Here is a 72,089-nt window from a genome sequence, read left to right as displayed (position 1 = left end):
CCCTATAAAAGAGAAGTGATTTTTTTTTGCTCGCTCGCTACGCTCGCTCGCCAAAATAGAAATAACACCGCTTTTAATAATCACGTCCCTGACATGGCACAATGAACCCAAGTTTATATACCATATTTTCCCTATAAAAGAGAAGTGATTTTTTTTTGCTCGCTCGCTACGCTCGCTCGCCAAAATAGAAATAACACCGCTTTTAATAATCACGTCCCTGACATGGAACAATGAACCCAAGTTTATATACCATATTTTCCCTATAAAAGAGAAGTGATTTTTTTTTGCTCGCTCGCCAAAATAGAAATAACACCGCTTTTAGTAATCACGTCCCTGACATGGAACAATGAACCCAAGTTTTATGTACCATATTTTTCCTATAAAAGAAAAGTGATTTTTTCGCTCGCTACGCTCGCTAGCTCGTGGAATTATGTGCCCACCACTAACCTGCTACGATATCATTAAAAAGAGAAATGTAGGGGGTTGCCTGCCCGCCAAAATGGGATTGACATTGCCTTAAACACGATTGTGCCCGCCCCCTACTTGCAACAATGAAACAAATTGTATATAGCAATTCATTGAGAGAAAGATGTATTTTCGCTCGCTAGCTAAAATGGGTATAAAATCACCCTAAACACAATATTGTTCCCGCGCCCTGCATGGGACAATTGAACCAAGTTTAAGTGGCAATTATTAAAAAAGAAGTGATTTTTTTCTTGCTCGCTACACTCGTTTGCAAAAAAATGAAATTAACGTCGCTAACAAGTGAATGTTCCCACCCCCAACTTGCAACAATACCAGTTTATATACCAAACGTTACTTAAAGATTTTTTTTTGCTCGCTCGCTCGCCAGAAGTGAAAATTAGCATCGCCTTTTTTGTTTGTTTCGGTCGCTTGCCCCCCCCCCCCTGACGGAGTACCCCCGGTACGCCACTGCCATGAGGGAAGGAGAAAGTAATCATCACCATATTCGATGCCACCTGCTTTTACGTATGGGGTGTCGAGAAGGATACTTATTTCTCAACAAAAAGGAGGGCGTTCTGACCCCCCTCAGACTCGAGAAAATAAAACCATATGCTTGCCTTTGGTTTGAGGCCTACCTCTATCCACATAAGGGTTGAGACACAAAATGTGTGGAGCATAACGAACTCACGCCCCATTTTAACTACCGTTCAAAAAATGATTAGGGCATTCCCCACCCCCCCCCCCCCCCCCCCCTCCCCACGCCCTTCCCAGCAATTTTGCCCTTGCTCAGCCCCTTCTCTCCACAGCAGATCGTCACTAAATACATAGCGTATATATTGTTGGGCTGATGGTTTATTTTACCTGACTGCTAAGAAAGCATTTGTATACTTGTAAGTATGCAGCCAGGGGATCACCGGCTTTAAGTCCTCTCCGAGGGACTTGGTTTAAATGCCTTACCAAAGGGCACTAGCGCATCGACTTGGTTTCGAACCCGGGACCTCCCGGTTACGAGACCACTGTGCCATCGCGTCTCTTCTTAAGGTTAATTACATGAATACTCACAAGTAATCCCGTCGCTTACAAGGTGTCATGCTGCACGAGTCACCGGTAGTTTTTACAGCGCTTTTGATATCCTACTCACCCAAAAGTGGGGGTTATCCTATGTATTCCAAAAGCTTTGATCGATGAACATGAGCAGGATGATGAGTCCATAATGCAGAATAACCTCAGGTTCCATGTCTTGATCAGAGCATGATCGCAACAATCAGAGAATTCACAACCGTTTAGTCCATTTGTAGCGTAAGCAGAACTACACACAAGTTTGAAGCAATTAGATTCGATAGATATCCTTACATTCGATAGGCATGAACCGGACTGTACGTTGTAATGACCTAATTTAGCCAAGGACGTTAACGAGTACACCATTAAAATGTGTATCACAGCGACGAGAAAAGCGCGCTATCAATCAAAACAGTTCCTTTTAAGTTGTGCTGTAGACCAGTAAACGTTGTTGTAAGTCACGAATACGGAACTCTTATTACGATCAAATGTTGAAGATGATAATATTTGCGTGTATTATTAGCGATCACACAATCTTTAATTGATTTCATAATTTCGTCTAGGTTAAAATCCAATGTTCTTCCTTTCCGTCGCCAGAAACTCTCGTCAATACAGCTGAGTTGATTATCTAACGCATATCACTGATCTTGTTTGCTTGAATCTGTCCACCAGTTGGTTTCCGGGACACTGCAGCCTCAGTCGAATCACACAATATCTCAAGCCGCCAGCCTAATTTCTGCTGGAATTATTTCCGTTTTGTAATGTCTTCTCCGCCGTAGAGGTGAGTGAAGCTAAAGCGGAACTTGTACTTGGCCGACTACCCTAAGGCAAAAGCTTTGATTGTAATTCAAAACGTAAAGAATGTCTGATAACAATATACCCACGTGTGTTATAAACAACAAAATAACATTATAGGTTGCGAGGCACTTCAAACAAATTTTTAGAGTTCTTTTTAACGAGCAGCAGTCCACGCGCGTATCAATATAATTTCCATAATTTCGGATGACGCGGGAAAGAGGCATTACTTAGCCTGGATTCGTTCGTTGTTACTTCTGAATAAACAATATTAATTATTGACCCGAGAATAAACCTTAGGTCTGTTTGCCAAGTGCAAATAAAGGTAGATGTCCCAGCTGTGACCTTAGCTTTGACTAATTTTTCTAGCAGATACATGCAGAGCAGGGAGGCGGGGAGTGGAGGGGAATTAGAGAGGAGGAGGAGGGGGGAAGAGGAGGAGGGGTAAGAAGAGGAGGGGAGTGACCCTAGATGTCAAAAGAGCCCCCAGGAAAGAGGGAATTTGAAATGTAAACGAGGAAAGAAGGAGGCAATGATAAGGGAGAATGAGTTGCCAATGCTGCCCATCCGCTGAAAGAACAAGAAATTCTCATTAATTTTTGTTAAAGCAAAATGAACATGAAGTAGATAGAAATTGGCAAAAATTTAATGCACACGTCTTTGTGAAGTGCCTCATTAGCAATATTTCACTCACCTGTAATGAATAATTGTATTTAAAAAGACAGAATGCAAAAATGCATATATTACGTGTTGTTAGGTAGGCAAGCCATGGTGTGTTTCCTTCCTGGCAACAACTAATGTATACAGTTCACATTCTGACTGTTGAAATACAATTGTTCGTAACAGATGAATGATATAAGCCGTTCCGAGGCAATAACAAAGATTCGATCACATTACGAAAATGGTCTTTTGAAGACGGCTCTTCAGTGACGAAGTGAGGCGCGCCCTAGCTCATCCATTTCTTAGCGCGCTTTCTATTATAAACGCTGGAAGCTGAAAATTGTTAGAGCCGCCTTTAATGCCTAGTTCACACCGACGCCGAATGTCGCGCTTTAAATCGGCGATCAATTTGGCGTCATTTTTTCAAAAAAATCTCACGATCTCCTGAGATATGTTATGCTAAGTTCACACCGACGCCGAATTGATTGCGAATTAAATCGGCGAGCAAAGCGGCGGCAAAGCGTAACAAAGCTTCATTAAAGCGTAAAGACCGTAATAGAGCGTGAGAAAGCTTTGAGCAATTCGGGACATTCGGCAAGAGCGCCAAAAATTTAAACTCTGTTAAGCTTTCCTACGCTTTGAGCAAAACTTTGATAAGCTTTGTGACGCTTTGATAAGCTTTAATACGCTCTCCCCGCTTTACGCAATTCGTGACAGATCGCCTCAAATTTTTAAACATTTTAAAAAAATTTGGCGCTCTTGCCGATTGAACTTAGCATAAGCCTCTCCTCCCCCAATCAACATAAAATACTCGATCTGCCTCTATTGTAGAAAGTGGTAATGGATAAGTGTACGTTGAATTCCATGTAAATTAAAAGCGACGATTGCAGGTCACATTCTTCCGACAAGATTATTCTATTGGATCATTGATATCCATTATAATACAGTCTGGACAAGGAAGGGTCGGACGGTAGAACGGACAAAGTCCATCTCTCTACCATATATTTACAGTCGATATGTCACGTACACCAGTCGTTAGAATATTAAATTTTGTCCGTATATTTTGTCGAAGTGATGGGTTATTAAGTGAGGTCAGTGTCCGATGGAAGCAAACCGAGGATTCATTGCTGAATGGGCATAGAGTTATATGAAAATTGTCACATAATAATGGCAAAAATCAAAAATTCAAGTGACAAAACCTGTGGGCCTAAGTGAATTGTCTTTGCCGTGAGTAAAAGCATAATATTGCAGTTTGGTCAAGCGAATTTTATTCCAGCTTTGCATGTTGCGGGCTGGGATTTAAACTGGTTTCACGTGCACCTGACCACAAGACTAGCATCATGTGACTTATGTGAATCATGTGACTTGAATTCAGTCATGTGATCGGCCTACACCGGCGGATTTTAAAGGAGAATCATTATGAACACACATTTCTCCTAACAATAACATCTCTATTCATTGGTGTATCCAGGTGAGGTCGTTTTATTGTACAAGACAGAATAAGCAAGCTTAACAATTTTGTTACCAACATATCAACACTGCCAACACTAAACATCATCTTTAAAAGCAAGGAAATTGATGTTTGGGTAATAATATTCCATGCTCATGAAATAATATCTAGAAATTTGTTTTTCAGATTTTCATTGACATGAAAAGCGTAAAAGGAAAACTAATGAATTATGAATCTTGAAAACAAATTTAGGGAAAGATGATGCAAAAATAACTCTGAACACCAACATTTTTTTTTTGTCTTTTCACCGTGGCTACATCGTTTTGGTGCTGTACATAGATTCCCATATCCAGGGGGTGTTTTATCGACCACAACAAGATCAAGGTTAAGGACATTTGGCTTAACCTTAAAAGAAGTAGGAAAAAAAAAGATGACTTCATCACTTATCTCACTGTTATTTCCGACATTGAACATGCTGAAAAGTATGTAAGAACATCATTTCAAATTTGCTGATGTATCAAGATTTTAATCATGTTGAAGTCGTTTTCAGCTTCATGAGAAAGATTAGTCTCTCTCGTCTCTCCTTCTCTCTCTCTCTCTCTTTCTCTCTCGCTCTCCCTTTCTCTTTCCTTCAACCTTCATTATCTTTTCTTCTTTCGCTCACTCTCTCGCTCTCTCTCTCTCTCTCTCTCTCTCTCACTTTCTCCCTCCTCCTGTCTTTCTCGCTTTCTCGGTCGAAACAAAAATGCAGAGGTGTGAATTACTTTAGCAGGAGAAGTCGATTCACCGTAAAGCTAGTGGATGATCCCAATTATCACAGATTGTGCTTGGAGTACCTCAGTTCAATGTACTCGTAGCTTGTCATGAAATCATGCGCGTCTGATGCATTTGAAAATGTTTGCTTTGCAATATAGGTCTTGCATGAAATGTACATGTACATGAACATGATGTACATGATGAAGCTAAAAGCAGAGTTACATTAAGAAGGTAAATTGCATATTGAACCCCCCCCCCCGCCCATCGATATACGAGGACGGTTTATAGAGCCTCTATATAGGTGTTTTTCTTGTTCTGCTCTTAGGCCTATACCTTTTATTAATTTCACTATCCCACTACAAATATCTCGGATGGATTCTAGCTCTAACTTTTACCTTTCTTGACCAGAAGTGTGTCTCAAAGTCAATAATATGGTCATCATCCAATCCAATGATATGTCCAGTATTAAGGGCGTGTAGGTTCTGCTACTGCTGATCGGAATGGATTGCGCAAACAGCATCGGGCCGATAACGCTGCCTTACGGGACGCCAGATATTACTTGGCTGGTATTGGAGGTTATCCTTTCAGTATCACATGTAGGGTCATGTTACTCACGAAGTCAGAAACCAGTGTGAGTGTGTGTGTGTCCCCGGAATCCATAGAATTTGAGCTTGGCGAGGACCTGGACAGCAAGGACACAAAATAAAAATCCTGCTGATTTTACATTTCACATACATGAAATTAAATTTGTAATAATTCCTGTCATTTGGGGGAATTTCAATTTCTCGAATGTGTATAAATAGTTTGAAAAAGAAAGAATCGACTTCTATTTCCCTTTTCATTCTCGATTCATGTTCAAGAATTTTCTTTTTAATCTGAGAATATGATTTTAAAAATGATTGGTTTCCCTCATTTCCTTGCTTCTCTATATATACAAGTTCACTTTTATATCAAGATAGGTGTGATTTCACTTTCTTTGATGAGTGAAATATAATCTCTTCTCTTTTCAGATATTCGTTCGTCTGCCCACAGTCCAGTATGGCAGAAAATTCGGGATCAAGGCCTGTGAGACGCCATCTTTTTTTGTTCGTCAGCTTGGATTCAATGAACAAAATAATTGTTGGGTTCTTCCCATTGAGACAAACAGTGTTCACTCATGGAGAGTTTTAACCAATCGCCAAGTTCTCGAACTCTACTTTTCCAGCGTTCAGTTTGAAAAAGAACAAGCCATTGTCTTCAACGGGACTGACGTTTGCGGGAAGAGTTATACAATTTTGCATGCATGGCTCCGTTATTTTGCAGGAATTCACGACCGGACTGCAAAAGCTGTGAATGCGAAGGTAAAATCTGTACAGAAGAAGTATTTGTCTGTTGCAAATAACTACAACCGTGTTTGTGGTGACAAACAGAGCCGAGCTCTCACCGACTTCTTGGGCCAACCGTTTGCCTGGGGAAAGGACTTTCGTGCAAGTGACAAGTGAGGGATGCAGCAGTCAGTCACACGAACTAATGTGCAGCATCAATATCTCCCAGTACTCTTCTTCGTAATGACAATGAAGTGACTGAAAATTCTGCACTGAACCTGTTTGTCACTTGTAACCATGAGCGAGTCTTAATGTTATGAGCGGCAGCCTTCAGTTTTAGAAACAGTGCTACCCCTTATTTGTACGTATCTTTTTCTGATCATAATTATATAATGATGCCTAGTGTAAGTTTCATAAAACTTGGTACCGTTTAGGAAATTAGTTTTATCCTCTGGACGGCCATGCATTATGGCTCAAGGCATAGGAACACAGAGGATTTTTTTTATGTTGGGAACCGGGGTAAAATGCAATAAATTACTGAAAATTTATTGCATTTTCTTACTTTTTTATTTATGGAAACTGCCCGTTACCCTAGCCCCCGCTGCGTACAGTCATGGTTCAGTGACAAAGCAATGGCCTCGTAACTGTGAGGCCCCAGGATCAAAACCGTGTCGATGTGCTATATTAGTGCCCTTTTGTGGGGCATTAATCCTCATTACTATCATTTATGACTTAAGGGCGTAGGTCCCCTAGTTGATAAGCATAGTAACATATACATGCTTTAGCAGTCACGCAAAACACAAATTGTAAAATTATTATTCAATAAAATCTGAGAATGTATACTATTATCTAGATCTATTATTTTTAAATCATTTTAAAAATAATTCCATAAATTGGGTTTTAAAAAAATATTCCAACTATATGAGTGACAGTGTATATGAACAAGTGAGTTTTCAGTTTTGATTTAAAATTATCTAGTGATGGGGCTTTCCTTATTTCTAGTGGTAATTGATTCCATAATAAATTATTATGGAATAATGCCAGCAACTTGTCAATGTGTTTTAAGATCTTTGTATATAGTTCACCATTGCCAGATGTCACATTGTGTGCTCTCAAGTATAGTGTGAGCTGGAAACTCCTAATTTTGTTCTATGGTGGTCTGATTTAAGTTCTAACGCACAAAATAGTTTAGCAGTATCCTATAATTCTCGTCTGAACCAGAGATCATACTTTCTAAATTTTCTAGAGGAATTGCTCAACTCTAATCACTTCAAGGAGAAGCCACACACGGAATGTAGAACGTCCAATATCAAAGGGTAGCAGGTAGGAATGTCAAATAGAGGGGCGCTAATACACAAAACGATGCATGTAGAATCTACATGTCGCGCTAAACTTGGTACGTCTTAACAAAAATGTGCTTAAATAATAAATAACAACACAGATGAAAACGAAACACAATGGGTATTTACTTCTTTAAATGATAGTATACCTCATAGTTGTTCTATAACATGACAAATATTGACCTGTCTGTAAAGATTTTCTGCCGATGTTTAACTCGATTACTCGTGCTATTTTACACTTTCCGTTTCTCATTGAATTCAAAGAACTAATTTATCTTAAAACGTTACAAAAACGTAAAGTGGGAAATTGCATGGTTGTCGTGATTACAGATCTGCTTGCTTGCCTACGGACGTTGACAGAGAAAATAGTCTTAAAGCTTTCGCTAATATTTGCAATGTATTCATGAAGTCAACTTCCCTTTAAGCCAACTTTTTTTTTAGCCAGGGGTTATTAAACCTAGACCAAAACAAGAAGAAAAGCGGAACTCACTTTCCGCCGCAAAGTGTGACTCGATATCTGGTTAATGGATAGTTAATTCATCAGGGGATAATGGGTTTCTTACGCTCAACCATGACTAAAATCCTTCAGACTTAACTAAATGCATGTGGCTCGTTTCATTACTAAGTGTTCCTGGATTTTACTTAATCAGAATGTAATATCTCTTTGTGTGTAACGTGAAATAAAAAGACTAATCTTTGTTCCGAGAAGGCTATAACGATTGAGACGGGGAAATGGGGTGGAAAGGGGGCAAGAGCAGAAATGTTGTTTTCTCTACATGTTTGGTTAGCTATGTTTAAGTGTTAATAACCTGAACCAATTCGATTGTTACGTCATTACATCAATGCCCGATGTTTGATGTTTCATGCTTCTCTATACCTTTGTTTCCAATTATACTGCTTTGAAATTCAACTTCTTGCGATAACTGAACAGTGCTATTTCGTTCAAATCCAACTTTGTTCACGCCTTGGTCGGACAGATAAAAAAACAAGCAAACTCTTGTGAAAAAACGTTATTTAAATGAAGCACAATTAACTTGACATAATGTTCGGTTTTCATGTTTCTCTATATCTTTGTTTCAAACTGTACTTCTCAAATTCAACTTCTTGCGATATTAAGATAACTGAACAACTCTGTCGTTCAAATCCAACTTTGTTCACGCCTTGTTCAAGCAATTAAAAACCGTTATTCAAAAGAAGCACAACACGTTATAAAAAGTGCCTTAGTGAATACACTCAAATTATCTCTTTGATACAATGCAACAGATATGTTCACATTACATGCCCTAGAAACTTCATACTATTGATAAGGTTAATTATGATTTGTGACTGAGATTCTAACGCTTGAGACAGATTTTCTTTCTGGTGCAATTTGCCTTAGGTCATACATGTAGTTAACCCACTAAAAATTAAGTGCCTATTTATAGCTCGAACGTGTAACATTAATATCGTTGGAGCATTATACACAGATCTAACCCATATAATAATGCTTGACATATAATGGGCAACCCAAAAGAGACATGTTGTTTTACATTCTACCATATATTATAATCATAATAAAACGCGAGAATGTTATATGATTATTAACAAGAGTGACCCCCTTCTCGAAGTAAAGTTGCAGACGAAACGGGGCATGGAGAGAGAGAGGGAGAGAGAGAGAGAGAGAGAGAGAGAGAGAGAGAGAGAGTGAGAGAGAGAGAGAGAGGGGGGAGAGAAGATAAAAGGTCTTAACACCTGTAACCTTCTAACAAACACGTCATGCACGTATTCACTGTATGGTCTTCGGAAAGCTGTTAAGTGTTGCTTGTTTGCATATAGTAAACATTCAACAAGATCCGCAGTTCTGCTAGCGCGGAGACGTGTCCTACGAAAGGAAGGGGTGGGGCTTGCTTATCATAGGATGGTAATGGTGCAGTTTACCCCAACAGGAGTTTTTAGAACAGCTTCATAGAGGGAGGGGGCTGCAAATCTTATTTCAACTCTGACGAAAGCTTGTCAGCAGCCTAAAGGGCAATCAGGAAAGCTTGAAAGATGAGCGTAAGGTGCCCCTTTCCCGACGCCCCTGCTTATACACCCGAATTCCGAGGTCAGCATGTTTGTATACAATCACCTGATTTAACAACGGTTACACGATATAATATGTACCGTAAATGAAATAGTAACATACGTAAAGGGGAAGAAGTCCACCCTGATATTAAGCTGGTTTTAATAAAAGCCAAAAATGAGAGAAACAGGTCAGTGAAAGTTTGAGTAAAAGTGATTTAAAATGAGAAATCAAACAAACACAAATTATATTTGTCCTGTACTAAAATCTTCAAAATGTTACATTTTTTCATTCAGATCATACATTCACCCTAAATATAATTATTTCAAATATGTTTTTATATATACAGAAAAGTCTATTCCGTCATCAATAAATAAGAAAATGAAAATGTATTACATTTTCTGTACAGAGCTAATTGGACAGGGGCTCGCAAGAAACATGCATGTCTATACAAGGACAGGTTTCTGAAAACAAACAAAAATGAAAATAATAAATCCTTCACAGTTGTTGTCAATTTGTGTTTCACTGATGACAACTTCACAAATGCATTTCCTATTTTTAACCAGATATTAATCAAACTTTCACTAATTAGTTTCTCTCATTTTTGTTTTGTTGTTGTTGTTGCTTTAATTAAAACCAAGATAATATCCGGGTGGACTTCCCCTTTAACTATACCTGGATTATAAATCCCTAAGCCAGCTTGTGGTTATAACCCATTTTGACTCTGAGTGCTTTCCTAATCTGAGATGGATTATACAGGCAACAGTGCGGAAGATCACGTTACATCACATCACTCCATCAAGTATATCACATAATATCTTATTATACCCCCACAAACCATCACATTATATACCACCACACCACCACCTCACATCACATCGTTTCACATCATATCTAGTACAGTTACAATTTACTTTTTCATCAGCAGTTCGTTAGTAGTTGCATGGTGGTTTCGACATCCTTTCCAAGGAATTTAGTTCACATTGATTTTTTTCCCACCCAGGTCGTAGGTTCGAGGCCCAACACAGCACTGAAGTCTTTGAGAGAAACATTAGTCTACACTGATATATTCCTCTGTGTGTATGTAGTAGACGCAGTATGCACGGGTACACTTTGTTCGTCTACTTTACTTCCTTTTAATTGGTGTTTCATTTCCTAACTATTTTAGCTGTAGCATCTGATATTATGGATTTATTATTTTCATTTGTTTGTTTATTTTATTCAGAAACCTGTCTTGTTCATAGACAAGCATGATAAAGCGCAAGTCGTTCATATTCTACATAAATAACAGTACAAAACGGAGACGCCGAACCGATGGAGATTTAAAAGAAGCTGGGTGTCGTGGTTCTTGGAGCATTTCATGGTAATCTGATATCGACACTAGAATGGACAGGGCAAAAGAAGTAAGATCTATATATCAATCGTAACCTATCTTTTGACAAATTAACATATTCATCAGGAGCTGAAATAAATAGGCCAAGAGGATGTACTTCAATTTGCACTGAATTTGGAAGGGTGAAGAGGGATTGATTCTATTTCCTATTTCTGTCATTGTCAACTGGAGACTGATTGATGGACGTCTGTAAATGCAATAATGGGAAATGACAGATATTAACAAAAATAATAAAAGACACCTTAATGCTAAATATCGAAATGTTCTAGAAGACCTACAGGAGATAGATCAGAAAGAAATGGAAATGAAAGAGAATGAAAAAACAGAGAGCGAGAAAAAGGTGGAACGTTTTACATGAGCGGGAAGAGGGAGAAAGGGTAGAGTAGAAGTGACAGACAAAAGAAGAATGGAAATAAGACGGAGACCGTGAACATGGATGGGAGGTACATGAGGAAGGGAGATAAAGGAAAAAGAGGAGGGTGAAGAGGGGGGGGGGGAATTGAGTAATCATTGCGTAATGGACTTTTTGTAATCAATCGTACACTAGAAATTCAAATTCAAATTCAAATTCTCACTAACCCTTTAATCTACCTTTGTTACTTTCACTGAAAGCGGCAAAATTTAAGAAAGGTTTCCCCTTTAAAGGTACTATGTCCCATTTGCAGGCCAAAAAATGAAAAGGTTAAATTCCAACGGCATTTGAAAGACAATACTCATTTAGAACTTTCTCAAAACGAAAGGGCTTGAACATTTCTTTATATGGGAAAACAACGACCATTAAATGTCGAATCGACTTTAGTGATTGCAATCACTAAAGTAATTGTCGGATTTTCAGACCCTTGTACCGAATGGTCGTACATTTTGTGCTGTGCAAAGATTTAATCAGTTTAATTTTGGCCATTACAAGAATTGTGTTATTGATGTAGACAAATGTTTCTGTACCCTTTACAGCTCATGCTATGTATGTTATTACATAAGAAAAAAAGAAGTCTGTCAGTCACTCAATAGTGTCTGACAGTGAAGTCTAGAAAATAAACGGGTTTCCTTGCATAATCTGAATATTATAGGACACTGCTAACGTTTGAATTTCACAGATAAGACATAGATTACGTGACATGTTCCTAATTCCTGCAAAGTTCTACAGAATTTGATGTTGGCTGCAAATGGGACATAGTACCCTTAAGATAAAGTCTTGGCATGACTTCAACCACGTATGCCCATCTTGCCAAATGACGTATAGTTGTTGTGAACATGCTGAGCAAACTGGACCTTCACTTGGTAAAAGGTTGGACAATACTATTGAGTACTTTGCATTGATTTCGCAATCCCAACTATTCGTCAAGTGTTTTCACAACCTAAATTCGATCGTTTATATTTGGTCGCACGAAGAATTCTTTCCTCTGTTTTGTTTCAGAGGTTGTAATGTTATTAGGACATGGGTACCTTCCCGGGGTACCTGCTGGTAGTTGCCTGATCAATTCATATCATGACGCATGATGTAGTTCAATGGTCTACTCTCTCTCTCTCTCTCTCTCTCTCTCTCTTCTCCGCAAAAAGTTTGCCGAGTCTCGCGTTCCTGTTCTATCACATATTATACAAAACCAGGGGCGGATCTAGCTTTTTGCTAAGGGGGGGGGTTGACCAAAATAATGACGATGCGGAGCATCGTCCACGAGCCGCGAAGCGGCGAGCCGATTTTTTTTGGGGTGTTTATTTGAACCCCGTAAGTGATGTTTTCCTGGCATCTATTAACACAATGGAGACCATAAAAAGCAGTGCATGATAACGTCTTTTTAAATCAAGTAACAGTTTAATACATAGTTATATCCAGAGTTATCATGTGTTTGGTTAAGTTACCAGATGAGTTGAATATCTTCTCACAATATTTGCACTTGAAAGGGTTTCTCTCCAGCGTGCGTTCCTTTTCTTTCTTTTTTTCTTTTTTTTTTTTTTTTTTTTTCCCTTTTTTTTTTTTTGTTTTTTTTTTGGGCCGCCCAAGGGGGGGGGGTTGCAACCCCCCAACCCCCCCCCCCCCCTGGATCCGCCACTGAAAACACTTCTTTTTAAATCTATTGGAAACACCAAATGTGTGATGATTATGTTGCAATTTGATGCTGATAACATTTTTACTACAGGCTTGGTCAGATAGGTACACACAACCATTTTAGCATTAAGAATATGCACCGTCTGGTACACGTTTAATCTTTACAAAATATGCTGATATGATATGTAATAACTTCATCAGTATTATTAATGTTCATTGTAACCCCTATGTCACCAAAACAATGAAAATATGACGTAGGCCTACCCCGAAGAATATGAATATCAAATATCCCTCTATCACCAGAGAGCAAATGCCGTCCTTAGGTTCACGGTGATATTGTTCTCATGCACCATATATGAATTATCTTAAAAGAATCTTGGATGAAAAATACCTTCTTTGTCAGAAAAAGGAAGGAATTTGTGCAACTACTATCAAAAGGGAACATTATTAAAACTTGTTTATTGTAAAGATACGGACAGGTTGTGCCCCCCCCCCCCACTCCACTGAACTTTCTCTTTATCCGCCAGTAATATAACGCCTGTGGTTACGAAAAAGTGGCGCTTTTGGTCGGCCATCACTGTATATAAGATTATTCGGTGTGATTCTAGCACCTTCGATTTCAGGGCTTTTTAAAATCTAAAGTCTAAACTTATTCACCATGTTCATTGACAAACAAAAAAACACCCAGGATGTCTGCATTCTTTTATTATGATTGTCCATCTTTTTCTCTCCAAAGTGTTCACAACTGAATTTTACATCGTTCCTTTTCTGTTTCGTTTAGTCTCCAAACTAATTTATCATCTAACGTAGATGTTAACATAGTTTAACATCATTGATCTGTGATGTTTATGCTTTAATCTTCCTTTGTATTTGTCTATTGTCTTGATTTTCTTTCTACCTGGAAATCTGCCCCCCCCCCCTCTCTCTCTCTCTCTCTCTCTCTCTCTCTCTCTTTCTCTCTCGTTCTCCATGCATCACTACTCACTTTCTCTACCTCTCACTCTTTGTCAGCCCCCCCCCCCCACCTCTTCTTTCTGTCCATCACTGCACTCTTCTCATCTCTGAACATCATTCCCCGCAGAATTACTTGCTCATGTAAATACACACGTAGCGCAATATTTTCAGGATCATGTTCGCATGCTTTTCCATGCTCCACAACCCTGTCTCTTGTTTTACTGTGATTGGTATATAAAGGTGTGTCCATTTACTGAGGCCGCCATTGGGCGTCACCTGCCCCATCAAATGCATGAAACGAGAGCGAGCAAAGCGACAACGCGGGTGGGTTTTCGAGAAGGGGTGTGTATAATCTTTTTCAGCTTCCAAAATCCCTTCTCACTTTCATACTAGTCGTCCTCTTATTTCCCCCAATTTCTCATGCATCTGGGGCACGGTTAATGGTGTGCACGTAACTACACATTGTCTTTCGTCGCTCAAATAATTAACTTTCACTGTCTTTCTACGGTCTAAGAGCAGCTCTTTGGTACAAAATTAATGCATTAACGAAGTAGACGACGTGCTGTTTCACGATAAACAACACAATTTACGATCTCACGGTAGATTCTAATCGGTGCTTTCATCACCGATCACATCGTTAACCAAGGAAGTGCTTGGTTAAACCAACCTTAGTGGCTCTTGGAGAGGTATCAGTGTTTTGAAATGTTAGAGTGCGTCGTCTCAATAAAGAATGAATGACAAGAGAATAATATCGTCTCTTATAGAAATCGCCTTGAAATATCGGGTAAGATGAGGCACGATGTTCAGCCTTTCTCAATTACGATTGGCCTTCGGTCTGAGGATTATGTTCCTGTATTAACGTATCAATAATGTGTCGCTGAAGACGGATTGGAGGACAAATTGTCTTTCTCAGAAAAATTTGGTTGGTAAAATGCAAAGTGTAAAATGCAATTTGTTATAAATCCACTGATAATTTATTTTCAAAGCCCTCACAAATCACTGACAGTTTGGGATAATGTTTCATGTCGAGTAAGCTCTCCTATATCAGTATTTGATACGCTTTTGATCCTCTGGCAAGTGTCATGCAGGCGAAAAGGATTATGGTAATCACGGAGTAGGTACTTAATGCTTCTTCTTCAAACCACTGATGTAGCTCAGGTAACCACAACCTATATAATGTGCTCTTTTCTTGCTTTCTTTCATTTTAAAGGGAAAGTCCACCCTGATATTAAGTTGGTATTGATAAAAACAAAAATATGAGAGAAACAAATTAGTGGAATTTTGTACGACCTCCTCTCCCATTTGCTCTGTATACAGAATATTATCTTAGTTTGCTTCCCGGGTTTACTTAGTGATGACGGCATAGATTTGTTTCATACGAAGGTTTTATAGAAACATATTTGCAATGATCATAATTTAGGGTGAATGTATGATTGAAAATTGTCGTAATGGAAAATTTAGATATTTAAGATGTTTTAGTACAGAGCGAATAGGAGGGGAACTCGCTATACACATCACAGAGTTGCCAATTTGTGTTTGATTGACTGCACCTTCAACAATTTATAACTTTCCTATTTTTAATTGGTTTTTGCTCAAACTATCACTGACCTGTTACTCTCATTTTAGGCTTCTATTAAGACCAACTTAATATCAGGGTGGACTTTCCCTTTAACTATGATCGTTAAGAAATCACTCTCTGCAGTTAAGTATTTCGTTAAGGTTGTACTCTCTCCTACAAGGTCGTTAATACTTAAAGCTTGGTTAAAGGTAAAGACCAGTATTGGAAACGCCCCAATTTTAAAAAATGAAATGGAAGCTCTCATTACCAATCATGTGAAAGAATATGTTTTGACTAATACATGATGATAAAAAATTTGCCGGGAAACCGCCTGCTAATTCATATATTTGGTAAATTTGTTGCTCTCATGGTCTGTGAGAGATATAGGGTAGTCCCATATACATCTTTCTGTGTATAGTGCTTGTTACTTTACGAAGAATGGGCCAAATTTCTTATCATTTTGATGATTCCAGAACCTTGCAGATGCTAGATGCAAGATGATCAACCTTTTCTGATCGATTCCACAACGTTTCTTTCACAATGCAATCGCATGACCATAACTGGTCTTTACCTTTAAGTTTCATATTACTTATCTCGTCCTTATCATGATCCTTGTAATTTATTTCGAAGGTAAACCAGAAAGCAAGTGTTTGGTAAACTGGGTATAGACATACTGTTCCATAATGTTTCTTAAGGAATGATAGCAAAATAACGATAATAATGAGTATATACAGTGCGTCCCAGAAAAAACGAAACCGAGAAGTATCGATGTTTTATCATAACTTAATCACAACTATAATTAATGAATGATACATATTTGGAAAGCTTAGAGTCTCTTCTTTCAGTTGATGCTACTCAAAGAAAATTCATATTTATAGAAAGTTCATTTTCTGCCCTTTCATATGATACCTCAATCAAGAAAAATGAGCCAGGAATAACAAAGTTCTGTTTGTTTAAAGTAGCCCTTACATTTTCATAATTTTAACAAACGAATTCGTTTTCACTGGGTGCCTGCCGTAGCAAAAAGCAGAATCGACAAAAGACTTAACTCCGTTTCGTTGACAATCAGCCATGCAGGAAGACTCTCGTATACGGCTGATTGTCAACGAAACGGAGTTAACTCTTTTGTTAATTTCGTTTATTGATACGGCAGGCAGCCAGTGAAAACGAATTCGTTTAATAAAATTATGGAAATGCAAGCACTACTTTAAACAAAGAGAACTTTGTCATTCCTCGCTCATTTTTCCTGATTGAGGTATCATATGAAAGGGCAGAAACTCAACTTTTTAGAAATGTGAATTTTTCTTCGAAATTCAGATACCGCCCGCCAAATGTCTTTGTGGTTTCCTTCTTTCAAATTGCTTTTAATCACTCATGCGTGAAATATGCATTATCCGAGTAGCATCACATGAAAGAGGAGACTCTAAGCTTTCCAAATATGTATCATGCATTAATTATAGTTGTGATTAAGTTATGATCAAACATCGATACTTCTCGGTTTCGATTTTTTTTGGGACGCACTGTATATATATATATATATATATATATATATATATATATATATATATATATATATATATATTTACAGTATATAGAATGGTAAGCAAGACCAAAGAACATGGGGGTTGACGAATCTGAAGAAATATTGAAACAAACAAGGGTAGCCCTAAAAGGAATAAGATTTGACAGGAAGGGAATAAATGTTGATACAATAATTTTGTGGGCAACATAACAAAAACTGCCCTACGGTAATACATTGATGAAATTATTCATCATTTACAATATATGCTGACAAACATCAGATGTGTGCTCTTTTTAAAATTGTTTATTCATGTTCTGTGTCTCTGCGCTCCTAGATTGTTATACCCTTTCTGTTCAAATAGTGTTTTTTTTTATTTTTCGATTTCGAAATTTACACTTTTCGAAAGCATAACAAAATTAGTAAAGATTGGGGAGAAATAATTTTGTAAAGTTTAGATTTCCCTGGAATGCTTCCGAATTTCACCACACCACAGTCGATATTGAACTTAACCTAAAGGAAATCCAATAAAATATATTATCTAAAGCAGTATGCCCGCAGTGATTTTTCCCTATCTATCTTTATGATCACAAGCTGTTCCAAACTCAATAATGGAACGTGACTATGTTGTGTCTGCACAGTCTGCGATCTATTTAGATTGCATGTGTGACGTTTAATGATGAGTTTGTCGGAGGCCAAGTAGTCCACTGTTTGTGTTGATCTTAACATATAAATAGAGATGTTAAGAGTTTGTTTAAACATCCATTAGCGGATGGTTACGTATACGTTTGGTTCTCGAACTTTTACATGAACACGAGGCATAAAGTGAAGCAAGTATGACCCGATGACGAAACTAGAATGTCCACTTATGCATTGAAATGCCTGTTCCTTGATGTTAAAAACTTAATGTTCTTCGATCATTTCACCCATTTATTTTTTTTCCCGTATATATGGCAATTAAACATTTTTTTTAAACGTATCGTTATATTACTTTGTATCGCAACGCATGCTAATTTATTCCATGTGTATAGGCCTAGGTATCTAAGAAAAACTCTCGTTTTAAATTTCCATTTCGAGGTTTTCATAATTATTACGGTGTTATTTTCAACCCAATATTTGTGAAATGTTATACAAAGAGAAGAAAAGGCGATATGGACAAATAATACATACTAAGAAATTATTATCATGGTTATGATTATCAGAACAAAATGGATGTAGGCGTGTATATTTCAGGAAAGACGGGAGACAAGAAGTGCCGATTCTGTCATCAGTGTATTGATGCGAACGTGTATCTTGGGATTAGGCAACATGGGAAATTGCACTTCACATCAGTCTTTTTTAGTCTTTACAAAAGGATCTACAAAGTATTTTGTCCAATAAAAACGTACTGTTATATTTAGATCTTGATGTTACATCGTTCAAATAATGGTAAAATTTATAGACGGCTATTGCAGCCCTTTGAACATTTAATGCAATTACTTTATATTGTACATTCTATGTGTTTGGGGCTGATGACGTAAACTCCATCCAAAATGTTCAGACATGAAGTTAACAATAAAATAAAAAACTTCGATTGATCGAAGGAATTTTGAACCAACCCCGTTCCTCCCAAAGTGCGTTTAAGCCCTGTCACACCAAACTAATTGTCACTACGTTTTGGAAAATGTTGCCAAACGGGCTCAAACTGTGTGCGAACGGAGTGAGCATAGTTGCAACTGTTAAAGATCTGTTTAAGAACTTCATGGACGGGCTCGGACTGGCTTGAACGGGAAGGGCGCTCTGAACTTTGAGCCTGTTCAAAATTTTCCCTGTCCTGCAACTAGACGGTGTGACAACGAACTTAAAACGAGATGGACGTACTCCAAACGGAATTGCCGTATTTCGATCCTACTAGGGAAGTAATACAACGTGACGAGGTCGGCGCATCAATTTAGGAGCGCGTTCAAACGCACTAAGAACGAGTGGATCGAGTTGAACCGTCTCTGAACGGGATGGTCGGGTTACAAACTAGTTAGAACAGTTTGCAGATTGCGAACTAGTTAGAATTAGTTAAGAACGGGGTTAAACTAACTACGGACGAGCTTGGACTGCTTGGAAATGACAAATTTACCCGATCTGAACTAGATATGAACCGATTGTGGACGGTGTACAGACGAGATGGACGTATTGAGGACTGTTTATGAACGAACTGAGATTGTATTCGACCAAAAGTTACACATGCTACCCCGACTACAACCCGTTGTATGATGTTCTAGTTTGTGAGAACTGGTTTGGTGTAATGGGGGCTTACGAAACATGCTCGGAGAATTGAATACCAAAGAGAAAATTCAAACGTTCCACTTTACCTCTGTGCAATGCTAAGATTATTCTTGAGCACTTTTCTTCTCAGTAACTATTCTAAAACTTTCCTGAAGCCAACTTTGGTTTCTCAATTTCGTTTTCTGTTCGTAGCATCAGGGCCCTGTCTTATAAGGTGTTGATACTTATCGAAACTCAGGAGACAACACATTTGCGAATGATCTTTGGCAGAATATACAATCCAGAGCTCGAATGGAATATCTGGAAGTTACTGGAACTCGGTTAGTGCTTAAATTACATTCTTTTCCTTCCTACAATGTACAACCCGATAAAACAGCCTCCTCTTTGAAAGGGCAAGTGACCCCTTCCCCCTCTCTTTCTCTCTTTTTTGTTTACCTCTCTCTTACCCTCTCTCTCTCTTTTTTTTTAATTTCTCCTCTACCCCCCCCCCCCCTTTCCAATGAATATTGTCTTTCTCTTTTTACTCTGCAGCATTGAATTCACTTAATTCATCATGTTCATTAATCTTTAAAGTGCTTTTTTTTTTTTTAGATATTTAAGGCCGCTGGCATCAAAATCATCTCTTGTTGATATTGTTAATAATAATAATAATAATATCATTCATTTAGGAGAGCTAACGGCAAAAAGTACGGCAGCGCTTACAAAATTACAGAATATGAAGAGAAATATGCAATACAGAGACTCTTAAAAAAATAGGTAAGTCGCATTAACTTACTGAGGGAAAAAGCATGTTTCCAGGGATCTTTTGAAAGAGGCAAGACAGAAAGTGGGATATTGTTCCATTTTTTGGAAGCAGCCAATGAAAAAGGTTTTTCAGTAGAGGGGAGCTTGGATTTGGAAATAACTACATCACTGTAGTTTGTATTTGTCAGTTGTATATTGTCTATTGCCAAAGGGCCGCTATTATAACATGGGGACTTTTCTCTCTCTATCTCCCTCTCAAGTTCTAATTCTTATTATCTTCTAACAAACTTCATTTCTTCTCTCCTCTCTTCCTTTTCCTAATTATCCGTCAATACTTTCCACACAGATGTCTCCCTATATAACTGCTTTTTGAGAGATATATGTAATGCTTAAGTAATAAAGATGGTGGGACAAATAGAAACAAAAGGAAAATTATCTTCCTGTCCACCAATCCCAGTGGAAGCATAAACTAGTTCATATGTCTGGTGTCCTTTTGAGAAAAGATTTATCAACAGTACAACTCTTGTGTAAATCCTGACTTAATATAGCACATGATATGTCGAGACGAATAATTCAAGCATGTAAAAGGTAGGGTTAGGTTCACCTTGTTCTACAGTATTCTCAATCTAAATGACCAGGAATGACATTTCTAATACAAAGCAACTTTACTGTCTATTTTTATATTTCAAATTAACTGGCTCACATATACAAAATACACAAGATGTGTTTCTTAGTTCATTATGCATCATTTATTGACTGTGATTTTATAGAGTATGGTACACATTTCCTGTGAGTAGGAGCATTCACCTTGTAACAGGACTTCAAATGTGAATGCCCACAAATCTGTGTGCAATGTTACTAGTGAACACATGCACTTTAGTGATTAAAACAATTGGCATACATTAACAAAATTTCATATTTAAAAAAATAAATCAATATTGGAAGTAAAACAAGTTAAAAAGCATTGAAGACTAAACAGGGTAAACTACACTAACCAACCAAGCTTTTCATGATCAAGGTCAAGGGTTCAAATCAAGACACGGCACTAACACAACACGGCACTAATATCCTTTGGCAAGATATTAATCTGCACTTAATCTCCACCCAGGTGTTAAATGGGTACCCCGTAGGATGCGACTGTCATTGTTGGTCAAATAGTTTTGAGCGCCTGGCTGGAATACTCCCCATGGAGTGGAGATTGCGCACACAATGTGTGCGGGCAAGCATAGAATCCAATGACCTGGGTAATAGTATATCTGTTAAGCGCTTAGAGACATCATAGATGTATTAAACGCTATATAAAAGCAGAATATTATTATTTGTATACATAACCCATGAAAATTCAATGTCTTGATTTATACCAGCGTTTAAAGAGTACATTTCAGGTCACATTTATCCAGAAATCAGTCTAGTACTTTAACAAGATCACATTGGTACAAACTCTACATACATGCATATGTATGTTTACATACATTTTTCAGGTCAGAACTTTCATCCCATGATTCAAAGGATTTAGGAAGCTGCCAGTACTGCCAATAAATGGATGACAAGGCAGAACACACAGACCAGGGCTCTGTTTCACAAAACTGCTTATCAATAATAAGTTACAATAACTGTTAATAGCTACTAAAAACCTGGTATTTGATTGGCTGTGAGCATATGCTTCACGGCTAGTTGATTTCCAATCGCTTACTGATTTGTATCTCTACAAGCCTGCTATACCTATTTGTCATGGGTTCAGGTTCAGGTAAAGTAACAGGCATACATATTTTGCTGAAGCAAATACAGCAGATGTCCATGTATGTTTATTCACCAATCTGCTGTACCATAAGAAAGAAGTGCCTCTTGATGATCGTCCTGGCTGCTCTGTTTCATATGAACTGTTCAGTGTTGTGACTACCTAGATGCAACAAGCAAACAGACTCTGGTGGAGCGAGATGAGCAGAAGCCTTTTGTTGCCAATCTGCAGCTCTTTAGTCCTCATGGATAATAAATATTCAGTCTTTTGGAATGGTACATCATCCTTACACAGAGATTCACAAGAACCAACGGACAAACAGATTCTGCTGTAACGTACGACTGTTTGGATGTCTTTTCTTCACCAATCTGCAGCTCCATGGGCCAGGTAGTCTCTCCTGCCGATACTGCTTGCCGCCTTGTTCTGCATGGCTTCCAACTTGGGACACTCTGTAATCCTGTGACCAAGACCACCACAGTATGAACAACCACGCTCATCTGCAAAGAGAAACAATCAAATTAAGATACAATCAGAAGTGTGATGCCAATTCTTTAAAAAGCCAGGAAAGGAAAATTTGTAAGATCTTAAATCACCAAAAGAAAAACATATGTACAAACAGGAGCAACATACCTGTAATCATGCGATTCCTTAAAGATACATACAAAATGTATCTCTGCATTATATCAAAGTAACATCAAAAATACAAATGAAGTCGTGAAATTGCAGGTATTTTACAATCCCTGTATTATTTATACAGTTTGTGAATGATTTTTGCTCCATTTCTTTTTTTAAAGCAATTTTTTATTCATATCTTTATAGAGACAACATAAGTTGATTCTTAATATGAATTATGAACCTTCTTCAAACAATCCTTTCATCACTGAACTGCAGGAGAAGTCACAAGGCAGTGCTTTTATGCTTTACAAAATAATATACTCTAAGCAATGAATCAGTTCTGGACAATAATGATGTAATCACATATATATTCTAATTAAAACTGCTTCGACATACTTGCACAAAATGTTTGATTTGTTTACATTTTCTGAAGTGTAGATTTTCTTTCATAAGCATATAGTTTTACATTTTGTCATATACAATATATGTATCCATTAGAGGATAGTTAGGAAAAATAAATGAAAACCAGGAAACCGGACTGATTTCTGTAGCTCTCTCACAATCTAGATCAAAAGACATATGGTATACAAATCACTCACAAATTGTAAAGTTCTCTCAATTTGTAAGAATATAAATGACGGCTTAAATGCATCAAGAGGAATAAAAAAGACCTTTATGTCACATTGATAAATGAATGCTCTCTGTTGTCTGGGCAGCCCCATGGTTATAACTATTTTAGGTTTGGCAGCTTTGTGCCCTGAGGAAAAATTCTGTTACCCCAGAAAGATTGGCCTCATCATGAAATCTAAACAATGTTCTTCAACCTGGTATTTCTTTTAAACCATTTTGAGCCCCTGTCACAGACGCAGGGCCTGGGTTTATGAAGCATGTCAGTCAGATGAATTTATGACATTGTCATGTATTATCTCTATTTATATCTCTCCCTTCCTCTGCCTCTCTTCTTTGTATCTCTCTCTCTCTCTCTCTCTCTCTCTCTCTTTCTCTCTCTCTCTCTCTCTCTCTCTCTCTCTCTCTCTCTCTCTCTCCTCTCTTCATTTCATAACCTTAACAGATAAACATGACCACATACAAAGAATGCACTTCAAGCATTTTGTTTGGCTGGTAGTATTTCTTTTGAATGTGCTTTGTTTCACTTGAAAAGGTGCTTTATAAATAAAATGTATTATTATTATCATTATTTGTATTATTTATCAATTAATTAATTCATTCATTAAATATTATTGTTGAATCAAATATCCTGCAGACAGCATGTTACATGTATAACTACCTTTACCTTAAAAATAATATAGAGGAAGTCTTGAGTGTAGTACTAGAACTGCATTTTAAGAAAAGGCCATTCTGTTTGTAATGCTAGCTAATAATTATTTGGATGAGCAAAATAAAAATCATCTCTGTGTGAAAACTTACTGGAATTCAACACATTAGAGAGTACCAAAAAACTCTTGCAAAAAGGAGTCTTGAACATTGAGTGTAAAAACATGCACTACTAGAATCTGTTTGAGTTGTATCATGAGTAGGGGATTAAAAAAAAAATGTTTTATTGCCATTATTGACTCCAAAATCTTGAAATCTATAGTCAGGGGTTTTTTTTAAGTTTTTTTTTTTTAAACATATTTTTGCAACAAAAATGTTTAATGAATAAAAAAAAGCATTCAAAACTGAGAAATATCATATCAGCCTAAAGAGGGAGATAAAAAAGAAGAAAAAAAAGTTTGTTTGTTTTTAAATTTCTGTCCGACCGACCCATGTTTTGGCACCTAAAGGGCAATACAACATCTTTTTTGTAGGCCTTACCTGAGCTGCTAAGAACATCTTTAAAAGTAATCTCTGACTTGAGCCTTCAATGGTTTTGCTCCAGCTACCCTACCTTCACCATCACCACTAACCTCATCTTTCTTTTCATGAATATGTTACCATCACCACTATTAAACCATCTTGATTAGGATTCTTACCTCCAATGTTGATATATTCTTCATTCTCATCCTCGATGGCTTCAAGTACTGGTGGGAGTTTCTGCTTGGCTTCTATCAAGAGATGCTTCAAATCACGCAGTACAGACTCGTCTGAATAATGAATAAGAAGAAAAAATGCACTGGCCATCACAACACAGTAAACTATCATCTATAGTCATATACTGTTCCATATATTCTAATCATTGATCTTTTTAAGACAGTGTTTAAAATCAGCGATACAAGAAAAGTTTTTGTTTTCACTTCTTCACTCCTTACCCCAAAATTGTAAATTAGTAACACAAGTTCAATACACCCAAAACCCCAAAATGATAATCCAGACCCCTAGAAAAAAAAATTATTGCGGAGCCCTGAATAAAAGGACAGGAAAAATATGAAGATCACTATACCTAGCCTTATCTCCTTCTGTAGAGAAGTATCATGTTTAATATCTTCTTGTTGCCTAGTTCTTTTATCCCAAAAGAAGTAGGACAAAAACTCAGTGGGGTCATGCTACAATATGGAATTTTGAAGTTCAAAAGGACCTTCAATGTTCTTTTTCAAAAAAAGATAAGAATCTTCCCCCTGATATAGGAGGAGAGCAGGATAAAATTGCAAAATGCACAAAATAGCTCCACACCAGGAGAAAGATGACACCCATTACCAGCCCAATATCTTGGATTCCTCTACCCCGACTTCAAACCGGGCTGAAATCCATCTCAAAAATCATTTAATTGGTGCACGTCTCATTGCAAGTGTCACATGAAATAACATGAGTCAGGGACTTTCTGTCCCCAAGAATTCCTCCCAGTCCGTCCTGGGACAACATTCAAATTGAGGAGCATGAAGAAGGAAAAAAAGGTGAAGGACTCAAAAGAGAAATATGAAATTGTTACATGACACTAGGAAATTTTGTTGAGGAAAGAAATTGGAGATATTTGATTCGTACATATTGATAAATTAACATTCAATACATGCTTCTTCCAAGTTCCAATACTCAATTTACAGTTCCTGCGCAGACTTTTCAAAGATAGGGGTGTCCATACATGTATATGCTTTAAATAAATCAAATCTATTTCTTACATGTATCTCTGCAAATCCTATATCAGCACTATGATTGCAAAAGTGTATTCCCACAAGTCACAATTTATCTAACATGCTTCCATTACTGAAAAATTGATATCTCTTGACTAGGCAATATTAAGCAACCACCTCCCGACCATGCAGTGGTTAGTGGAGAAATGCCTATTACAACTCCCCTCAGGCATGAAGCATGAACTTTCATGTACTTACAGATCATATCTCATTCCCATGAGCTAAGCTCACATCAATATGTACATCACAAACTATTTAATTGATGTGAGACTCACTGACACAGTCATCTGATACCAAACCGACACAGTTGGTTGCAAATTTGCAAAGGAGTACCAAGGTCAATAATGTTACATACATGTATATTCAAACAAGAGATGTAGGGACCTAAAACAACCAGGGTTGGCCAAAATATTAAGGTTGATTTTGATCACTGATTTCAATAATATTTTTTTTTGTCCCTGTAAAATAATTAACAAAAGACTTTAATATAATCTGTTTGATTTGATTTTAAACTTTTAAAGGGATAGTTGAGTTCTTGTTTGAGACCACAAATGCCTACAAAGTACACAGTTATTGCTCCTATTCTTATTTATGACATTTTTTAGTGTCCTTTTAGGACCTAACGTTGCTATGAAAGTAATTTTAGACCCCAAAATGTGTGAAATTTAGATAAGATATGATCATACCAAGTCAGCTCCAACTTTCAATAAAATATGGTGACCCTTAATAAATTAATTAATCAATAATAACAATACACAGGCCGGCTGGTTGTGCATTATAACCAACAACAAAAAGCCAACATTGGCATTGGCTAGAATAAAACGTCTGGTTCTAAATTATCAAATATTTGTGGTGGTACACAAATATTAGAAATGGTTAAATTTATGTATATTTCAGCTGTCTCTGAACTGATTTAGATCAAACAAAAATGATTTTGTCATTTAAATTGTATGTTCTTTCAAATTTGACACTCAGTTTTTCATTTTCTCACAAAAAATTGTGCCCTCTGCAACAAATCTCTACTATCCCTTTAATCAATAAAAATGTGATCTTTCTTGGCAATAACATTAAGTAACTTAATTTGTGGAGTACATTTTACATCAACTTTTCAGACAATCTTCAATGCTAGTTAGCATACACACACAAAAAAGTATATAATAAATAATTTCAAGGTTGGATAGGTATCATATGAAATGTGAATATGATACATAAGCAGGACACTTTCTTCAAGTAAGGGACATATTCTCCCATGACAACTTCGGTCCCCTATCCATTACACCTGTTCAATAATTTCATTGAGTGGGACACATTTTTGTCACTATAAACGTCTCCCTCCCACAGTGTCCCATAGAGGTGGTGGCAAGGCGCACAGATGACACCCTTAGGGGGTATCACATCAACCAACCAATCAGCAATGGACGTCACACTTTCACATGTTCATCGAACTCTCCGCGGAGAGAGAAAGAGTTCATTAACACTACGCAGTGCACTGCATTGAGAGGGGAAATCAAACAGTGAGAAAGAAAATGATGATCTTCTTTATCTAGTTGAAGGACAGTCATTTCTCCTTTGGAGGTCTTCTTATAAAAACCTACACTTCACTTTCAGCAGACAATATTGCATTTAAAATCTATTTTTAAAGGCAGCCTTGAATACAGGTGCAAACATTAAGAAATATTGTAGGTGTTTTATGCAATTAAATTCCCATACTTTCAAAATGCATTCAGATGCACATGTTTCAATTAATTTATTTATATTGATATCCAATCTGTAAATTTTGAAATTTACTCCAAGTTTCCTGGTAACTATAAAGTGTTTGCAAACTCCATGCATAATCCCTTATGCTCCACACTAACACTGGTCTTAAGGAAAATAATCACTTTTGAATTCAAGGGCAACCCAACAATTCAAATAATAACCTACTTATCATACAAAGATCCTAAATTTAAAAAGCCAGTAAATACACAAGATATGGAAAAGTATAGCTACATTGCACATATACAATTGGTCACAATATATAACATTCATTCACTTGATTACTACTTGCATATTTATATGTTTGAAGGACAAGTGATGTAAAAACTCTCTTGCAATCTCTTGCAATAAGTGTACATAGAATAGCAAGTACTCTCATTACATGTACATATGTGTTTTATATCTCCTCTTGCTCCAACTACAGAGAAGGTACATTTTGAACTTTTTATGTCATGTTTCATACTTTTTGTAACCTTAACTTTACTGGTATTTTGTCTGTAGGAATAATTATCTTTTTCTACGTTTCTGATTACTAGTTTTCTTTCTTCCTCCTGAGACTACACACATGCTTGATACATGTATATGTAATGATCAAGATCATCATGTCTACATGGAGAGATACCACAGGGACTTCCCATTCCACAACAGGTTCACAAGATCTTCAGAGTTTGTGAGACTGAAGGTTTCATTTTCTTGGACATTCTGACAACGAGTTGTAAAGCTGACAACATCATTGGTCAGGTTTCAGATACCGGTATCCAGTATTTAATAGATTAATGCCTCCAAGACTGAATAGAGGTGTAGTAGTCGAGTGGTTTAAGCACTTGACTTGAAGTGCAAAGGTTGAGGGTTCAATCCAGACACGTCACTTATGTCCTTTGGCAAGGCATCAATCTACATTTGCCACTCCATACTCAGGAGAGAAATGGGGACTTGGTAGAATGACAAAAGCCTTTGTGGTAGTGATTGCTATATGCCCTCACGGTGACCACATGGTAGGAATTCTTCTGATGCATATTGTCTATCACTTTTGCATGTATTGATCAAGATATTGAAATGAAATCCTGAATGAGGTGACTTACCACAAGCTTTGTTGATGAATGTTGTAGCTATACCAGTCTTTCCACACCGACCAGTACGTCCTATCCTGTGAACTATAAATAATGAAGGAAAAAAGAAATTTATCCTTATTGTGCCACTTAAATGTATTGCAAATAAGATTTCATGAGATAAACTCATTATATTGGCTTAATATCAGAATCACAGTGTATATTTCAAAAATTAAATGTTCAACCCATGAATTGCTTTTACTACAGGGGTACAGTTTACAAGTACACTCATGTAACTTCACATGAAAAAAAAATGAAATGGACAATTTCTTTCTGCATACCATTACTATTATTCTTTGGGTTTGAGCCATTTGTAATCACTGCTTGAACATTATTTTGGGATACTTGGACTACAATGATTAGAGCAAGCCAACGCCTTGGATTAAGACTCTCATTCTTAATTATGGGTAACCAGCCGTAAAAATATATCTTAGCATAAGGTAGAACAAGATATTACCTCACAAATTGAAATTGCACACTCAAATTACACCCCATCTAGATTTGGTTAATTTGAAACCTTTTTCAGCATGTCGTTTGCCCCATTTTCATCAACCTACATTCAATATGAGTTATCAAACCTACCCCAGTTTGGATGTAGGTCAAATTTGTTTGTTTTTCAAAATGCTCTAACACAAGATACATCGTAGGCCCTATACAGGAGGTAAATTACCCATTTGAAACAACTCAATCATATGATTCTATCAACCAAACACAATTAAACAAAGATGAACATAAATATATACTGTAACAACTACAAGCATTTACATTCACTTCTACAGGTGTGGTTATAAGTTTATTCATGATATCATTAGAGTGGGAAATGTGCTAGCTAGAGCATAACCATATCATACAGTTTGCTTTTAAAAATCTGGATATTGTTAACTCTCCAGGGGGTCTAAATGTAGATAACTAAATTTGAAGCATGAATAGGAGTCAACGTGGGGTTGCCTATTTGGGTACTAAGCCCTTGAGGCGGCAACCAGGCAATGAAAAGCTCAATCACACGTGCACCTACTTTGGTAGACCCATAAAAAGAAGCAACTTGTCAGAATTTCTTTGATTTTTAGTTGGTGCCTGGCTACCCGGTATACATTTACAGCAAATGTTTATTTTCCCTACCGACTTATACAATCTGTGCTGTGATCAATACCGGTAGTTTAGATCTACATGTATGATGAGGATCTGAATAGTTTTTCTCTCTTCTCTGTTCTTGCATCAGCTGTTTGTAGCCAAAAGGGTGTTAACTCTGTGTAAAAGTACGAGTTAGCAGCACCCTTCTGGCTCCAAACAGCAAATATATTCCCTTTTCATGTTTTGCTGTGGAAAAAGAAAGTGAAATATTTTTGGTTGCTGCCTTTATCCAAAATATAAAGGCATAGTGACTCTGATGTCCTCTCCTTACCAATGAAATATCAACATTGCCCAACAAAGCAGTTTTCAATGAAAACTTACTTTTATTCTGTAATTTGTTACAGTGCCCTCTCTTGTTGTAATACATGTATTTGTGGTAAGGAAGCCAGAAACTGTTGCCTTTTAGTAGTATCAGACTTGAAATGTAATCATGAAAGTAATTTGTCTGAGGAAAAAAGGTCACATTGGGGGTGTTTCATAAAGCTGTTGTAAAGTTACACATGACTTTACGAACGACTTGTATATGAAGTGCCAGATAGGATGCCCAAAGTTTTTCCTGATGTTTTAACAAAGTGTGACTATATTTCCAATAACCTCAATTAAATTATGGCAAACAAATATACTTTGCATTAAAAATGTTCTTTATTGTAAGAATGTTAATCTACATCTGCACAGTTCAACTTTAGTTGATGCAGTTGATAATAATTGAGCATCCCATTTGGCTTTTCATATTTAAGTCATTCATAAAGTCATGCGTAACTTTACGAACAGCTTTATGAAACACCCCCCTGAATATATGCATGATTTAAGCCAAGAATAGATATAAAATTCCATAATTGCTAAAAACTTATTCCATGTGAATGTATATATGTATTAACAACCCTTTTTTTAAATATTTGTTATATTCTATATTTTTGTAGATTCAGGAGCCTTATATTGTTGTTTGCTTGCAATGCCCAAAGCTCAATAATTTGAGAGCCACCATGAGAACAATAACAGAAGTCATCATTTGCTAATATAAACTTACAACTCTCTCCACAGTGAAATTTGACTTCTGTGACAATAGTGAAAGTTAATAGCCCCCTTACAATAAGTTTATTTGTATCAAAGCAAAAAAACAAAATAAACAAAAAGACAAAAATTTGAAACAAATTGGACCAATAATATGTAAGTTATGAATGCTTGAAATATAAGATCACCAAAGTCTATGCAAATCTCAAATCTTCTGTTAGTCGTTTACAAAAATATCATTAAATTCTGTTTTTCTCCTATAATGTGCCTTCTCCCTTTAGGCACTACTCACAATATAGTATGGATAGCATAAATATTATAGGTTCTCTAAAGAGAAAAGACCTTCCTGAGTCATACACTTTTGACAAATTCAAATTTTAGTCATTTTTTCTATGTTGGAACAAATGGAAAAGTTGGCCGCCATTATATCACAGAGACATTACGGATTCAGCCAATTAGATGAGCCCATACCTATAGTGATTTAAACTTTCAAAAATTAATTACTTTCACATTTTGGGTTCATTCTCGCCAGTCTATGTCTCTCATTATTCTGCTTTCCTCTAGAGTAGTTTGCTACCAAGATTAGATTTCTCTTTAGGGCAACAAACAAGAGATTAATAGGCATGGTGGCCTACCAAACAACATAATCCATTGATGTTCCTTACATCTCTTGGCTAACATTCATATACCTGACGAGGCCTTGTTGTCAAGGGTATCACATTTGACATACACATGTACATGTAAAGGGTTCATGATCCTGAGTGAGTACATCAAATCCATATTAACAGCTACAAAACCATGCAGGGAATTTTCAATTTTCTTTATGACATACACATGGCAACACTCACATCTATAAATGCACCATTAAGCCTCGTTAAAGAAATAGTTGAGTTCTTGTTTCAGACCGCAAATGCCTTCAAAGTGCTTGGTTATTGCTCTTATTCTTATTCATGACATTTATAGTGCTCTTTAAGGACCCAAAATTGCTTTGAAGGTAATTTTAGACCGCAAAATGTGTGAAATTAAGCCAATACGATCATATCAATTTCAAAAAAATATGTTGACCATTAAGTAAATTAATTCAGTAATAATAACAATACATGGGCCAGCTGGTTGTGTGTATACATAACCAACACAAATGCCAACATCAGCATTGGCTGGAATAAAACGTATAAGGCGCTATCTAGATTTTTCAACGGATGGACCAAATTATTGAATATTTGTGGGGCACCACAAATATTAGAAATCTTTATATTTATGGATATTTCAGCCATCTCTGAACCGATTTTGATTAAACAAAGATGATTTTGTCATTTAAATTGTACTTTCTTTCAAATCCGAAACTCAGTTTTTTGTTATCTCACAAAAAATTATTTTGTGCAACACCCTTTGCACCAAAACTCAACTTTCCCTTTAAAGGTACTGTGTCCCATTTGCAGGCCAAAAAATGAAAAGGTTAAATTCCAACGACATTTGAAAGATAAAACTAATTTAGAACTTCCCTAACAAATGGGGGGCTTGAAAATGTCTTAAAGTGGGAAAATAACGACTATTAGTTGTCAAAAAAAACTTAATCTATAGAGCCAGTAAGTTATAGTCTGATTTTCAAACCATTGTTCCGAATGGTCATACGTTTTATGCTGCGCAAAGATTCAATCAGTTTAATTTTGGCCATTACAAGAAGTGGGATATAAATTCTCATGTACCCTTTACCGCTCATTTTATTTATGTTATTACCAAAGAAGAAAAAAAGCCAGTCAGTCACTCAATAGTGTCTGACAGTGAAGTCTAGCAAGTAAACGGGTTTCCTTGCATAATTTGAATATTAGGACACTGCTAACGTTTAAATTTTACAGATAGGACATACATGTATATGAGATATTCATAACTCCTGCAAAGTTCTACAGAATTTGATGTTGGCTGCAGAAGGGACATAGTATCTTTGAGGCAATGTATAATGCAGTAAACCACAGTAGTTTTTTAATGTTTATGATGATGTACGTGTAATACGATTCACAGGTCTGTATCTTATAACACAAAGCTTGATGAATATGCGTAAGACCTTTGTAGTGCACAAGTGACATGATTCATTGACATGTTGTAAAAAAGCACTGTGGTTTATTAAACACTTCATATTTGAGCAAGTCTTTAGTGTGTATTACAATATGAAGAATATTATGTTAAAACCAACAGTACTGGTGATAAAACTAAGTTACATGTACCTATATATATATGTAATAATTTTGGAAATGGCAACAGTTCCTAACCATGAATAAAAGGAGCTATGTAAATTTTCTCAGAGCAAATTTGTTTGAATTATATTTATTTTACCACTGAAATAATTCAAAGTTTATGAAATTACTTCAATGACTAAATATTAACTGGCCTAACTACATGTAGCATTCCATATATGTTTTAAAATGTTTGTGATTCAGATGATATCAAAATAACATATTTCATCACATGTAACATACCTTATCAATGATCATAAATAACTGTCTGCAACTAAATCAAGATGGTCTCCATTTCTTTTATTAAAAGGCAAAGCGCAATGGGAAGTGTTAAGGGGCATTTATTTAATTTTTGTTTCCTAAAGATGGTAAACAGCTTAAATTGGAAATCATATTTGCCAAACTTGTGTAGTGATATATACAACTGAATGGGTTTATTTTTATTACAAGCTTTTTTTTTGTATTTAACTACTCCTCTGATTTTTTATCTTCTTTTTCTTCAAGTTCATTAAAATCAACTTGATAATGTAACAGTGGACTACCCCTTTTGTGCATTACCAACAGACATTAAATAGGTCATCAAGTAGACGATTTGGTGAAAGTTCACTTTTTCTTTTGAAGTTCAAGCACTACAACTGGGCAATCAAGAGAGGACAGTCTTGCCAGTGGTTGAGCAATACCATTAAAGGTGAAATTCAAAGAAGATCACAAATATTTCAACTAATGTATCACTAGAAACTGGTAAGCTAACAGATGGCCATCGTACAAGTTTTAGGACAACTACATATCGGGTGATTTATAAAAATACAAATACAACCACCTCCATAGCAGCTTGGATCTACGAGAGATTCGCCGGAAAAATAACGATGTTTTAATGACGTCACTATATGGACCAACACTGCCCAAGCAGACGATATCCCATAGAGAATGAACATAAGTGCAAAGCTATTATTTCTTAAATTATAATGAGTTTAGTGTATGTAAATGTAATGGCATGTCATACCATTCAAAAGGAGACATGACCTGATTCTGATAACTAAAATCTTTTGCTTGTAAATACACAGGATAGGGGTTAATTAACAATCAAAGAAACCAGACTTTCAGATTGAAAACCCCCCGGAATGATATTAAGGACGGCATTTGTTCCCTCTTGAAACGCCGAACATACCCCGGTGTGTGCAGCTGAATATACAATGGCGTCTTATTTTGTTTCCGAGCAACAGATTCCTTTATTTTTGTATCGCTGCATTTGTCATCAAAATAAAACCATGCGCTGGGTTTAGAGTGAGGCAATAGATTATACATTCAGCCTGACGGTAGTGAAGTAAGAGAAAGAACTCGAGAGAAGATGAAAACACAGGCACTGAAAATGTGTGAGATGTCATGGGACATCGTCTGCTTGTGCAAGTCATGTCCATACTGTGATCTCACACATCTCAGCAGCGTTCGGAGATCTCTTCAGGTGCTATGCCGGGGCTGTATTTAAGCGTTTTGTAATTTATAATAATCATTACTTCGAATGTTTCCTAACATTGAATTTTGATAACCTTGTCGAATCAAAGTTTCAACTTTGCAATAATGAAAATAAAGTTAGTTTTTAAAATCAATGAATATCTACTTTAAGAGAGTTTGGCCAACTCGGTTCATGTTGGGCACAGGATTGCAACTACTGCTATCTTGGGAAAGCACAAAAACAAAGAGAATGTATGCCATGTTGGCCAAACTCTGCATATAGATGGCTCCGATTTCAACAATCTTGGGCACAAAAGATGGAAGAATTACTGATTTTCAACTGCTTTTCATGACTCATAGTTCATTAAATTAATCTATTACTATTCATCTGACTAGAAAACACGGTTCCACAATATCCAATTTAACAATTCACAAACATTGAATGTCATAAGAAATACAGATCTGTCCTTGTCTAAAAAATTATAAAATATACCATCAATATGTGGGCAGCTTAATACAGTAGTGATGGGATTTAAAGAAGCCATGTACAATCAATCAAATCTTGTGCTGCCTTAGGGAAAGTTTACTGCTTCATAAATTGATATTGATGTCTGATCTCAAACTAAAGGTCAAACAACACCTTGAATGACAAAGTGTATCACAGGAGTGTATCATATGAGTGGGCTGAATTCATCACACAACTTAACATTGATATAAAAAATAGTTCCTGAAGACGATTCTCATTTAGGATTGAGTGGGAAGATTTAAAATTTAATCGGGCCAATATCCACTCTTTATTTTATTAATTTTCTACATACTGTAAATACAGGAAATGAAAGATAAATCAAAGCAGGATTGTATTTCTAGAGATTCTCAATTCCAAGAATGGATCAATGACAGGTTGTTATGATATATACAAGTGAACTTGTTTGATGGTCTTCGCAGTTTTTTTTATATTTCAACTAAACTCTCCCACGGCCACCTCATCTGGATGTCACAATGCAACCAATGTGTTGCAGCCAGTAAACAAGTTTCTTATCTACTGGCTGAATGAGGAGAGGAACATGGCATAAACAAAGCATCTTTAGTTGAATCTGCTTGTGCTGAACAAGCGTTATTGTCATCTTTGTCTAGTTCATGAATAATTTTATTTTAAATTGTTATTTGTTGTATATCAAAGGATATATATTTGATATTTAGACAATCATTCATCATCAGTGCCAGCAACAATGGCCAACTTAGGAGCAGTTTTATATTTACTATGTATAACAAAATGAAAACAAAGTTCTTCTCTCACACATAGAAGGCTCTAATATTAAAGAGCAGGTCAGGAACACAATAACTAACAGACTATGGACATACATTACTTTTTTAACTTCAGCCAAAAAAGATTGGGTTTTGCCCTTTGTCGTGAAAACTTTGGCTGCACAAAACATGATTCATACAGATTAAATCAGAGTGGAGTCACCCATTTATCAAAAGCAATATTATTGCTGCACTAATTTCTTCTCAAGTTATTGCTATTTAGGGGGCTTATCTAAATCTAGATTGTTGTTCCCTTTCTGTAGGTTGAAGAACAAATGTCATGTTATCGTTTGACAATCATCCATGATACGGGGCTCTGTTGGAAAGCTGGCCATGATCAAGTATCAAGTATCAAGTTTGTTTGTCCTCCAGAAATCACATGTAACAAAATACAATAGAGTTTAATCATAACAGTACAATGTAGAATAAAGAAGGCGAGGAGACCTTGGTTGAAGCACAGCTTGTTAAGTTAAGGCCCCTTAGATGATGTGACAAAGATAACTGAAGGTAAAGCCATGTCTTTTTCAACCCTAATGGCTTTGTCCTCCAAGGCCAAGAGACCATCAGAATAGCTATACCTTTAAAGCCCCTCTGCGCTAGTTCGGCCAGAAGGGATTCGATTGACCTGCATGGTCACTGACAGGTGGTTATCTCATCCAAACAGCTCTCAATGAACATAAGAAAAGGGAGATCATGGGGGAACAACGAGTACCGCTTTGGAATTCTTTGCTGTATAGAGGGCGCAAGCAGCTACAAGTAGTGCAGTCTCGCTTTACAGAAGAGTGGATAAATGACTCAACTTACCATAGTTTTCAATGTCTTCTGGCATGTCATAGTTGATGACATGCTGAATGTCAGGAAAGTCTAAACCCTTGGAGGCAACGTCTGTAGCAACCAACACATCCTTCTCTCTTGCTCTGAACTGCTCTATTGATTTGGTTCTCTCCTCTTGGTCTACAAGAAAATAGGTATTAAATAGAATATACACAGTTAGTAAATACAAAGTGATAATGAAAATTCTATTAAACAGGAAGATATTTTGATAGGAAAATAAATTGCTTTTTATGCACTACTGACATTTTAGACATGACTAAGAAGGAAATGTATATTTTCTTATTGACTATTATTTGCTATGACATGTACATACAAGTCCTCAAGCTTGTGAAATGTGATCCATTGATCTTGTCAAAGACACCTGTTCCATACATACTGTTCTAGCTCTCGTTCTTTCAGGGGCACTGAAGTAGCCATTATTGGTTGGTTAGTTGGTTAGTTTGTTTGTTTTCTTTGACTGCTAAGAAAGCATTTGCTTGTTAGTAAGCAACCATGATCATCTTTCAGGAATCTCTCATGGCAAAGTAAAAAATACAGTGAAACCTAGAGGAACCTACTAACATACCGCTAACATTTGAAAATAAGAATTAGGAATTTTTAGCACGGTATGCCTTCAAAAATAAGAAATCGCACTTGCAGCGGCAGTGTAACTGGCAATACGTGGTAAATCTGTACCAAAAAGCGAATACAAATTCGCTGCTTGATCGTGCAGCCATTCAACACACGCAATACTCTCAAATTGCGGCACATGATAAAACAAATTTTGAAAAATCTCAATATTTTCAGGTCCTAAAAATCTGAATATTGCAGATTATTCGGAAGGGTTCGCAGGTATGTACTAGGCTATATTACATCAGTTTAAAGGCCAAGTAAGAACCTATAAAAAAGAATACTAGGAATGGTTGGCAGCAAGGGATTTAGAATGTACCTTTTCCTCCATGTATAGCAACGGCTTCAACTCCTTTGAGAAGGAGATATTCATGAATATCATCTACATCAGCTTTCTTCTCAGCAAAGATCAGCACCTACAAAAAAAAGACACAACATATCAATTTATTTTGATAAGTTTTTGTTTTTAAAAAAAAGGTATAAGGTCCTGTCACAACGGCAGGCACAACTACAAACTACATCACATGTGGTGAAATACACTATGTAGGTCAATTTTAAGATCACTACGAATGCCATCTGATTCATATGTACACACCTGTACATTCTCATGGTAATGGATGCTTCCTTACATAGCCTCTAGTAACACACCTGTACATTCTCATGGTAATGGATGCTTCCTTACATAGCCTCTAGTAACACACCTGTACATTCTCATGGTAATGGATGCTTCCTTACATAGCCTCTAGTAACACACCTGTACATTCTCATGGTAATGGATGCTTCCTTACATAGCCTCTAGTAACAAATAATTGAAGTCCAATGTTAGATGTGAAAATAACTATGTGCTTTGGATCAACCTTGCATTTACCATTTGCTGCTTTGCTGGGCAATCTGAGAAAGACTTAAAGGTCATAAAAAAGCACTTTTGTATGCATAAAATGTGAGCAGATTTGACTGATCATAAGGCCTAAAAAAAAAAGATGTTGTATTGCCCTTTAGGTGCCAAACATAGGTCGGTCAGTCAGAATTCTTTTCTTTTCTTTTTTTTAACTCCCTCTTTGGGCTGATATTTCTCAGTTTTGAATGCATTTATACATTTTTCTAAAAAAAACGGTTTAAAAGAAAAACTTTTTTTTAAAGCCGACCGTAAATTTTTGGGTTGGTCGCAAAGGGCAATATAACAGGGACTTTTAGATTTGCCGAACGACAAGCTGGATTGCTACGATCAACGTCCTTTCAATGCACTGCCTTGAATGGACTTGACACATATCAGTCCATGCAAATCTAAAAGTTCCTATTATCTTTTTTTTTAGACCTAAGTTGTATGGACAACATACCGGAGGTGGTGCTTTCTGGAGACACTCTAAGAGATAGACCATCTTAGCTTCTTGTTTGACATACTCCACCTCCTGGATCACATCAAGACTAGCTGCTCCAGCTCGTCCTACATTGACAGTCACGGGCCGAACGAGGGCACTTTTAGCAAAGTTCTGGATCTTCTTGGGCATAGTAGCACTGAAGAGGAGTGTCTGTCTCTGGCTCTACAGTCAGGGAATGGGGGCAATTCAGAATACAAATATAATATAATTGTATCGATAAGAAATAAAATACAAGAATATGATGGACAAATTAAAGACGAAATGATAACTGAAGTACTATTAGATCAATCATATATATATATATATATATATAAATGATTTAATATGCAGGGCTCGATACTAGCATTTGTCTAATATCCACTTATTTTATATCTTTAATGCCTACAGTCCCTAGTATTAAACTGCAAGTTAGGTGGTCTGTCATCTTCTTGTGTAAGAAAAAAGTAGAATCACTATTTATATTCGGTGTTTAAAAAATACAGTACAGTTTGTAGTTTCTATAATGAATCTCATCAAATTCAACATTTCATCTCTCTTCCCTAATGAACTGTGAATGAGTGCAGATGCCTTACTATTAATAGTGCAGTAGGCACTCATCACATTCTCATTAATTCTGTTATCACATGTCAAGACACACATTTTTTTAAATGATGACTATTTTTCCTTCATCAAGTAAAACTCATTCCAACATACCTTGAAATACGTTAGGATCGTCCTAATATCTTCTTCAAATCCCAGGTCAATCATGCGGTCAGCCTCATCCAGACAGAGATATCGGCAGACGGATAACGTGAAGCATTTCTTGTTGAGCATGTCTATCAGCCGTCCTGGGGTAGCCACCACTATATGAACACCTCTGTAGATATGATCAAACAAGCATTTCATTCATTCACTGGATCAAATAAGCAACATAATGAGTCTCAATGGCTGGACTGTTTCATATAAACGTCCAGCTCTTTTTTTGTATTATTCTTTTTTTTTTTACATTGAAGATAAGCTTGAATTCTGGTAATGATAAATAATAATTCTGACAGAATCCAACAAAACTTACACTGAATTTTCAAAAGTACAAATAAACGACATGTGCAAAACGATTTTGGTAGAAAATAAGGAAATCAAGGTAAGTAGGCCCGACACCATGTGCTTAACACAGATCACTATGTGCAAATGAGAGCGGTGGTTTTCATTGAAGATGATTTCCAGCAAGCTTTTGTGCTTTTGTTTTTATTTTACTAGTTTAAAAAATCAATCTACTGCAGGAGAAACAATCCAGAATGAATTATAGCCATGTTCTCTTGACATACGATGCCCATACATGTACCAGAGCTCAAGATTAGCTTTAAGTTAAGAGTATCAACCTGATCTTCCACACATACCTTAAAGTGAACCAACTACCTAAAAATACCTATGGGTACAAGTAGAATGTATACAAAACTTTACCTGACATTCGATAGGTTCACCATAATGGAACATGAAGAAAATATAAAAAGACATATAATCCCATGCACGAAATTCAAGTCAGACTTGGGTTTGAATTTGTCTATCTAACATTTTCTATGCAAGCTTGAACAGGCACAGGAGTAGACATTTGAAATATTTGAAACTAGATGGAACTTCGACTGCGCGCAGTCGAAATGATGCCTCCGTCATAGAGCAATTTTACAAACCAAAACAGAAGAAATTGTTCAAATTCAAGTTCAATTGTAATCCATTAGCAGGTTCTCAGAATATCGTGATTACAAGCAATTTCTCATATACATATATGACCCTTTGATCTTTGACCACATGACCCTAACATCTACTCAGTTCATTGGCTCTGCAAGATGTTCCGAGTTAAATAGTAATCCATCTGTCAGTTCTAATGAGAATGCGTTCACAAGCTATTTTTGCATACATAATGAGCCCATGACCTTTGACCTTTGACCTCATGACCCAAGAATCTACTCAGTTCATTGGCTCTGCAAGATACATACATGATCTAAGTTTGGGAGGAATCCAACAATCTGTTCTAATGATAATGCGATCACAAGCTATTTTTGCATGCATAATGAGCCGCATGACCTTTGACCTAGACCTCATGACCCCAAAATTTAATCAGTTCATCGGCTCTGCAAATAACATACATGACCTAAGTTTGGCAGGAATCCATCAATCGGTTCTTGAGATAACGCGATCACAAGCTGTTTCAGCATACATAATGAGCCCTGTGACCTTTGACCTTTGACCTCGTGACCCCAAAATCTAATCAGTTCATCGTCTCTGCAAGATACATACATGACCTAAGTTTGGCAGGAATCCATCAATCGGTTCTTCAGATAACGCGATCACGAGCTGTTTTTGCATACATAATGAGCCCTGTGACCTTTGACCTTTAACCTCGTGACCCCAAAATCTAATCAGTTCATCGGCTCTGCAAGATACATACATGATTAAAGTTTGGCAGGAATCCATCAATCGGTTCTTCAGATAACGCGATCACGAGAACGGGACGTACGGACGGACGGACAACCCGAAAACATAATGCCTCCGGCTACTTCGTAACGGAGGCATAAAAATAAACAATTTAGTTTCCTCCAAATTTTGTTCACTTTGAAAAGAATAACTTTGAACATTAACTATAAACTGTGCTTTAATACCATCTGCAAGAACCCCAACCCCCCCCCCCCCCCCAGGAAGCCACAACGCAATGGGTTAACAGGTTGTTTTAACTCTGAAAATTGATAATTTACATGAATAATACATCTTAAATATATGCTAATCATTTTGAGAGTAATGTAATATTTCAAAAGTAATTTAAGAAATTCATGAAACCGTACAGTAAGATTTCCCATGCTATAATTTACCACACACCTTACAGACAAAATAGCCATCATAGTGCCCCCCGCCCCCCCCCCCCCCTCCCCCGATTGAGATTAAAGATGATTGACTTACGATCTAACTGCATCCATCTGTTCTTTAACAGACACACCTCCAATGCACAGCATGCTCCTCAGAGTTGGTTGGTTATCTGCTTCCAAACACTTGATAAAGTGCATAATACCATCATGGGTCTGACGAGCTAACTCACGCTGTGTACACAATCAAAAGAACAAGCAGAACTAGACATTAATGGATGTACAACTGGTGGGCAAGTCCACAGTATTTTGTCATTTTGTGTCTCATCAATTGCCAAGTAGATTTGATAACAGAATAATGGGGGTAACTTGTATTGGAAGTATAATGTTCCTAGTGCAGGCGTGATGAGTTGAGTGAGTGTTCATATCAAATTAACTACAGTGGAATCTGTATATAAAGACCATTAAAGGGAAACAAGAAAAGTGGTCTTTAAAGGCAGGTGCCTTTATGTATAGGATCCTTTAGTACAGGTTTCTGCATTGGAACAGTTCCGATGCTGAGCCATAGATTGAAAAGATGGTGAATCTTTTGACTGCTTACCGATGGGCAGATGATGAGACCATAGGGGCCTTCATTTTTGATGAACGGCATCCTCTTCTCTTGCTCGAGAGCAAACATGACGATAGGCAGGGAGAAAACGAGTGTCTTCCCAGAACCAGTGAAAGCAATACCGATCATGTCACGCCCTTCAAGTCTGTCAAATAAAAAGATATAACATCCATGAATTCAAAACAATGACATGGTTTAGTTCAAGACTGACATGTCTAAGGTTGTTTTACCTGAATTAGAACTAAACTAGATGGATCTTTAACAGAAGCAATTTTTAAAATTCAAGTTTAATTATAATCCATTAACAGGTTCTCAGAATATGGTAATTACAAGCTATTTTTCATATACATGTATGACCCTTTGATCTTTGACCTCATGACCCCAAAATATAATAAGTTCATTGGCTCATCAAGATAGAGACATGACCCAAGTTTGGTGGGAATCCACCAATTGGTTCTTGAGATAACAGGATCATGAGAACGGGACGTACGGACGGACTGCCTCTGGCTACTTCGTTGCATAAAAAGGCCTCCAATACCATCCCATACCAGATTTACACCTCAGTCACACTGCTTACTTGACTCCATCCCGACTCCAAACTGACAGACTCTCGGCCAATCAATGTACATAGTCAGGGAATGTTTTGTTTGGTCTGTTGTCGGTCTCGTTTAGGTTAGAGTGACTGAGGCATCATAAGCACTACAATATAGTAGACTAGTCAGAGAATGAAGAACTTTAATATTCATCATCTGTGAGAGTTTAATCTGAAAATAAATGCCAACTGCAAGAATGTGTGAGGTGACTGCTGGTAAAAAATGGATATAAGAAAGGAGGTAAACTCTTTGCTAATCTGTTTAGACAATACCTGAAAATAATACAGCAAGGAAATGTTCCAAAAGTAATTCGTCCCCATGAGATAATCTTGTTTGTTTGAATCAACTGCAAGGACTTGAAAGTAATGACTATCTAATTTGATGGTTTAATATTACATCAAAATATCAATCATAAATGTTGAACTACATATTTTGACTGAGATTACCTTTAACATAACAAAAACATAACTGTGAAACAAACTTTGTGTTTCTGTAAAAGAATAAAGTATGCTTACATCACAGGTAGACCCTGTATCTGGATTGGTGTGGGCTTAGTAATACCTTTCTTCTTCAGCCCATAAATGATGCTCTTTGGAAACTTCATCTCCTAATAATAAATGTGAAATGACATAAATTTAATTGATTATTTAATGAGATTTAGCCGTCAGATGTCATTTTTGTGATACTAGGCTTACTAAACACTAAAAGCTATTTTTCAAAACATCTAACAAATATGGCAACACACTAAGCACCTTGAAATCGTATTTGACCATTTTATCACTGATTGTCTTGCAATTATTCCAATTGCTGTGATACTTTAATGACATGCTCATTCATTCATGCTTAATTCATACTTAATTTCAATTTTAATTACAAAGTTAAAAGTTAAAAGTTAATAATAGATAAATAAAGTGTTTATGAAATTAAATGAACAATAAGCTGAATTATAGAATCCCTTGGATTTACATGTCCCCAGAGAGAACAAAAAATAAACTACAGTTCCCTCATTTGCTACTGTCCTGACAGAGTGATAAAGCAGAAGTTGCAGAACTAAAACTGGAAGGCCACAGTTCGTAGATACAATCTGCACAAGAACAAATACAGGTAATTTCTACAAAAATCGTAAAACCCATCAAGACAAACACTGGATACATGCCCATGAAAGTAATGCAATTACTGTTCATTTATGCCCTGACAGTACATTCTATTATAAACAAGTGGAAGAATTATTCTAAAGAGGGCAAACAAAACTTATTCATGAAACACCTTCATCAATTTGGCAGTGATTCTAAAATGCACAAGGTGGGACATCTCTATGTGCAAAAGATCTGTGAATATTTGTACCATGTGCTACCTACGAACTGGTCTATTGAAGAGTCAGATCAATACTGCAAAGAAAGATATTGAGCTCTAGCTACAAGAATAGTTTTTGAAAAATTAAAAATATATGTATGAACTCCATGAACACAATTATATATAACCTTTGGACTATGTGATCCAAGATTTGCTCCAGCAATGATTGCTTTTTAAGATATATTTGAAGGTTAGGGTTTTGAGTTAGGGTGAGAGTTAGGTACAGCTTTTGGTCATAGGTTGGATTTCAGAATTTGGTTAGTGAAAGAAATTGATGAAGGATCAGTTTTTGCAGGAGCATGGTCGTACATCCTTGGACTCATATCAGCTCTTTAGGTGCTACATAAAGAAACATTCTGCATCCACCTACCTTAAAGTGCTTGATGGGAGGGGGTATGTCATGCCCCTCTACCAGTATATGAAGCTTCTTGCGCACCCTATCATGCCTAGCCTCACCCAATTCGGTTATGCATCTCGGCGGTTTCCATCTGATAACAACAAAATTCACACCTTGATTTATCTTTTCTTTAACAATCACTTTCTAATGATGATAAGATACTCTGAATTGCAATCTAACCACACACAAATGATCAAAAACATTTAAAGATTATTACATGTTTGCTAGGTAGTGCAGTAGCCAAGCCTCTGAACTGAAGCTGAAAATAGCACTCCTGAACCGGACTAAACCGAAAATAATTGCGTCATTCGGCAATTGAAATTTTGAACAAATCCACAATATGGAATAATCAAACTTAGACAATTTCTTAGACACCTTTGTAATTTGTTAAAGCAGCAAATAATCCCATCTAGTGCCGATTCTTACCCTGTAACAAGTGACTCAGAGTATATGATGCCTTTTGCCAATTCTGCTGCAGTCTTCAGAGCTCTTTGCTCCTGAATGTTATTAAGAATCTTCTGTTCTTCTTCCAGCTGTTTGTCCAGTGCCGTTGATTTAGTACCTACAAAATAATAAAATAGTAGTTATTACTCCCATTATGTGCCTTGAGGCAGATTATAGCATTGTGTTAAACAATTTATGCAATAAAGTCTACTTTAACACCGACCTAAACTTTTCAATCCAATCCCCCCCCCCCCCCCATTCAAATTTAGTAGTATGTACTATTAGAGTGGAGAAAGGGCAAAAGGGATTGAAATAAATCTGCAGATTAATTGATAGTTATTTTCCATGTCTCTTCACACAACTATGAACCTAATAAAAGGTGATTGATGATTTAACTAAAAGCATGAGCATCTCATTAAGTATGAAACCAATGTAGGTTTCACATGTATATGATGCGATGGCCATGTTGTTAGTCTAATGACATCTCACCCCCCCCCCCCCAAACTCATAACTTCATCTCCCTATGGTAATGTCAATTGATGTATCAAGTTTGAATTTTCACCCCATATACATGTAGTTCTTGAGATATTGTCATACAAATATATCAAGCCAGATGGACATAGCGACATAGCCCCCCCCCCCCCCCCCCCCCAAAAGAAAAAAAAAAAAAACATTAAGAACCACCTTCTCTAGTGAGGTAAATACTTATAGTTGTAACTCACTCTCTGCCTTCTTTTTGAGTTCAGAATGTTGATCTAGGAGGCTGACATTGGCCCTGGGTCCAGTGTCCAGCTCCTCCTCTTCTAAGTATTGTTTCTCTCCATCCTCATTTGGCTCTACCACCCTACGAGTCACAATCTTCTGGATCCTGTCAACCTTCACAAGCAAAATAAAAGAACCATATATTCAAAAACTTTCTGAAATTATGAACTAAGCTTAAATGGAACTCAAACCTTGAATTTTTAAAAGAGTTGGCTGAGTAGAAGTAGAAAATTGGAAACAAAAACAAATTCATAAGATTTCTATTCAATCACGAAAAAACATTGAACGTTACTATCGGTAGTCATCTAAAGCTGTGATCATTACGCATATATGTGAAATTCCCCAATTGCTAAATAGTGATGAACAGGTTAAGACATACACCTGTAGACTATGTCTTCACCTGCTACATTAAAATTAAAAAATTAAAAAAATAATCAATTTTTCATGATGACAGGGACATATTTCCTACTAGGTGGCACATGCTTTGCAAATATCATCCCATAAAGTGTATCTCAATACAGGAGGACCATTGAATATAACAAAATAATTGTTTCATTAATATTAAATTTGATAAATACAGCATGATCCTATGGCATGAAATACCGTTCAGAAAGTGACACCAATTACATCCGTATAGGGCTGAAAAACAATAAAAAAAACCCACAAAATCAGATAATACCATAAATATTTTTATCTTTAAAATGCATGAGCAAAATACCCTTTGAAAATAGATCATTTTAATTGAATGTTTTTTAGTAACATGGCATCAAACTTGTGTTGAAGACTGTTACTTTTATTTCTTCATTTTTCATTTATTTTCATTCATATCTTCATTTATTTATTCATTAATTCATTAAGGGGGTCAGGGGGTTCCCAAAAGGAGTAAAAAATATAGAGGTATGAATTCTGATTTCTTCTTCCATTGTCTCACTTGTCTGAGCCATCTACATGAATGGAATAATACACAGAGTAAGTGTGCAAATTACCTTCTGTTTGCGTCTCTCTTTCAGAGGCACGTATGGCACATAGCTGTCATCATCAGAGTCAGCTTTCTCACTATGATGCTTCCGTTTCTGTAGAGAAAAAGAAAAAGAAAAAGAAAACAAAAATTAATTAACAAGTATTGTGAAATCGTAACAATGAACTTTATCAACATTCAGATATGATTGTAAAGACAGTCGGTTCACTTGGAATTTAAGCTCCCATCCCGCGCATGCGCTTCACGTTCAACTGATCTCAGCCTCATTTGCATACAGAGAGAAAGTGTATTTATAATGTCTTTGTTTTTAGGAAAAATACTCCAAAAGATTTTGGTATGTTTTGATAGGGTATCTCCCCGCCGAAGTTACGGGTCAAAAATCGATACGAAAGTACATTAGCACCAATTGGCTCTGTGTGAAGTTATCTACCGTAATGTCTCGGATCCTCATTACGGTAGATAACTTCACACAGGCGTGCGCCCGCCCTCAACCCACCATCGGTAAGCACTTGTATTGGGCAGCGGTTTGCCGTGAAACCTGTGAAAAAGTGTACCAATATCATTGTTTTCCCGAAAAATACTCCAAGAATAACAAGAAAATTGACACGAAACAGGTAATAAACATAGAGTAAAGGAGCCGGTTTTCGGCCACTTACGACAAAATCCTATTTTTTGGACCCTTAACTTCCTATTTATTACCATTTTTTGTTCAAATCATGAAGCAAATATTATTATTATTTAAACAAAACAAGAATCCCAGAAAAAAATCACGAATTGCCATGACAATATTCATTTCAATTTTCACTGTTTCGGAGTCAGTTTTCGGCATAGCGTACCAGTTTTCGGCCGCATGTACAAAGTCAATAGGAAGCGCGCGCACGCGCCGTGCGTTTCCGCGCTGATCTATAGCACTAGCGGGCGGAGCAGATATCCCACACCGGAGCTCCCCGGAGCTCGCCAGGCCGAAAACTAGTACTGCGGTGATCGGATATTGGAATCTGAATTAGACAGAGATATCGTGTGTGCGTTGCGGTGTGCGGCTGCATTGATTTAATACATGCGATGAGATACTTTTGAGCTTGCGACTAGCACAAAATCGGGCTCTAAATCTGAAAAATACTTGAAATAAAGCTCATTTTATGGTACCCACATTTTTTACAGACATGCGAAAGATACTCGATTTTTCTGATTCGGGTAGCGGGACCGCCGATTACATCGCTAAAATGTGATATTTTAGGATATATTTTTCATTGCAAATGTGGTTCTTCAGTGACACTGGCATGGTATGGTATGTGTGGGATATGTGTTATGCTATTATGCGATGTATTTTAGAGGGATTTTACCTTCATCCAACCTATCGGCCAAAAACTGGAGCTGGCCAATTACCGGCTCCTTTACTCTAACAACTTTTAATTCATGATCTTTAGAAATCTATTTGGACATTTAATGAATATTTAGGCCTAGGTCTACTTCATTTTGGGTATATTTTAGTATCCCTGTCCCTGATCTGACTGACTCAGCAAAGTTTAAAGTAGCACTCCTTCCGAAATAAGTCCACTCTCTGCCACCACGACCTCCAGTTTAAATTCCACCAGGAATCTTTTGGAGGAACAACAACCAAGTACCAAGTAGTAAGGTATCTCCACGCCGGAGTTACGGGTCAAATTTTGGATAGGTTTCTGAACAAGCGCCAGTCATAGTTATGTTATGTGCGTCTCAAACTGCACATCACATGAAATGAAACACATGGGACAACACTATAAAAAGCGCATTCAATGGTAACGTTAAGAAAATGCATTATACACCTCAAAATCTAAATTAAAAGGATATAAAAATTTCACAATTTCTTACCAGATGAGAATTAGGATAAGAAGACGATTCTAAATTCCGTTTCCCTTCCATGATTTGCTGTATATTAGCTGCAAGCGACGTCACACCGTCGTAACAACTGAATGGGAACTTATTGTAGTCTTGATTCCAACAGTTATTAATATATTATTTTATCAAAAATAAGATACCGGTAGATGTATAAATTCTGTGATCATAATTTATTCGGGGATCAGTTTTTAATACCCGGTATTTTAATTGTGTGTTAAATGTCTTTTTTTTTTAATTTATATTTGAATAAATATTTAGGATTCAGTGTGCAGGTTAATTGTGAATCGAAATTATTTAAGATTTGTTAGGGTTTTGGAGTAATATATTTTATTTTATATAGGTCTGGAGATAATTAACAAACAATTTCATAATATCTTGGACATATAATAACCATGTCTCTCCTGTGAGCATATTAACTGCATAGGCCTATGTGGATTTTAAACATCTTGTTGTTTCCTTTGTTTTTACAGATCTATGATTGACAGTATTATGCCCTCAATTGGCATGTCATATAAAGTGGGCCTCGACCATAGAGATATTAGTAGTATCTCTATGGCCTCGACATAATTATAATTGCTAGAGCTGTAACTGAGCAAGTTAAGTTTTGAAAACTTATCGTGTTTTTTTTGTTGTTATTAAAGGTAAAGACCAGTTATGGTCATGCGATTGCATTGTGAAAGAAATGTTGTGGAATCGATCAGAAAAGGTTGATCATCTAGCATCTAGCATCTGCAAGGTTCTGGAATCATCAAAATGATAAGAAATTTGGCCCATTCTTTGTAAAGTTTAAAGCACTATACACAGAAAGATGTATATGGGACTACCCTATATCTCTCACAGACCATGAGAGAAACAAATTTACCAAATATATGAATTAGTAGGCGGTTTCCCGGCAAATTTTTTATCATCATGTATTAGTCAAAACATATTCTTTCACATGATTGGTAATGAGAGCTTCCATTTCATTTTTTGAAATTGGGGCGTTTCCAATACTGGTCTTTACCTTTAAGAACATGGGTACGCCTATATGATAAACTGATATTACGTTTGACTTGAATATTAAAAAAATACTAAATAAAAGAAACTAAAATGCCCATTATTATTAAAAGGTAATGCACTAAGTTATAATGCACTCATGTAAAAATTCTAAAGAGGGGTTAATTGATTGGGGGCTGGTCGGCTGAAGCCCCTCGAAAATTATCTGCAAGTCCCCCAATATAATTTCCTGAGGCATATGCAAAATAAAATGGATGTAAGAACCGCTCTGAGCCCCTGAGTCCCCCCCCCCCCCTTTCTTCTAGAACCGTTCCTGCTCAGTTTTGTAGAGTAGGCTTATATAGGCATGCATCATGCATTACTATCATCCAATTTATGAGAGTAGTTATTTCGTTATTATGTCAGGTTACTGGCAGTGGCGTACCTGGGGTACTCCGTCAGGGGGGGGGGGCAAGCGATCGAAACAAAACAAAAAAGGCGATGCTAATTTTCACTTCTGGCGAGCGAGCGGGCGAAAAAATATCTTTAAGTAACGTTTGGTATATAAACCGGTATTGTTGCAAGTCGGGGGTGGGCACATTCATTTGCTAGCCACGTTAATTTCATTTTTGCAAGCGAGCGTCGCGAGCAGGAAAAAATCCCTTCTTTTTAATATTTGCCACTTAAACTTGGTCCAATTGTCCCATGCCGGGTGCGGGAACAATATTGTGTTTAGGGTGATTTTTTGCCCATTTTAGCTATAGCGAGCGAAAATACAACTTTCTCTTAATGAATTGCTATATAAAACTTGTTTCATTGTAGGAGGTCGGGGCGGACACAATCGTGTGTAAGGCAATTCCAATCCCATTTTGGCGGGCAGGCAACCCCCCCCCCCCCTACATTTCTCTTTTTAATGATATTGTAGCAGGTCAGTGGTGGGCACATAATTCCACGAGCTAGCGAGCGAAAAAATCACTTCTCTACGGTGAGAACATGGTACATAATCTTGATTTCATTGATCCATGTCAGGGACATGATTATTTAAAGCGATGTTATTTCTATTTTGGCGAGCAAGCGTAGCGAGCGAGCAAAAATTTTGTAATGATAATTGGTTTATAAATTTCAGGTTTTTTTGTTGCAGGTCAGGGCTTACACAATCATGTCTAAGGTGATGTTAATTCCGTTTTGGCGAGCGAGCAAAAATGAAATTAACATCGCTAACGTGCCCGCCCTAACCTGCAACAACATTACTATATAAAACGTTAGCGATGTTAATTTCATTTTGGCGAGCGGGCGTAGCGAGCAAGAATTAAAAAATCGCTTCTTTTTTAATAATAATATAGCCAATTATACTTGATTCAATTGTCCTCGATGAATTGGTACGTAAACTTTGTGTCATTGTTGCAGGTCGAGGGAAGGGTACAATCGTATTTCAGCCAATGTCAATCACATTTTGGTGGGCAGGCAAAACAAAATTAATGATGATTGGTGCATAATTTTCAGGTTTTTTGTTGCAGGTCGGGGCTTACACAATCATGTTTAAGGTGATGTTAATTCCACATTGGAGAGGGAGCGTAGCTAGCGAGGAAACCAAATTTTCTTTGATTAACGTCTGGTACATAATTATCAACTGGTAATTTGTTGTAGGTTTGGGTGAGCATGTTTGTTAGCGATGTTAATTGTAAAGACAGCGTTGCAAGAGAGGGTAAAACAAAAAACAAATCAACTCATATATCAATCACTAAAATCAATCAATTCATCAATTCTGGCGAGCGAGGAAACAACATATCTCAAAATAACGTTCGGTACTTATTTACCGGGATTTTCGTTGCAGGCAAGGGAGCGCACATATTTTGTTAGGAATGTCAATTCCATTTTGGTGAGCGATCATAGCGATGCAAAAAAAAAATCAATTCTCTTTTAATAGAAATTAATACATAAACTTGTTTTTATTGGTGCAGGTCGGGATGGGCGTAATCGCGTTTAACACGATATTAATTCCTTTTTGGCGAGAGGGCGAAAAAACACTTCCATTTTTAATGATATTGTTGCAGGTCAAGGGTGGGCACAATTGTTTTAAAAGCAATGTCTATTTCATTTATTCGCGAGCGAGCGTAGCGAGCAAGAAAAATGAAGTAACATTTGGTACATAAACTGGGTGTTATAGTTGCCATGGTTGCAGGTCGGGGCCAGTCGGGGCAGGTACAATTGTATTCTAGGCAATGCTAATCCTTTTTCTTTTTTTCAGGGGGACGAGCAAGTGAAAACAATTAATACAAAATAGGCTAGCAAGCAGCTCGCGCCAGCGAAGAGTGTCGAATTTGTTATATCACTTATATTTTCCTATTTTCATTTGTCTTTTTCTTTGCCGTATGCGGAATATTTTTCTGATGGGGGAGGGGGAAAAGATGCATAAAAAGTTTTTGAAGAAACTCAAAAGCAAAAGGAGTGAAGGGAGTTCGAGCGACCAACTGGTCATGAGGGTACTTTTGCATTTTTCAAATTCTTTCCTTTTCTTTTCCCTCTTTCTTCCTTTTCTTTTCCCTCTTTCTTCCTTTTCTCTTCTTCTTCCTTTTTTTTTTTCCTTTTCCTTTTTTCTCTTTCTTTTTTTTTTTTTTTTTCTCCCCTTTTCCTTTTTTTTCCCTTTCCTTTCTTTTCTTTTCTTTCCCCTTTTTGTCTCTCTCCTTTTTTTTCCTTTCCCCTTCCCCCTTTTTCACTCTGCCCCCCTTGCCCCCCCTCAGGTACGCCAGTGGTTACTGGTTACAAGCTAAAAGAATTACATTGCATTGCTTATGAATAAGTGATAATCACTGGTGTACTGATGGGGGGCTTGGGGGGGGGCAGTTGACCCCCAAATAAAATTCAAAATTGGTTTATTTCTAATTCGATACTGCCTAGTGATAATTTACAAATGTTGCTGAAATGACATGTTTTCCGGGTTTTTCTGTCATTTTTGCTCATTATGCCAGAGGCGGCACTCCCGGTGGGGGGGGGGCACTATCTGTGCCACACACTTGTACAAGTACCCACAAAAAGCCCCTTTTTACAGGTATTTTCAGAAATTCCACTTTTCACCTCTGATATTTTTGCACTTTTTTTTGCTTTGACTCGTGCCCCTTTTCCTTTTTTGATAAGTGTACTTTTCCCTTCTTAATGAGAGCCCCCTCCACTTTCACTTGAATGCCATTTTTCACCTCTAATAAGTACCCCTCCTATTTTGACAACTGCCCCTTTTCCTTTCTAATAAGTACGGTACGATATTTCCTTCGGATAAATGCTCCTTTTCCTTTTTTATATGAGCCCCTCTCCCTTTCCAAAAGGCCCCTTTCAACATCTGATTAATGCCTCTATCATAATCTGTTAGGTGCCCTTCTCCTACAACAGATTCCCCATTTTCATTCTCACAAGTGTAATTTCTGTTGAATGTTCTTTTTCAGGTGCAAGAAGTGCCATTTTCACCTCTGAAGGCTTTGATAATTGCCCTTTTTTACTTTGACAAGAGCACCTTTTCCTTTCTCCATAACATGCACCACTAATTTAAGGCGACTTAGAGTCATTTATTCTTTGATTTTCTGTAGAGCTCGCTCGCATTTACAGATGTTATAATGATGTTACTTATAAAAAGAACTTTTCAGTCTTTCTTCATTAGATTGTCCTTGTACTCATCAGGGTTGTTGGGGTCTTCTTTATAAGATGTAATTTTTGTTTGCACTGAGACCTTACAAATCTTAACATTTTTGCTCGCTCACTTCGCTCGCTCAAAATTTATAGTCAGACCATCACACCTAACTGCAAAGTATGTTGCTTAATCAAGCAGTATATTGTAGGCCCTACCACGAAAGAAAAAGATATATCATCCCTGGTAGTATGACGATGTAGGGGTATATACCAATGTCTAAAACTGGTGTAGGTTTTGTTGATGTTTCCCTTTGTAGGTGCCCTTTTTTCCAGAAAGTGCCCTTTTTGTTGGTGCCCCCTCCTTATTTTGGAAGACGCTCCGCCGCCCCTGCATTATGCTACTTGGTGATGATAAAGATTTTTTTCTGACCCCCCCCCCCCCCCCCCCCCCAAAAAAAAAAAAAAAAAAAAAAAATTGCTCATTACGACACTGGAGTCTGGTGATAATTGTGATATAGTGAGTCATTCAGTTCTTTAACTTCATTTTAATTTGTATACTGTCTAGAGTAAACACAAAAGTTTTGGGCCTTAGTAAGCTTCGTGAATGTTAAAAACTCTTCAGCTACAGGCTACATATGCATATTGATATTGCTCTCAAGCCTCTCATCAAGTGAGCGATAAATGGGCGTGGGCGTACTTCGTCGAAACACGGAACTCACTTGCACACACAAAAAAACTGTGCCAAAGACTATACAACTATTAGCGATCCCACCCTAGCTACTAGTAGCGACCCCACCCCCTAAGAACTCTCGTTCGTCCTTCAACAGAACGCAACATGTGTACAAAAGTTTGAGACCGCTCCAAAGGAAACAAAGTACATGTACAATCTAAACGACTAAAGCTGACGAATTTCCTCTTCCTCTGTGGAATTGACGGAACATACTGCATGTAAGCTGTAGCCTAGCTGGGCTAGGCTTCACTTCAAATCATGGACGGCACTTTGTGGAGATATCAGAAGGTAAAACAACATTTTAGAAACAAATTATGTATTGTTTTTCGATTTCGTCTAGAGAGAGGTAGTGTTGTTAACGCACCTGTGCATTAGCGGGGAGACATTATTTTGCGAGCGCAGTATACTACATGCACGGTATTATACCAATACCATTTCCGGGTTTGTATTGTGATGTGTAGTATAGTATGCCGCATTCTCTATGCGTTATCTATGTCATTAACATTTGTCTACACCTGTTATTATCTTGAAACTATACGTCAACAGATCATGAAATGTATTGTACTGTCTATTTTTTGTAATGATTGGTAATTAAACTTAATTATAAGCCTTTATTTTCTTGAGGTCTATATCACAAACTTAATTTGTTTTAATGGGCCTGTTTCCCAGTTTCAGTTTATACCTGAACTCCGAGCCACTTAAGAATTAGAACAGGGATATTTGCCAGGAGGGTGCTCCCAAGAACATGTTTAGTGAAATGTTAATCATGTATTGAATTTACAGTGAATGTAATTTTCTTTTATCTCCCATTCGCCATTCCCAATCAAAGAGTTGTTCATACTTTTGTAAGTAATGCAATGTCAGTGTGCTGCTTTATAAGACCTGTTAAGTATGGATCTTCCCAAAATTGTCTTCAGTCTACTTGTAATATTGCACTGTGCATCATGTACATGTACATTAACTGTATGGTTATTAATAGGGAGCTCTAACCATATTGTATCCAGAATATAAGTGGTGCCTTGGTAATGTTGTGTCCTTGTGACATAAATGGGAACAACTCTTCATATAATTGTGCTACACACTATGTCCATTTTCTTGTAGGAATTCAAATGAAGGACTTGAAGTTATATTTCAATAAATTAGGGTTAACTACATGTATAATGAGTTAATGTACATGTAATAATTAGTAATCAGATATACATGTGCAGTATTGTTTTACATATATGATTGATTTTGTTGGCAACATTATTTTATACTGATTGAAAAGATTGTCATTTGCTAGTGATAATAAATCTGGGTGAGTGTTTTTCCCATTAGATATTGAATTAATTCCCAGGCATCACTATTCCGTTATGTATATACAGGGTGTAATCACACACAAGGAAGAAAGGCAAACAACTTGAAAATTGAAAAACAGAATACAAGGAAGTTTCATTGAATTTCAGTCGTGTTTTTGAAATTTATGCTACTTAGTAGAGTAATAATCAAGAGGCATGTAGATCCAGGATTGTCTGTAATTTGGCGGGGGGGGGGGGGGCAGGGTCTTAGCTAGTGGGGATTTAGGATCCTGCCACACCACAGTTGGACAGATCACAGAAATCATAAATTTGTTTAAAGGGATAGTTGAGTTCTGTTTTCATACCGCAAATGCCTTCACAGTGCATGGTTATTTCTCTTATTCGTATCTATGACATTTCTAGTGCCCTTTTAGAACCTAAAATTGCTATGAAGGTAGTTTTAGACCCCAAAATGTGTGAAATTTAGCCAATACGATCATACCAATTCAGCTCCACTTTTTAAAAAAATATGGTGACCGTTAATTAAGTTTGCGTTGCCGTCAAAAGTGAAAGACCATACAGAACTGATTTGTACCAAAATACTGTGTGAAGCTGTTTAAGGGGTCAGGCTCGACTAGCACATATGTGCTATTATCTGGCCCCTTTTACCAACCAATAGTTTCTCTTCTTATATTTAAATTATTGTATGAAATGTATTGCTGTTGGTAAATAAATCAAATCAAATCAAATCAGATATCTGGTATGCATTGTCCTAGCCCCCCCCCCCCCAACTCCGGGGTCAAAGGGACCGCATTTGATAACTATCAGATGATAATTTATGATTAGAATCTATAATGAATTTATATTACTCGTGTCAAAGGGCAATTTGTTTTCTTTCCTATTACACCAAATATGACAATTTTTCATTCCATCATTAAAATAAAATATGTATGCTTTTTCACCCTTTTTTCAATAGGTTTCAATAGGCTTGAAGAAATGGGTGAAAAACACAGCCAAGATCGCAAAGCCAACATCCCAAGTGAAATATGGCGTCTTGACTCTGGTGGATAAAGACAAGAAAGTCCAGATCAAGCTGAATGACACGTGCAGGATTGAGTCAATGCCTGCAGGATACAAGAACAAAGACCACACCTTTGAGGTGACCTGCATGGAAGACAAAGTTCATCTACTCGCAGGAGATAATGCAGACATTTTGTTGCAATGGCTGGCTAAGATGCATGATGCGGCAGGCTTGAGGCACGACCACCTCTTTGGAGATGGGGGAGGAGATGGGGGAGGAGGAGCTGTAGGAGTCGGTGGAGGAGGGGGAAAGTCAGACAATACAGGGAGATTAGAAGGGGACGCAGAGCTACAGGACAATCTCTTGTATGATTCTTGTGATAGTAAGTATAATTAATTTGAAATTGAATATCATAGCAAAAGCTCACAGAAATACTAAAAAACATATCAGAACATAAAAATGTCTTATTAGTAGTATTACAATGTACATTTATGTTGTATGTACATATTACATTTGAGTAATGTTTGAAAGTTAAATTTGGTAATTTTTTTTGCTTCCTTCAAATTCATTATTAATTTCAATTCAGAATTTAGTCAGAAAATTGTTTTTTATGGTATACTTCCTGTTAGAAGAAAAAAACAATTCAATTTGTTGATATTTTCTGAATTTCTGAAACTTAGTGGATTCCATTATTATATGTAAGTTTTTTAAAGCTACCAAGAAATTGGAAATGACAAAAGCAGCCACAATTTTGTTTTAAACGTAATGAAGAGTGTTCATTAAACTCAAGGATTAAAACAGTAAATTCCTTAAGTATCTAATTAGGATATATATGCAAAAGGGGGGGGGGGAGAAACGTCATTTTCATACCCACAAATTTGAGAAAGTTTTGTTATTCTTCATTGTTTTAAGTGTATCAAAACATTATTTCATAGTTATTAAACCTTCTCATTGTTCTCTTGCATGCAAGGGAAGTTTGTTATGTTGACACTCTTGAGGTAAAACATTTTCAATACAGACTGATGGAGGTTCACAGGAATTGTAAATCTACTCATAATAATCTTTGATATGAATAATATCTTTCATATTTTTAATAAGTTGTTCCTTTCATTATAAATGTTGTGATTAATTTTTGTCATTGATTTCTCTTTTCCAAATTTGAAAAATAATGAGTACTCTTCTCTCCCTTTTCAATCCAGTTGGATTTGAATTTAACGATAGCACCATCTCTTTTCTTTTTCTACAATGATTCAAGATCTTCTTTACAGAGTTTTATGATATCAAATAGGGAAGCAGAAGGATTTATAGATTAATGATTAGTCCGTTTCTAATTTGTTTAATTATCATTGTTGCTTATTTTTTTACAAGATACCCATTTACATCTTTTATTTGACTGATGCAGATGATAATAAATATCAAGAAATGACTTTTAAATCTACAATCATACAGGTCCGAATTTTCATGATGCAGGCATGGTAGACATTTAATGTATGTTTTCTCTTCTTGGTTTGCCTTAACAGATAAAAGCTTTCCAGTTGCAATCAAATCAAACCCTTTCACGGACTCATTAAATCTGCGTGGAAGTTACGCACTGCAACTTGACTCAATGAAGCTCTCACTGATAGAACCCTCCACTGGAAAGAATCTCTTCTCATGGCCTTACAGATACCTAAGGCGATATGGACGAGAAAAAACTTCCTTCTCCATGGAAGTAGGTAGGCGGTGTACTTCAGGGGAGGGATTGATCAGATTCAATGTCCAGGATGGAAACGAAGTGTTTCATGCTATCCAGTCGTATGTTTCTGCAATGACCGGTAGGAATTTTTCAACGTCAAGTATACCAACAACACCACCAACAGCCCCTCAAGGACCACCTTCATTTACTCCAGTTTCAACTGAGCTCAAAACAGCCAAAGTAAGCACAGGTATAAAGGCCCAAGGTGTAAAAGTTTTACCTTTACCACGTGACAGAACCCACTCTGCAGGATCCCATGGCATTGCACTAAAGAAGCCAGCTAGCCGTCCACCATTTTCAAATCGTGGTGCACAGTCTGTGGATGATATCAGCAAGAGTGAACCGCTTGACGAATGCTACTCCTCTGTTTCTGATGAAGCAGTTGATCGTTCAAAGAAACTACCATCACCAACGACACGGAGAGCTCCCCCGACAGACTTTGAGCCGGAGCAGCATTATGATGTGGCTACTGAACCAGCACCAAAGCAGTGGCCTCAGCTTAATAGGAGACAGACATCTGATGGGAAGAGCAACGGAGTTAAACCTGTGCCAAAATCTAGGGTCCCTTACAGTTCTGGTGAGAAGTCTTCCTCCAAAAGAGATACTTTGAATAGTGAGTTGGCAGCTGTGTTCTTAGATGAAAGTGAGGACCCTGGATTATATTCCTCCTTGGATCAGCCTCCGGGAGCAGTTGGATCAACAGCAGCAGATGCTCAACAAGTTTACTCAGAGGCTGCTGATCATGGTCATATCTACGATCATCTCGCACGACAGAAGGTTGGAAATTCCACCGCTGCCCCACGTCTTCCTCTTCCAAACGCCAAACCTGCCGTTGCACCCAAAACGGCTCCTGCAGTAGCCGCAAAGGCTGTTCCACAAGAGGATGATTACATGTTGTATGACCACCTTGACCGTGGTCAGACTGGAAGCACTCAACCTGGTAGCAGTCCTGTAGGAGGAGTCCCAGAGGATGCCTATGATACGCTGAGCTTGGATGCACCTTCAGGAGGGTCACCTGGAGATACTGGATACCTTGTCAGCTCGTACCCACCCTCAACAGTTCCAGAGGAGTCAGAATATGCAGAGGCAAATGATGCTAATTTTGGTTATGATGAAAATCTGTACGAAGTTGCTTGAGGGTGATCAAATTTGAGATCATGCAGTCTTTAACTGCACCCAATCCTTCAGGCATCTAATGTACATGTATGTACTTTATTACCACCCAAATAGATGCATGGTTTCAGCAAAAATAGCAGCCTTGATTTATTAAGATAATTCCTCAACACATCAGGTTTTTTTCTTTCAATGGCTGTTGTTGGAGTTTTTTTCTTTCTTTCTTTTTTCATTCTATAATATTAATTGTATGTTTTGCTCTTAAAATAGCATACATGTATCTATTATATGGTCATGAATACCCATTTCATACCACATTTATTGCTACATTTGCTAGACAAATTACATCTGATATTTTTTCTGTAAAGCAATATTTATATTTTGCAGAGAAAGTGTACATGTATTTCACCCCCCCCCCCCCTTGCAGATATTTTAATGGTTCTAAAGACTGATTCGCAGGACCATTTGTTCTTCTAAATTTTGAGTAGTTGGGGTTGTTAATCTGCTGCCTTTTGATCTAGTATTATGATGTGGATATACAGAGCTAGAATGTTAATGTTTTCCTGATACCTTGACCGAGTAAACTCTCATCTAACTTTCAGACTTCATAGTATACACAATGGACAAGAGACTTACATACATTTTAAGCTATCAAAACTTATAAGGAAATGGAACTGCATGTTTATCAAACAATCAGAAAGCCAGGACATCTACCAATCAATCATGTATTCATATTTCTCAATCCATCATATCTTCATATTTCTCAACCAACCATGACATTTAAATTCTCATAATGTTGCAGTACTTTCACACAAAATCAAGTAGCGCCAACAAAGTGAGGTCTATTACCAGAAATAGTGAACAATGGTGTCTTTATATAGCACCCCCTCTCTCTCTCTCTCTCTCTCTGTCCATCTCTTTCTTTCTATCTCTCTCTCTCTCTCTCTCTTTCTCTCTCTCTCTCTCGTTATCTTCTCACTGGTCTTTCCTTTTTATGTACAGGAAATATTATTTGTGTCTCTAGCTTCCTCTTTGACTTGATCATTTGCTAGTAGCCAAAAGGATGTGAAAGTTTTATGATCATCTAGCATACAGTTAATATCCTTCTGTCTCTCAACAGGTCCAAATACATACATAGAGCATTTACAATAATTTGCTTATCCTTCAATACCTCTGTGTTACCCAGCAAATTTATAAGGAAATACTAAGACCTAATCATTTGATTATCTAGTGATAGAAAAACCTTATTTTTTCCAGAAGAGACACTTTTCAGGAATTTTGCTACGTGTAAAAACATCTTCTTTAACGATCCCTTTTAGAAGTCTCATTTTGATTGTGAATCCCCAAAAGAACTCAATTTCATCTTGGTTTATATGTAGTTGCCCTTTACTGTGAAAACAGTAAGCGATGCATGCCATTTATTGTGCTGAAAATATTTGAAGAATTGTATTTGATGGTATCCCATATTATCGGGAAGGGTCATAATAATCTTATGCAGATTGTGGAATAAGCTGGCCACAAATATTAACTGATAAGGGTTTCAGTGGAAGGTCAGTTCTGGTTGTAATCCTCTACTTGTTCAGAATATTTTTGTAGATAGGTCACAATTACAGGTTACAGGGAAACAATCACCCCAAAGTCATATGTTCTGCTCTTGTATGTTTGGGGGACATGCTGGCATCATATACTAGCTTTTGATATTACTTGCTCCATCGCAAATGTAAATTTATACAAAGAGTGCTTTCTAATACAGGTAACACAACCTACATTGTACAGTATCATCAGCTCATGTGTAATTTTTTACATGCTAGAACATTACAAAATACGAATACACTTATACACTTTCCATTTTGTACAGAATCTAAATCAGTACTTCTTATTATATACTTCAAGTCCATAAAGTATTGTGTTGATGTAGTTTATTCATCAGCATTACTGAGCCATACTGAATAACTATACCAACAAAAAACAACTAGCTCCTTATGATCGAAAGCTTCTGGATAAAACTGTTGTTTGGCTGAATGACTGTTGAAACAGTACATTTCTATTGATAGCATAGAAGCTCAGAAGTATTTAGATTAGGATAAGAAGGGAGAATGGGGAGGAGATTTTCAGAGAAGACATTCTCAGTTGTATACCTAGTACTATAGTGCATCATTATAAAGCTGCCTATAATGTGTCTGCTGGTAAGGTACATGTACATAGACAAAAAGCTTGTTCGCTTTATTTCCTCCAAATATAATATATACATCAAACAATGTACAACTACTTTAATACATATATAATGCAATCAATGTTTTATAAGAGATGATATTGTCATGTAATGAGAGGACTTCTCCAATGATATTATATTTATATTAACATGTAAACATCCATGAGTTGATTAGTAGGTAGCATTACACTACAAAGTAACATGTGAAATCAAGCATAAATGTAGAAACAAAACAAGATAGTCTAACAATCTAAATTGAATGCACAAATCAAATGCTGTAATTGACTAGACAATTCCAACAATATTCAGTGTATGCAGCGGCTTGCAGCCAATATAGCAAAGTTGCTTAAATAACTGTATTTAACAGGATTTTACTACACCATACATTTCCTTTAGGTTTGTTGGAAAATGAAAGTTGATTTTTTTTTCTTCATCGCATTTGTTGGAATGAAAATGAAACTGTCTAGCCTCTAGTAAAAAAAAAAATCTTTTCATGAATATTCATATTGTCATAGAAACATTCAATCAAGATGTCATGACAAAACATGTGGATGTATCATGTGTTTCAGTCTATAATGAAGGTCATCAGGCAATATGTATTTTCTATTTGTAACTTACACAAACTACGTGTAGCTCTTCTGAAACCCAATATATGCAAAACCTTGATGAAGAAGGCTTCATTTATAAGATCAAGCAGCAAAAACATGCTCGTATACATTTATCCTATCCCCCACGTCATTGTTTGACTCCACCAATCAGAACGGGAGATACTAGAATGAACTATTGCTAGTGAAAGTCAATAGTTAATCCCATTTTGTCATCATGCAATAGTACACAAATCATAATTTTGATAATTCTAAAAATTGATTCACCAATCATCCACAAAGTAGGGCTGTATACATGTGTACATAGCCAACGAGAACAAACAATTCAATATTATTTATTATTTGCATACCGGGAGTGTTTTTTAATTTTATTAATGAACAACTTCGACCTTTGAGATTTGATTGTAGGACTGCAGCTTGTAGGTTGAAATATTATGGCATGAGGGAAATTCTTCATTTATAAACTGTTCAGACTTAAGAAAATTTGAATGATATTTGTACAAAGAAACGTCATATGAAGAAAGACGTTTTAAAGAGATCAGTTGACATAATGCTTGGCCATCATCAGTGTGAACTCATGAAAAGCCGTGCCCAAGTTATATAAGTTTTTATGCGATACAATGTCCAGAGATAGACCCGGATTCTTGTTTGAACCGACGCTCAAATATGCATTTCTTTGTGCGATGTTTCTTCATATCATGTTAAGACTAGAAAGGGGGTAACTGCTTTTTATTGTATAGATATACGATTCTCATATAACTATATGTGTACGTGATAACTTCTTCTAGATGGAAGTATACGTGACATAGAATGATCATATGCAATATTCGTCTTAAATAATTGACATTATTTATTACTCCGTACCTTGTTTCCTCTCGAGAAATTACACTCGAGTACAGCCTTGGTGAACTTCCATATCAAATTGTGCAGCAAATAACTCTGAGTATGCATAGAGAAACATGGATGATACATATTTATATGCTATCCACCGTATACAGCATGCAAGAACATTATGGTATGCCTTTGCATACCTTCGTCTGTTTGGTGCTCTCTGAGTTCAAAGTACAGTCAAACCTGTCTATAGCGACCGCCCAAGAAAAACACAAAAAGTGGTCTTTGTAGACAGGTTCCTTTAGTACATGATTCAATGAGAAAACATTTTCAAGGGAAACAACAAATGTGGTCTTTGTAGACAGGTGGTCACTAAAGCAGGTTTGACTGTATATGAGTTAACGCCCTTCTGGCTCCAAACACAAATTACAGACCGTTTCATCATATAGATTATCATGTGAAAGAAAGCATTTCAACCAATAGAATGCTTTCTTTATACATGTAATACACACCTCATGTAAAGCGCTGGATGCTTTTTTTTAAAACAATATTTATCATGCCTAACATTGATATTCTTTTCATTTTTCCCCCTTACTATTAGGTTGGCTCAATAACTTCTCACGTTCCAACACTGTCACTTTATGAGTGACGTCTCCATGCGTTATACATGTAGGTTAGCATCAGAATCTTTCCCTAGAGATCAAGTAGAGTTCAGAAGTGGTAATCTTTTCTTTTCAAACAATAGATGTATTCGGTTGAGGGGCCTTTTCTTCTGTCACTTTTTATCAGTCAAAACAAGAAAAAAAATGTGTCACAGAATCACAACAATATGCCCATATACAGCAATGATAATGCAAAGTGCTTTGTGAAACTGGCATAATTTGTAGGATATCAAAAAGTCATTAAGTTCAGTTTAACAATTGCATTTTTAAAGTCATTTTCTATTGAATTTCTTCGAATTTATGTAATTGGTCCTGGATATTCAGAGATAAAAGAAATTCTATACGGAACACCAGTTTTGGAATGTCAGGAATATGAGATTACTTCCAAGAGATATCTTGTTTTATGATGTGATAATATGGACGTGAAATAGTGCTGGAAAGCACATCTCCTGTTATGGTTGGTTTACTATTGGGGAAAATGAGGGAAAATAATGCCTATTCGCATGTAAACAAGATAGGTATGGCAATGAGGAAATACTCTTAAACTTTACATGCCAATATTGACTATTGGTTACTTCTGAACTTTTACTTGATCTCTGTTTGTTCAGCATGACTCATGAGCATGTCTTAATGCATGCCAGCACTATTTGATTGCACTGCATTTACCCTTTTTTCCAAAGACTGTATGTATCCAGCTGAGAATTAAAGGATTCAAGAAAAAGGGGGAGGGAGTGAGGAGAAATTATCCACTAAAATCCCATTTCTTTTTTTACTTTGGTCTATTTATTCAAACCACAAATAAAACAAATATATATATGAAGCAAGATGTGAATAACAATATTGCATTTCTCCACCCTTCCTCAATTAAAATCCAAATAAATGCAAGCTATGTATTCCTCAAACATGACATAGGAATAAGAGTATAATATAGTGCAGCCCACAGGCATCAACAAGCAGGTTCAGTCCATTAATTCCTTTTGTAGTGAAATTTCCTTCCCGTACTTCCTTTTAAAGTTTACAAGGGTTACAAAGATGGTCTACTCTCAGAAAAAACATGCAAAATTGGTATTTTATATGCCTATCCGGACAACATTGGTTTGGTTTGATGATTTATTTTTATCTGACTGCTAAGAAAGCATGTGTATGCTTGTGATTAAGCAACCAGGGGACCATTGGCTTTAAGTCCTCTCTGTGGGACTTTGTAATGGACTCAATGCCTTACGAAAGGGCACTACTAGTGAATAGACGTTGCGTTGAGCCTGGGATTTCCTCGTTGTGAGGCCACTGCTCTACCGCTGAGCCATCGCGCCTCCACTTGAAAAGATGTGGCAGAAGTTATGTGTTTGGTGTTATAGAGCGGCACATATGTTCCATAATTATGTCCCATACTGATAATAATTACGCACAAATCAATCCTTGACACTCTATATTTATATGGTCAATACAAAGGTCATCAGTGTTTAAGAGGTGCGACCTCTGATAATGCCAATAAACCTCTGCCATTTTGGACTTGCAGAGTTATTTCAGTTGTAGTTTTATTTTATCAGAATTGTAGGGCTGGACAATAATGGATAATTGGATATCCCAACAGTGATGTTCAAGATGAACTTTGGACTTTTATATAAATATGAAGTTCCACTTGATATCATAGCAGTCAAAAAGCAAGAGAAAATTGATTAAAAAGCTCATATTTTGCAAACTGTACCTTCACCATTATAATAACTGAAACTGAACAAATAATTGATTTTCTTGAATGAAATGATGTAATTCAATCAATAGTCAGTCTCTACTGACATGTATCTTCAATAGTATATCTTATCAATGACATATTTTATGCGTGTATGATCACACAGAGGTGTATCCTAATTGATTGCAAAAAATTGTTACAAAACATGTTGTTTCTAGCAAATCAAAAGCAAACAAAAAAGGAAGCCCTAATCTGCATTGCCTAGCACCTGCACAGAAAATGCTATTTATACCGGCAGTTTGCTGGCATATTTCAGAAAATGTATCACGGAATCTGTGGAAATTATTATCGGAAATGACCATAGTATGTTATGTCGTACTGATCCCACTAAAAGATTCCAGCTCCATTACTTTATGATTCCATTTATTGTTAATAGGATGAACTTCATCAAATAAATAAGTTTTTGGCAAGGCCAAGGGTAAAAGAAATTACGGTCAACAAACAAAATGTATTATTTCTACTTTGAGATGTATCCCTGAAACCACCATAAAACTACTTAATTCAAATTGGGCATGAAATTGATTGGAAAGGAATATCAGAAAGAAAGAAATAGCATTATGAGTCCCTGATGACTGCTTTTCGAGTAACAGAGAACTTCTATGCCACCTAAACAATATATCACAAGTCTTATTGCTTTGTTTAAAGTCTGGAGGAGTAGACTTTTTTTTTAAATGATCAAGATGAAGCAGTATGTGTTTTGAGCCTCAGCCTGCCTCCATAATATACAGGTACTATACTTCGCGGGTCCTGCTTGATTGCTTGTTATTCTAAACCAGTAGTCCGTTCAAGGTCAAGGCTGCAATTGATTTCAGAATAACCATCAAATATGACTGAGTAACTTATTAAAGTATTATAGGCTTTGCGTTGGTTTAAATAATGTAAGGTAAATATTTGGCCTGAGGCATACTTTGTTTTGTAATGGTGTGGGCATTGCTGTATGTGGTAAATGAATTGAACCAATGTATAGATGATTTGATGGTTGATCTACCACATAGTATTTTGGAAATGATACGATTCATCTACATGTTCAAGTTGATTGGTTTCATTACACTTGAAGCTTGAAAACAGCAATCACAATCATGTACAATGAACAGAGGAACATTACATTCAATGTACAAATATAACAATGTAGTGAAAATAGTAGAGAAGTAAAGAAATTTAAGTTACCTGGATGGTATTGTGCATTTAGCTTCTCATTTGAGTGCATGTGAATTGTAGGTAGTGCATAACCATAACCATAACCATAACCATAACCATTGCACTTCTTTCCAAATTTTGCATATTCTATAGGGTTTAAATCGTCCCTTTTTTCACGAAGTGACGGTAGTGAGGAAAATCTACACGCAAAGTGAATGCAATTTTTTTCCACTACCGTCACTTCGTGAAAACAGCGCCGAAATGTGTTGCAGTTGAAGTTCACAAAGAATTCTGACACGTCAAGCTGCAGATAAATACATGTACATGTACAATTTAAGTGGAGTACACCAAGGTCATGAATGACTCGCATCAGAAGAAAACATCTAAATTAATTAGTGTCTTGCCATTATCACTCCAATTAAGAAGAACAAGCAGAAATAACCATAATGTCAATGGATTCGAAAGGACAAGATAGAAGAAACAAGTATGGCTCTGATTGTTTTTCTATTCTCTCCTTTTTTTTTAATTTTCAGTTTTTATCCTGTTTGCATGATAACTTAAAACATATATCCGGGATCATCTCTTAAAGGTTTTGTTGATGCACTGATGTGATTTGAGAGCTTCCTTCTCTCCTTGCTAGCACAGAATCTTCTATTCTTAGACTCTCTATTCTCTATGGTTTCCTCATTAATGCAAGGAGATCTATTCATGTTTTATAGGTCCTTGAAGCCATTATTATTATTATTATTATTATTATATATGGTGCACCAATTTACATCTGCACGTATGGTGCATGAATCCATTGCATGGATGGTGATCGATCGCAACTTTTGATATGTTTAAAATCGTTTGTATAAAAGCCCATGTTCAATAATAGCCTACCATTGGTAAAAATATAAGAAAATAGAATGTGTTTGTGTAATTCTTTCATGCACAGATTATCACCAAGAAGCTGTTTACTAAAAGTCCACTACATACAGATATAATCAGAGTTATAACAACAAATCACTGTCTATTTGATTGTGTACATATTTTTCCCCTCTCAATTAATACCAAAAGGTACTATATCTCATGATAATGCATGCCCCAAAATCAATCCTATAATATATTTTATATATATTTTATATATGTTTTGGAAACAAGAGTGTACTATATATGTGGTGAAAATATCTTTGAAGTCTTCTCATGCTATGGTAGAAGTAGAGCTAGTTAGGTTCTATTGCATATCTGCTTTAGTCTCTTCACCAGACTTCACCCACCTGTATCTACTACAGTTCCTTGTTCCTGTATCTGGCATTGCTATTAGTGCTGTGGTTTGGCCTAGGAAACACCAAAGGTCACAGCCAAAAGGATGTGAGAGACCAACCAAAATGACAGTATCTCCAAGCAGTGTTAACTCGATGCAACAACGATGGAATGGAAAATCATGGTTTTTTTTTAAATGTCATCTGTTGAGAGCAGAATGATGTTATCTCTGTATTAAAGTTTGTGATTTAATGCCTTTCTGGCTCTGAACTAAACAGACCTTTGTGGAGAATTCCTTGTTGGAAATATTTGGACATTGTTCGGAGAATAGTTGCCGTGCAAGGCAAGGCATGAAGTGTATCACAAAAACATGTCATGGTGAAGTTGTTATTTACATACTTATTCTTACAAGTATAGCATGGTTTGATATCGGCCAAGTTTCTGGCATACACATGTACACACTTGATCTACTAGAGATAATGTTTCATAATTGAAAAATGAAATGATGCCAAGTTGATACTAAGTGTCAGATGCAGTATCTCATCCAAAAAACAATTACCCATTAAGATCATATTTCTTAACAAGATAGCATTCGTTTTGTATATTGGTTTATAAGATGCACAGAAAGCATATTTTCTTATGGTTTCTTATAGCGCACAAAATAGTGAATCCCTTACCAGTACTTTAAATTTTTGAAGTTTTTTTTTTAAATGTCTTCACACATGAACCACAAAGGAATGACCTTCTTTGGTGTAAAAAAGTTTTTTTTTTTTTTTTAGGATAATGAAAAACAGTGTGTCCTCACTATTATTTGAAGGGCTTCTATGATCGAAAAAACAAAGGCATTACTCCTAGAGGCAATCATCTTGGCTCATTTCATTGACAATGTGCCAACAAAGTTTTTGGTGAATTTTTGTGAAGATTCATCATGGAGAGGAGAGAATCATACGTGCTGTTGGTCACGCTACCAGGCATGATGCAATGAGATATAAATGGTGTTCTCATTCTCCTGATAAATTATTAACCTTTCTTTTTTACTCTTGGTTTTCTTTTTCTCATTAGCTCTTTCCTCAGGCTTGTCTATTTTGTCTCAAAAACGAAATCAAGTCTGCCAGTCAATATTTATATAAGGGCAGAACTCCCATGTTCTTCTGACGGTCTTGATGTTCAGGATATTTATCCCACCTCCCCCCCCCCCCCTCCAAAAAAAAGGTCTAAACGAAATTGTGGTAAATATTTTAACTAAAAATCAAACTACAATTCTTGCTTTCTTATTATGAGGGTTTCAGGAACTTTTGGGATATTCTTGTTTTGAGTTCCTGCATATTACGATAGTAAGTAATAATAAGCAGTGTCATAAGTATACAAACTCAATGGAACCATTCCATATTCATTGAATCTGTTCCTTTGTATCATATCATTTTTCATATAAGTTCCTCATAGAAAATTATCCCCTTTTGTACATAGAAATTAGCATCAGGGGCAATTTTGTTTTATGTTTAGCTCTACCATATATGGGTCATGAGAAAAGAATTGTGTTCCTCTTGCCTAATAAGGCCTAATAGCACTATAACTGCACTGATCTTTTCCCCCTCTATGAAACAAGGAAGTGTTTTAATGGAAATCTTCTACACCCACGCGGAAAAGCATTAAAGTTCACTACTCAGTTTTATATTGACTTTTCATTCTGGTCTCTTCCTTTTGGGATATTAGGTAAAAGGTAATTATAATACAAGGTATTATAGAAAGCTGGCTTTAACCTCTGTCAAACCTCATTCATGGAACTGTGAGTGCCAACCTCTATTGTCATATTATGACATTTGGTTTGCAAAGAAAGGAGTCAATTCTAGTAAACATGAACTGAAAGAAAGAATGTTCTGCCATGAGGACATGCATTGTGGTCATATAGTGTCGGGATTGTAGTGAGGTGTGTGGCACTCATGGGTTGTTATTAATTCCATAAGTCATTGCCTTAATTTAACTGACCCTAATAATCATTGTTATCATGTGCACATGCATATAGTGCTCATAACCACCATTCTTGATGTACATGAAATTAAATATAACCATGGCTCATGTTATAACACCAACAATCTCCCTCCTATCAAGTAGCCAACCCACTTACTTACTCATAGATTGAGAGTGGGACATGTGGATGAATGCATTGCCGAACCCACGCTCTGCAGTTTTGTGTTCAAACCACTCAACTAAAGGAGCGTTGCAGGGTTTTTACCTGGGTAGACCAATTTCTGTGCCGTTGTCTGTATGTTGCTGTCGGTTATCACCTGTAATATGTTTAGTCATTGACAAATCTTCATTATATGTTGGCATAGTTTATAAGTCCTAGATGTTCATTTATGTTCAGTTTGACTGTACTGAGTACAATGGATAATGAAATATGAAGAGTATTAATCCTCTTACTTGAAGTTTGGTCTGATTGAAGCTAAAAGTAAGGCTATCATCCATCAATGAAATACAATCATCAGGTTTGCCTAATTGACTACTGTAATCAGTTTCAATGTACAAATGAGAATTTAAATACATGGACTTTGTACAGCTCATAATCATAGATCCTAATGATAGTCATTAATGTAGTTTATACTTGTGAATGATTCTCATAAAAACACACGCTGTCACTAATGAGTTCAAAAAGAAAATAATCCTGATATTAGTCTCAAATATTACTCTTTTTTTCTTTCTATTTGCTCATGATTGTTGTAATTAAAATCGTGATTCTGGAATTTCAGAATGAGATGTTTATCTCATTGAATTTATTTAGTTACTAACCGGTATTTATTTTGTTTATCTAATTTTTAGGAAGTTCACATGCTCGTAACAATAATTTGTATAGACCATTTTCGTAATGTAATCAAATTTATCGTATAATTATTTTTTTGGGGGTGCAAATTTCATACAAGAATTGTTGCTAGGTAGGACAAACATGGCTTGTCCTACCTAACAACACGTAATGTATATGCAATGCGCATTCTGACTATCAAAATACAATTATTCATAGTGGGAGAATAAATTAATTTGTGACAAGGCACTTAAAGATTTGTGCATAGAATTTGATTACATTATGAAAGTTTACACTTCTTATTGCAAAGTGTATTTGTTGGTTAATTTTTTGTTATTGTAAACATTATTTTTTACCCATTTTTTGTAACTCTGCATATAAAAGCAAAAATATAATGCATGTGAATTATTTTGTTGATTCTGATTGTATGTTTCATATCTAATTTGCTATACTTTAAGGCTAACATTTGATGATGAAGGTTTTGTCATTTGCTGCAGATTATAATGTTTTTTCCCATCAATATGTATAGAATCAAAAGATATTTTTGTATTTTTGAATAAGAAAAAAATCTGCTATTTTGAAAATAGCTTGTGCTTTGTTGATTGGCTGGCCATGTTAAATAAAATTGTGATGCCATTTGTCTATTAATTGCTCTGCAATTTATTTCAAAACCGGTTTTTGAAATATCATCCCGCACAAAAATGTATCCCAATACATTTTGATTTCAACAAAGTCCTACTGTGTCATTGAAATCATGATTCATTGTAATAGATTAAATTTTGACTATACATGTAGTTAAAATTGTATAAGCTGTATTAATGTATAATAGAAACGGCATCCATGTTAAAAATGTGAGGTTCTTGTAGGACATGATTAAATTGAAAGTCATTATCCTCGCTTATTATCTAAGTATAGTTTTATGTTTAATGATTTGTTTTGTTGATTTGTTTTGTCTATTTTATGTGACCTAGGGAACAGGCTGTGTTGATGTAAATTGCCTGTTCTTAAATAGTTCATTACATGTAGATAGATTGTTCTCATATTTATCATTATAATCATTATGTATCATTGTAAAGGAATATATCACTTTATGGCTGTATATTGTTGACATAAAAGATATACAGCTGATACCGCTGATAGAGTTTTTATATTTTAATCATTTGTTTGATTTCATTGTCTTCTGTAATGCAGTATAATACAATTTAAATCTTAATCTTAATTGCATCTCGACTAATAATGATTAAAACATTGTGATTTATATTTCACATGCTTTGTGGGAAAATATAGTGCTATTGCTGGGAAATTATGTGTGAAATGTTAAGGCCTGTATGAAAGGCCTTGATCTGTTTGAGATATATTATATATATATCTATATATATGTTTTTTTTGTGTGAAAGTATTATTAAATCTTGTGGTAAGGAAAGCGCTACAGCCTGATAAAGAAAAACAGTTTGTAGTTCGAGTAATTTATTTTCGTCTGATTTGTTTTAGATGTGTGAGCCAGATTACGGTAGTATCAGGCTCAGCAATACTATTTGAATGCTTGAGAGTTGTTTGCTGACTATGGGGATCTGGGACAATTATGATATTCATAATGCATGTATCTAGTTAAACATTTAGTGTTTTCTTAATCAATTAATAATCAATTAAGAATCAGCACAAATTTCTTACATTGTAATGAATGATATTCAAAATGAAATTCTATGTTTTTGGAAGCCTGAAAATGTAAGCACTCCTATAAAAAGTGGAACAAAGTATCAGAAACCGCAAGATATCCAAATATATATCACTATGGACTAACATTTCAGAGAAAGCTGAGTGTCTTTCCACGCTCGCTTCTCTCGCTCGCAAAATTTAGAAACGGGATAGCTGCAGACAGCGAAGTCCATGAATAGCACCGTATGATGACATGACGATATTTGGGGGTATTCGCTGCCCGAATATGGTTATGATTCGAGC

General features: G+C 36.4%; 2 protein-coding genes across 4 annotated transcripts; one reads left to right on the top strand and one right to left on the bottom strand.

The window, feature by feature from the left end:
* Positions 1-21,614: 21,614 nt before the first annotated feature.
* Positions 21,615-48,494, bottom strand: LOC591793 (probable ATP-dependent RNA helicase DDX41). Its single transcript, XM_791344.5, has 15 exons — positions 48,399-48,494; positions 46,555-46,641; positions 45,529-45,682; positions 44,789-44,924; positions 44,336-44,453; positions 43,128-43,219; positions 42,011-42,164; positions 41,507-41,643; positions 39,269-39,431; positions 38,534-38,737; positions 37,516-37,612; positions 36,558-36,707; positions 28,597-28,668; positions 24,668-24,778; positions 21,615-22,576 (listed from the first exon to the last, which is right to left on the bottom strand). The coding sequence occupies exons 1-15, from the start codon at positions 48,447-48,449 to the stop codon at positions 22,440-22,442; spliced, it is 1,863 nt and encodes a 620-aa protein (XP_796437.3). The 5' UTR covers positions 48,450-48,494; the 3' UTR covers positions 21,615-22,439.
* Positions 48,495-53,814: 5,320 nt separating this feature from the next.
* On the top strand, positions 53,815-71,579 carry LOC588196 (docking protein 1). Of its 3 annotated transcripts, XM_011684517.2 has the most exons (5): positions 53,815-54,036; positions 56,002-56,428; positions 57,567-58,867; positions 63,144-63,211; positions 67,363-71,579. In XM_011684517.2, exons 1-4 carry the CDS (start codon positions 54,007-54,009, stop codon positions 63,189-63,191), a joined length of 1,806 nt encoding a protein of 601 aa, XP_011682819.2. In that variant the 5' UTR covers positions 53,815-54,006; the 3' UTR covers positions 63,192-63,211; positions 67,363-71,579. The 3 variants fall into 3 exon arrangements, with proteins under 3 accessions (XP_011682819.2, XP_792985.3, XP_011682818.2); XM_787892.5 differs by lacking the exon at positions 67,363-71,579 and having other exon boundaries at positions 63,144-65,839; XM_011684516.2 differs by lacking the exons at positions 63,144-63,211; positions 67,363-71,579 and having other exon boundaries at positions 53,817-54,036; positions 57,567-62,572.
* Positions 71,580-72,089: the final 510 nt, after the last annotated feature.

This window comes from Strongylocentrotus purpuratus, unplaced genomic scaffold, assembly GCF_000002235.5.
Source record: "Strongylocentrotus purpuratus isolate Spur 01 unplaced genomic scaffold, Spur_5.0 spur5_scaffold_15, whole genome shotgun sequence".
Lineage (NCBI taxonomy): Eukaryota > Metazoa > Echinodermata > Echinoidea > Camarodonta > Strongylocentrotidae > Strongylocentrotus > Strongylocentrotus purpuratus.
This window is presented reverse-complemented; position numbering and strand designations above follow the sequence as displayed.

Bases quoted from the DNA above. Each gene is read 5' to 3' on its own strand.
- LOC588196 (XM_011684516.2), top strand. From the start codon at position 54,007: ATGGACGGCACTTTGTGGAGATATCAGAAG. The intron at 54,037-56,001 runs GTAAAACAACAT...TTTTTTCAATAG, and splicing joins CTTTGTGGAGATATCAGAAG to GTTTCAATAGGCTTGAAGAA. The intron at 56,429-57,566 runs GTAAGTATAATT...TTGCCTTAACAG, and splicing joins CTTGTATGATTCTTGTGATA to ATAAAAGCTTTCCAGTTGCA.
- LOC591793 (XM_791344.5), bottom strand. From the start codon at position 48,449: ATGGAAGGGAAACGGAATTTAGAATCGTCTTCTTATCCTAATTCTCAT. The intron at 41,644-42,010 runs GTAAGCAGTCAA...TTGTGTACACAG, and splicing joins GTCTCATCATCTGCCCATCG to CGTGAGTTAGCTCGTCAGAC. The intron at 22,577-24,667 runs GTAAGAATCCTA...TTCTCTTTGCAG, and splicing joins AGAATATATCAACATTGGAG to ATGAGCGTGGTTGTTCATAC.